Genomic DNA, 71,293 nt, shown 5'->3' with positions numbered 1-71,293 from the left:
AATCTTGTTACCGGCAAGTCTCTTTACTCGTTCCGTAATACATCATCTCGCAACTAACTCATTAGTTGCAATGCTTGCAAGGCTTATGTGATGTGCATTACCGAGAGGGCCCAGAGATACCTCTCCGACAATCGGAGTGACAAATCCTAATCTCGAAATACGCCAACCCAACATGTACCTTTGGAGACACCTGTAGAGCTCCTTTATAATCACCCAGTTACGTTGTGACGTTTGGTAGCACACAAAGTGTTCCTCCGGTAAACGGGAGTTGCATAATCTCATAGTCATAGGAACATGTATAAGTCATGAAGAAAGCAATAGCAACACACTAAACGATCGAGTGCTAAGCTAACGGAATGGGTAAAGTTAATCACATCATTCTCCTAATGGTGTGATCCCGTTAATCAAATAACAACTCTTTGTCTATGGTTAGGAAACATAACCATCTTTGATTAACGAGCTAGTCAAGTAGAGGCATACTAGTGACACTCTGTTTGTCTATGTATTCACACATGTATTATGTTTCCGGTTAATACAATTCTAGCATGAATAATAAACATTTATCATGAAATAAGGAAATAAATAATAACTTTATTATTGCCTCTAGGGCATATTTCCTTCACTACGCACACGCAACATCATGGTGATGCATAGCAACGAGGTGGGAGAGTATTGTCTACGTACCCTCGTAGACCGTAAGGGGAAGCGTTATGACATTGCGGTTGATGTAGTCGTACATCTTCACGATCGACCGATCTAGCAGCGAAGGTACGGCACCTCTGCGATCTGCACATGTTCGGCTCGGTGACGTCCCGCGAACTCATGATCCAGTAGAGCTTCGAGGGAGAGTTTCGACACAGGGCTTCGCCTAAGCACCGCTGATACGTCTCCAACGTATCTATAATTTTTGATTGCTCCATGCTATTATATTATCTATTTTGGATGTTAATGGGCTTTATTTTACACTTTTATATCATTTTTGGGACTAACCTACTAATCGGAGGGTCAGCCCAAATTGCTGTTTTTTTCCTATTTTAGGGTTTCGAAGAAAAGGAATATCAAATGGAGTCCAAACGGAATGAAACCTTCGGGAACGTGATTTTCTCAACAACCATGATCCAGGAGACATGGAGTGTGCATCAAGAAACGATCAAGGAGGGCACAAGGCAGGGGGCGCGCCTACCCCCCTAGGCGCGCCCTCCACCCTCGTGGGCCCCTCGTTGCTCCACTGATGTACTTCTTCCTCCTATATATATCCACGTATCCCCCAAACATCCAGGAGCACCACGAAAACCTAATTGCACCGCCGCAACCTTCTGTACCCGAGAGATCCCATCTTGGGGCCTTTTCCGGAGCTCCACCGGAGGGGGCATTGATCACGGAGGGCCTCTACATCAACTACATGGCCTCTCTGATGATGTGTGAGTAGTTTACTTCAGACCTACGGGTCCATATTTATTAGCTAGATGGCTTATTCTCTCTCTTTGGATCTCAATACAAAGTTCTCCTCGATCTTCTTGGAGATCTATTCAATGTAATCTTCTTTTGCGGTGTGTTTGTCGAGATCAGATGAATTGTGGGTTTATGATCCAGATTATCTATGAATATTTGATTCTCCTATAAATTCTTTTATGTATGATTGGTTTATCTTTGCAAGTATCTTCAAATTATCAGTTTGGTTTGGCCTACTAGATTGATCTTTCTTGCAATGGGAGAAGTGCTTAGCTTTGGGTTCAATCTTGCGGTGCTCGATCCCAGTGACAGAAAGGGAACCGACACGTATTGTATTGTTGCCATCGAGGATAAAAATATGGGGTTTATATCATATTGCATGACTTTATCCCTCTACATCATGTCATCTTACTTGAAGCATTACTTTGTTCTCTTGAACTTAATACTCTAGATGCATGCTGGATAGCGGTCGATGTGTGGAGTAATAGTAGTAGATGCAGAATCGTTTCGGTCTACTTGTCACGGACGTGATGCCTATATACATGATCATACCTAGATATTCTCATAACTATGCTCAATTCTATCAATTGCTCGATGGTAATTCGTTCACCCATCGTAATACTTATGCTCTTGAGAGAAGCCACTAGTGAAACCTATGGCCTCCGGGTCTATCTTCCATCATATTAATCTTCCAATACTTAGTTATTTCCATTGCCATTTATTTTACTTTGCATCTTTATTTCTCTTTATCATAAAAATACCAAAAATATTATCTTATCATATCTATCAGATCTCACTCTTGTAAGTGACCGTGAAGGGATTGACAACCCCTTTATCGCGTTGGTTGCGAGGTTCTTATTTGTTTGTGTAGGTGCATGAGACTTGAGCGTGATCTCCTACTGGATTGATACCTTGGTTCTCAAAAACTGAGGGAAATACTTACGCTACTTTACTGCATCACCCTTTCCTCTTCAAGGGAAAACCAACGCAGTGCTCAAGAGGTAGCAACCGCTACGATATTTCCAAGGTGGATTATGATGGAGGGGGGCACCGCACATGGCTAAAAGATCAATGAGCAACTTGTGTGAATATGGGGTGCCCCCCTCCCCCGTATATAAAGGAGTGGAGGAGGGGGAGGGTTGGCCCTCCTATGGCGCGCCCCATGGGGAATCCTACTCCAGATTCCCCCCTTTCCATGCAGTAGGAGTAGGAGAAGGAAGGAGGAAAGAGGAAGAAGGAAAGGGGGCGCCCCCCCTTCCTAGTCCAATTAGGACCAGAGGGGGAGGGGGCGCGCGGCCTGCCCTGGCAGCCCCTCTCTCTCTCCACTAAGGCCCATAAGGCCCACTAAACTCCCCGGGGGGTTCCGGTAACCCCCCGGTACTCCAGTATATGCCCGAACTTCACTCGAAACCCTTCCGATGTCCAAACATAGTCATCCAATATATTGATATTTATGTCTCGACCATTTCGAGACTCCTTGTCATGACCGTGATCATATCCGGACTCCGAACTACCTTCAGTACATCAAAACACATAAACTCATAATACCAATCGTCACCGAACATTAAGCGTGCGGACCCTACGGGTTCGAGAACTATGTAGACATGACCGAGACTCATCTCCGGTCAATAACCAATAGCGGAACCTGGATGCTCATATTGGTTCCTACATATTCTACGAAGATCTTTATCGGTCAAACCGCATAACAACATACGTTGTTCCCTTTGTCATTGGTATGTTACTTGCCCGAGATTCGATCGTCGGTATCTCAATGCCTAGTTCAATCTCGTTACCGGCAAGTCTCTTTACTCGTTCCGTAATGCAACATCCCGTAACTAACTCATTAGTCACATTGCTTGCAAGGCTTATAGTGATGTGCATTATCGAGAGGGCCCAGAGATACCTCTCCGATACACGGAGTGACAAATCCTAATCTCGATCTATGCCAACTCAACAAATACCATCGGAGACACCTGTAGAGCATCTTTACAATCACCCAGTTATGTTGTGACGTTTGATAGCACACAAGGTGTTCCTCCGGTATTCGGGATTTGCATAATCTCATAGTCAAAGGAATATGTATAAGTTATGAATAAAGCAATAGCAACAAACTAAACGATCATCATCTAAGCTAACGGTTGGGTCAAGTCAATCACATCATTCTCTAATGATGTGATCTCGTTAATCAAATGACAACTCATGTCTGTGGTTAGGAAACATAACCATCATTGATTCAACGAGCTAGTCAAGTAGAGGCATACTAGTGACATTCTGTTTGTCTATGTATTCGCACATGTACTAAGTTTCTGGTTAATACAATTCTAGCATGAATAATAAACATTTATCATGATATAAGGAAATATAAATAACAACTTTATTATTGCCTCTAGGGCATATTTCCTTCAGCAGCTGCCCTCCCTCTCCACCTCTATATATAGGGGGAAGGGAGGAGGGGTGGGGCGCCCTAGGGTTTCCCCTAGGGGGCCGACGGCCACCATATGGGGCAACCCTATGGTGGCTTGGCCACCAAGCCATGTGGGGCGCCGACCCTAGGTGGCCTCCTGCACCCCTTGGCCGAGTGGGTTGAGGTGGGGTGGTGCCCAGCCCCTTGTGGGCTGGTGTGCCCCCTTCCCTTGGCCCATGAGGACCCTCAACACTTGTCGGGGCCCTTCGAAACCCTTTTCGGTCTTCCGACGATAACCTGGTACCTCGCGGGACACTTCCAGAATCTGATTCCCTTCGTCCTATATATCAATCTTCACCCCCGGACCATTCCGGAGTTCCTCGTCATGTCTGAGATCTCATCCGGGACTTCGAACAACCTTCGGTCACCAACACAATAACTCAACTATACTTAGATCATCACCAAACATTGAGTGTGTAGACCCTGTGGGTTCGAAAACTATACAGACATGACTGAGACACCTCTACGGTCAATAACGAATAGCGGGACCTGGATGTCCATATTGGTTCCTACATATTCTACGAAGATCTTTATTGGTCGAACCTTGATGCCAAGGATTCAGCTAATCCCATATGCAGTTCCCTTTATACATCGGTATGTTATTTGCCCGAGATTCGATTGTCGGTATCTCCATACCTAGTTCAATCTCATTATTGGCAAGTCTCTTTATTCGTTTCGTAATACAAGATCCCGTGGCTAACTCCTTAGTCACATTGCTTGCAAGCTCATTGTGATGTTGTATTACCGAGTGGGCCTTGAGATACCTCTCTGTCATACGGAGTGATAAATCTCAGTCTTGATCCATGCCAACTCAACAGACACCCTTGGAGATACCTGTAGAACATCTTTATAGTCACCCAGTTACGTTGTGACATTTGATACACACAAGGTACTCCTTCGGTGTCAGTGAGTTGCATGACCTCATGGTCATAGGAACAGATACTTGACATGTAGAAAACGATAGCAATAAACTTGATACGATCATATGCTACGCTTATAGTTTAGGTCTTGTTCATCACATCATTCTCCTAATGATGTGATCCCGTTATCGAATGACAACTCATGTCTATGGCTAGGAAACCATAGTCATCTTTGATCAACGAGCTAGTCCGGTAGAGGCTCACTAGGGACATGTTGTTGTCTATGTATTCACACATGTATTTGAGTTTCCAGTCAATATAACTATAGCATGGATAATAAACAATTATCATGAACAAGGGAATATAATAATAACCACTTTATTATTGCCTCTAGGGCATATTTCCAACACCACATGAACAATAACACATGTTAGTCATAAGTTAAAAAATCACATTTTCTTGTGTGGTTATGGATGATATACGTGTTGGACGCTAGGAGAAAATCTATGTAGTTCATGTTTCATTTTTCTTCTGTTAACTTCAATCTGAAAACAATTTCTCTTTTTGTACAACATTTTGTCACATGCTTAATATGTTGTATTTTTTAATAGATAAACCCGAGCTACTACTCCCTCCATTCCTAAATATAAGTCTTTCTAGAGATTCCAAAAGGGATTACATACAGATGTATATAGATATATCTTAGAGTGTAGATTCACTCATTTTACTCCATATTTAGTCCGCATTGGAATCTTTAAAAAGACTTATATTTTGGAACGGAGGAAGTACTAGGTTTGCTTTTACATTAGTTTTATAGTTTTCTGTAGCAAGTTTTATGCATGTGTCTGAACAAAGTTCCCGCAGCAACTTGTGGGATATCATCTAATCAAACAAGTGGCAGTGGTGAGTAATTATGAACGGGGGTGTGGAATTTGTTCCCTCCAACTAGTACTCCATTGGTTTATTGTTATTCCGAAGTGGCACATATAACATGAATGTCATCAATTTTTTCGTTGTTGCATGCAAGTTTTGTGTCATGTTTCGAGTGTGTCGATGGTAGAAGCAATGGACATGAGACACCGCTTGATGCTAGAGAACTACATTCAAAGCGATGCAGTTCAGGTTGAATCCAATTCCAATCCTATGGAAGTGGTTGAGACCTGTTTTGCAGAATAGAGATTGTGTATTATAGGAACAACTATACATGCAAACTGTTTTGCGATAGCGGCGATGGTTGGTCGACTTTGAGCATTGTCCAAGGAAGGCGAATGGAGCCTCACATAAGATAGCTTGGTTTCGTTTTATCTCTAGTGATTCTTGTAGTTGGATCAATGAATCATTAAACCACCTAGCTTTGACTAGATACACTTGCGGACGATGTAACTATTACTATTTGATATTAACAGTGTTAGTCATGATGGCATTGCCCAAGGAGAAGAAGGGCCCAAGCACACGCAATTCTTGTTGAAGCAAAAATTAAGAAGTTGGTACATCTTGTATTGTAGGCACACATGCATAACAAATCCCCAAAATAAAATAGAAGGGGAACATATAACGTATTCACAAGAGCCCTAAAACAATATAATATGTGATTATCACAGGCAGCGAAGCCAGCGTGCCGACTATTACCCTGCAAAAAAAAAGGAAAGAGCAGTTATAGCTTACGTATGTTATCTTCCTCTTCGGAAAATAGCAGTGTGGTTGATATGCACAAACAGTTAATGGAGGACTCTAATCACCGTGACACGATCACATTTGCAGTTTACTTACACGGTACTGAGTACATCAGCGTGCAGGTCATACTCTAGCGCAAAGATAAATGCTCCGACAGACTGAGGCAGTGCAGCCTACCAACAGGAACAAAGTGAGTTACTACCATTGATTTGGATGCTTGGCTCAATTAGCCAAAAAAGGAAGGAAACGTCATTTGCATTAGTTGTAAGCCCGTAACCTGTAAACTTATGTACTGTTACCTGTAAGATGGCAACACGCAAAAGGTCACCACGCAGTCCCAAAAGTAGCGCTCCGACCGCGGTGGCTGCCGGAGCAGCGACGAACCTCATCGCCATGCCCAACGCCGTCAGTCCAGGCCGGCACACGACGAGCTTGTCCTGTAATCCTATGAACAGGCCTACAATACAACCGCCAGATATGCCATTCATGATCAATCACTTAATTTCTCTTCAATCTCATACTGTTTGAATTATATTCATTACTATTTACTCTCTCATTTCTGAAATATAAGGTCCACTATTGTGTGCGGTCAATAATGTTTGGAACTTTGGCCACTACTAATCTCATACTGCCGATCTTTGCATTTGTCCAGCAAACTACGTGTACTACTATTTTTAGTCATATTATAAATGAAATGTTATTAAATTTGAGAAATTTTGATATGATGTGATATGCCCCGTCACTCTCGTTAGCTACACCATCCTTTTGAGTGTTAAAGTATAATACACCATGGATTCTGAGAGAGGATTTGTGACACGCAGGTGCAGGGCACTGAGTCCCTCGCACATGCTTTTTCTTTTGGCTTCAATTTTTCAATCTTTCATATCTTTTGAACAAAAAATCTAAATTAAATTATGTTTTGATATTCATGTTTCTCTTGACGATGACCTTCAAATAAGATCCATTTTGAGCAGTTTAAAAAATGTTAAATTTCAACCTTTGAAACTTAGTACAAGTGACCCACAAAATCACAATTTTGTACAAAAATGCTCACTTTAAGTTTTAACTTTGAAACTTGATACGAACGATTGAGAAAATCGCAAGTTTCAAATGCAAAATCCTCAGTTTCAAAGATTAAAACTTAAAACTATTTTTTTTCTTTGTGAGATCCAACTACTTTGGGGATCGTGAGGCAATCGGGTGGCCGGGAAGGGTAGGGCAGGTGCGTGCCCCTGCGAGTTTTCGCATGGATTCTGGGATGCTAACATTTTTCGAAGCAAGTTCAGCTGATGTACGTATTTTGTAAGAAATAATTTTTTGATTGCGGATTTGTTAATTACCTTTTAAAAGGACTAGAATTTAAGTACTCCCTCCAATTCATATTACTTGTCGTTCAAACATACATCCATTTGAATGACAAGTAATATGGATCGAAGGGAGTAGTAACAGCTAGTTGGTTCGTCACTTTAGACGTTTTTGGTCTTGAGCCACGTTTCGGCCTAAGCTCATTTGTGGCAAAGTTGGCCAAAATATGAGTTGCCACAAAAAGCATGATAAGTCTAGCTAAAAAAGATGTTTCTGTGGACTCATGGGCCATGACACGCTAGGGAGAGAATGTATGGCAAAGTGTGATCGACCACCCAACACTACCATGACAAGCTGTCGTAGAATGTGGGTACCAAAACCCAAGACTTCCGTTGTTAGTAGTACGTACCCGTGTTAAACATTCCGATCCCAAGGCCGGTCCTTGACATGATCGAAATCGAGCCATCTACGATGCCTGGCATCTCCAGGTGCCACCTTATCATTGCAAACACGTAGATGGATATTAATCAGAAAATGCTACTGTACGTAGTGCTTCTCGTGAGAGAAAAATCGCTGCTGTGTCGAACCTGTTTGCCACGGAAGACCACAGAACCCCAAGGAGGCTCGCGTACACGTTCGGGTTCCCGCCGACCTTGACCCCAACCGTCCGCAGCAGCCGCGCCCAGAACGCGCACCCCGTCGCCGCCGTCTTCCGGCCGCCCCCGTCGCCGCTCCCCGGCGCTGCCTGACCGCCTTCTTCGCGCGCGCCGCCGTCGGGTGCCGGCGCCGACGTCACCTCCAGCCACGCCTGCCTCGCCTCGAACACCACCAGCAGCAGCGGGAGCCACACGACGGCCTGCAGCACCGACAGCTGCACGACGATGTCGCGCGCCCACTTGCCGTACATGGCGTCCAGCAGCGGCACGCCCACGAAGAGCCCGTTGTTCAGCGTGCCCAGCGAGTAGCCGGTGATGCACCACGACCAGGAGGGGCCGCCCGGCCACGCCGAGGCCGAGCTAGCGGGTGGTGCCTTGGGGGCACGGATCCAATGCCGCCAGCAGCAGTACGCGATCCACCCGGCGAGTGCGAGCACGACGACGAGCTTGGCGACGGCGTCGGCGGCCAGGACGCGGTACCCTGCGGCGAACGTGCCGGCGTGAGCGTTGAAGTCGAAGGCGAAGAAGGGGAGCGCGAAGTAGATGACGAGGCGGTTCACGGCGTCGCACTGGTCGCGAGTGAAGAACTTCCACCACTGCACGGAGGCGTAGCCGAGGCCGAGGGCGAAGTAGAGCGGCGCCATGGCCGACACCACCTTGTACACGTCCCCCCACCCTATCATCTCGGCCACCACCTAGCTAGCAAGCTAGCTCACTCGTGGTTTGGTGCTTTGGTCTAGGTACCGAGGAATAACCAAGTGGAGTTGGACAAATGCGACGAGCTGCCTGCCATTCCCTTAGCTCGATCATATCGATCGCTCCATTTAAGTAACAGGAGTTCGTCATGTCAACATGCCAACAATCGACATCGACAGTGATGCACCTTTCATACCAACATCAATGGTGATAGAATATCTTGTATACCAAGTTTGTAACCTTGGTTAGTTAGCCGGATTTGTCTCGATTACAAATATCAAGCAATCTTGTTTTCCTTCAAGCAGGGACACTACAATATGATGTAAAACACCCTGCCATTTAGGGTTTTTGAAACAGCCGACGCCCATTCTGATAGTTATCAACGGCAAAAAAAAAATGGTAGGTTTTTGGAACCCTAATGTGGAAAGTGATAGTTTTATGCTATTCACTCATTATATAAGCCGGCTATATTTTAGTAGTTGAAGCATTGGCAACTGAGCTATAGCAAATAAAATGTAGACATTCCCTCTCTCTCTCTCTCTCTCTCTCTCTCTCTCTCTCTCTCTCTTTGTTGATACGCAGTTTCGGTGGCTCAGGGTCAGGGGAGACAACACATGTCGTGCACGCACTACCGGACTCACGGTCTATGCCTACGGCCAGGGGCCGTCGGCATAGGTCCTTTGCCGTCGGCATAGATCTATGCCTACGGCTGCCGTTGGCATAGACCCGTCGGCGTAGATATCGTCAGCGTAGTCTTGTCAGACCGTCGGCGTAGTACAGCCGTCGGCATAGGGGCCTATGCCGACGGCCGGGGTCAGCCGTCGGCAGTGTTTTTCCGTCTGACGGCAACGGACGGCGCCGTCAAAAGCGCTGACGAGTCATGGAACGCCACGTGGCAGAGGTACGCCAACGGCTTGGCCGTCAGCATAGGTAGAAATCTATGCCGACGGCCTAGCCGTCGGCGTACCTCTACCACATGGCATTTCGTGGTGCTCCTGGTGGCAGTGCTATGCCTACGGCAAAGCCGTAGGCATAGATGGAATCTATGCCGACGGCTTTGCCGTAGGCATAGCACAGCCACGTGTCTTTCTCTGGTTTCTCCTGGCGGCAGGGCTATGCCTACGGCAAAGCCGTCGGCATAGTTTTTTTTCCCTGTTTTCTCTTTTTCAATTCATTTGACAGCATTTCAAAGCAGAATAATATGGAATTCTGCATAAATATGACTGTTCATCATCTAAACATACTCAAGTTCATCATCATCATCATCATCTAAACATAGTCAAGTTCATCATCATCTAAAGATCATCACCGGCGGAAGTTCATGAACATAAAAGTAGTGCAAGACATGGAACATCATAAAAGTAGCAACATGAAAGGCATGGCACGACGGCCACATGCACGGAATCATCATCGACATCAAGCAAGACCACCTCCGCCAAAACCACCACCACCAAGACCACCTCCGCCAAAACCACCACCACCAAGACCACCTCCGCCAAAACCGCCACCACCAAGACCACCTCCGCCAAAACCGCCACCACGACCACCATCACTCTGCCAGATCGGAGTGACTGGGGTCGACGGAGCAGTAGTCGAGCCACCGGTCCCCTACATGTTTCAGAAAAGATTCTAACGGTAAATATGATATGATAGTGTTGAATGAACGAGAACTAGTTTGCCAGTAGTTAGGCAAATGTACTAACCGGACCATCACTGCCTAGTGCCACCCATTCATCGAACGTGGGCACGTGTGGGGGTTCTCCCGCAGGTGGGGGTGGGGGTCCCATTTGTGGTGGATCCATGCGATTACTCCAAGACGCCAACATAGCCTGGATGTTAGTTAAACAAGCAAACTAGAAAGTCAGAAGGAATGAAAGTGCAAAAATTTAGCTTGGTTTTAAGAGGGCAAAACTAACCGCCATCATCTGACGATTGTAATCATCATTTGCCTTCACTCGTTGCAAGTACTCTCGCACCTCGAGATTCTTATGCTCGACAAAGGCCTTATATGCCTACATAATTTAGGTTGTTTCTAAGTGAGCAATGCTGAAAATGAACTGAGAATGCTAGAGAGAAAAAGATAAAGGGGAAGTACTTACAGCATGCTGGCGGGCTAAGGGAGTCTGTGAATGCCCCGTACTCTCTAACTGGCTCGGGTTGGTAGACCGAAGCCGTGTGTACGAGATCGAAGGAGTTATCAAGCCATCGAAACACGGATACCGGCCATGTGACTTCCCCTGGATGGCCACCACCGCCGTGTCATCGATCTGGGACTGGGTGACCTCAGGAGCAGGAACATCCGGATGCAACTTCTGATAGTGCTGAGTGTAAGACTCCAGGTGCTCCTCGGTCTTGCCATAGTACTGGCTCTCGCCCTCCTTGGGATGACTCCGCTCGCGGGCTAGCTTCCACGACTCAATGTCTGAGAGCGGCCTCTTCAACTTGTCCTCCTGCAACGTCAAACAGAAGTTAGCCATACATAAGAACATGACGGTAAAGAAGAACAAAAATGCATCATGCATATAGATATACCTTCATGGCCTTGAAGCCCCAATGGTTCCTGTTTCCTTGGCCGTGTGTCCCATCTTTTCCACGGTTAGCCCGGGCCTTGATGCTCTTGGCAGCAAACTCTGCATCGGCGCCGAGCCACCTATCCACCAAACTCGCCCATCCGTCATGCCTTCCATAGCACCAACGAGGAACAACCTATGCAAATTTTGGAAGCATGACATGTGAGCACGAAACATATAGTTGACTGCTTGAAACAATGATAAGTTAGTAATAGTTACCATCATGAACTGCTCCCTGTTCAAGGTAAGTCGTTGCCTCTGCGCTTGAGTTTTGGTCATCTTTTGGTGCAGGTAGATGTGGTAGTACTGCGAGACGGCAACCCAGCGCACCTTGTACTGCAACTGACGAGCTTTCTTCTTCGCAGCCGCAAGCAAGACCACGTCGGCTCTGGCCTTGTGCTCGTCAAGAACTCTATAGATTTGTTGCAATCATGCATAAACCAGAAGCAAACAAGGCATGAGTTGAGTGATTCAATGATAAACTATGAACGAAACTGAAGACAAGTGATTCAGAAGAGAACTTACCCAAAATTTGGTGATCACGGCCTTAGCGGCCGTCCCGTACTCCGCGTTGCTGCAAGCCTCATAGTGGGCCCAGCTCGTGGCCAAAACCCGCAGCTGCGGGTCCCTGACTGGCCGCGGGCAGAATAGGCCAGGCCAAAACTCCTTCAACAGGACAGTGATAAAGCCGTTCGATTTACGGCCCTTTCCGTGAAGGATCCAGTTTCTGCAAAAGAATCAAATGATTGCCATGTGTACAATAAGAAAATGTTGTCATGTGTTGAAAATATGATTGAGAGGCACTTACTCTGTCCCCATAAGTTCAATGAGCCACTTGTGCTCCTCGATAGAAGGTGGTGTAGGTAGTCCGGCATTACCACGCAGCCACCCCTGTGGAGCACCCGGTGGCAAGTCACCCCATAACTCGGGATCAACCTCCCCTCCACCCTCCTCGCCCTCCTCCTCACCCTCCTCCTCGGCCTCCTCATCCTCGCCCTCCTCCTCCTCACCCTCCTCCTCCTCCTCACCCTCCTCCTCCTCGCCATCAGGAACATACTCCTCCTCCTCAGACTCAGAAGGTGCCTCTGTATAGGAGGGCATCGAAGAAGACCCTCCTATTTCGGACACGGCCCGAAGTTTTTTGCCCCGGATGCCTCTCCCCCCACCTCCTCCTCCTCTAGGGGCTCTCCCCCCATCGCCTCCTCCTCTAGGATCTCTTACCCCGACCCCTCCACCTCCCTGTGAGGTGTCATCCTCGCGTAGTCGGGAGGGAACCTTGTGGGCTCGTCCACTCTGAGTAAGTCCTTTGAATTTACTGAGGAAACTGGCGCCGCTGGACTTGCCCATGATTAGCAAACCTGCATTGAGAAGAGAATAAACAATTAGTAAGGATATCAATTAAACAAGCATACAGGAAAAACATTAATACCAGAAGAGAACATTAAGCATACTATTGTAATGATCATTAAAAGAACTTACATTTTCTAGAACCCATATGAATCATCACTATTGTAATCTATTTGTGGACCGGTCTCATCATCACTATCACGCATATCTTCTTTGTTGTCTGACGGAGGTGGAGGCTCTTCCTCATCGTCAGCGTCTTCATTTAACTTTTCAAGCATAATTATGTCTCTTTGATTCACAACTGCCTCACCATCAATCCGTGCGTCGTCGTCGTTTGGGTCCAGGTCAACATAACCCAAGTCATCATCCTCGTTGTTTCGGACCACGTCATCATGTTCCTCTTGATAGAACACTCCCTCGTATGTCATGGGGTTTATGTTGTAGTAATCATCATCGTTCGGGTCCGGTAGCTTACCATGTGGCGACACCTTGAACACAACTTCCCAACCCTTTAGGTACTCTTTCTGGCATGGGTAAGGCAGATAATATACTTGTGTGGCCTGGGTAGCGGCGATAAAGAGATCAGCTCCGGCATAGACGGTTGATGGTTTAACTTCAACTAAACCAATAGAAGGCGTATGTCTCAGACCCTTTTTGGGGTCGAACCATCGGCATTTGAACACAGTGAGACTTAGGTGTTCGCGGCCACGTTTGAATGTAAGCTCGTATATTTTTCCTACCCTTCCGTAGTAATCTACTTTATTATCTCCTTCAGTGAAGACTCCGGTATTTATGGTTTTGGGATCAGGCCGACTGTTCTGGTGCTCCTCTGTATGGAAGCGATACCCATTCACATCATACTTTTCGCATGTCATGACGACAGGGTCAAAACCCATGGAAACCCATCTCAATTCTTCATCCATTGATTCGGTCGGATCATTTCCCTACAAGTTTAATTGAAATTATAGGGTGCATGAGTTTAATTGAAATTATAGGGTGCATGAGTTTAATTGAAAGTGTGAAAAATTACTTTCTCCATGAACCACGCAACGAAATTTTTCCTTCCATCAGCACCCTTTCGGAGAAGAGCAAGTGCCTCCGCTTCTGTAGGAGGCAGCATTCCCGTCCATTCTTCTTCAACGAATCGACTATAATAAGAAAAGCGGTATAAGAACTAGGCAAAGTGAACATAACGAATTGACTAAAAGAATGGTGCAAAGGTATTACCTCATCCACTCATCCTCAACTTCCTTGATGTTGTGCAAGATATAGAACATGACATCCTCCCACTCATCTCATGGCATGAGATAAGGTTTCGAGCATCCAGGCCTACCACCTTGCCCGATGAATAGAGGCAACTTGGGTTTATACTTGGGTTCTTCTGTATTGTATCGAGACACCTTATTGTGCAACGTGGGAACATGGTCCGGATAGTAGGCTGTCCTGAGGTCTGCCACCTCCTCTAGGATAACTGCCTCAGCTATGGAAGCTTCAATCTTAGCTTTGTTTCCACATTTCTGTCTCAGATGCTTGTTCTGTCTCTCAGGGTCGTACTGCCAACGATTCTGCACAGGGCCCCCCAACAATACCTCGTTCGGGAGGTGCAAAATGAGATGTGTCATCGGAGTAAAGAAGCTTGGCGGGAAGATCTTCTCTAGCTTGCATATCAACTCCGGCGCCTTCTTATGCATTTCTTTTATCTTCTCAGGACATACTTCTTTAGCACAAAGCGTGCGGAAGAAATGGCTTAACTCCGCAAGCACACGCCAGACACGCTCGGGAACATAGCCCCGAACCATCACCGGCATATTCCGCTCAATCCATACATGATAGTCATGACTCTTGAGCCCGGTCACTCTGCCCGTTGAAAGATTGACCCCCTTACTTATATTCGACGCATAACCATCAGTGAACTTCACGACGTGTTTCAGCCACTTGAATGCCTCCATCTTATGATCCTTTTTAAGTACGAAGTTAGCATCTAGCTTGAACCAAGATTTTCGACTGCCTGTGGGAGGCTGCATGTGTAGACGTGGTCTATCACAAATATTCTGTTGATCAACTCTAGCATTAACATTATCCTTTGTCTTATCAGGAATGTTGAGAATCGTGCGAAAAAGGGACTCCGCGACATTCTTTTCCGTGTGCATCACGTCTATGTTGTATGGAAGTTTGAGGTCCTTAAAATAGGGAAGCTGCATGAAGGGGGTAATGTGAGTCCAGTTGTGCGTCTCACCATATCCTTCAAAAAAAATCCCTTTGCCTTTTCCTTTGCCCTCGCCCTCGTCTTTGCCTGTGGCTTTGCCTTTGCCTTTGACTTTCCCTTCACCGGCAGGCTTAAGAGCTTTCAGCTGAGCAAGCACATCCGCACCAGAAAACGTTGGAATCTCGTTTACTTCATGGACAACTTTGCCTTTTGTGAAGTTCTTTTTGTCTTCCCTATCAGGATGGTCTGGAGGGAGGAACTGTCGATGCAGGTCAAATGCAACATACTTGCCACCCTTCTTCAGCCAAATGAAAATCAAGGCCTGCATGCACACTGGGCAAGGCATCTTTCCACTTGTACACCATCCGCAGAACAGGGCATAACCGGGAAAGTCATGCATGCAATATTGTAGCCAAACTTTCATCAAGAAATTTTTCTGCAGATGTTGGTCGTATGTCAACCTCGTGAAGTACCAAGAATGGTGCAAATCATCCACCAACGGCTGCATAAACACACTCAAATTCTTCCCCGGATATTCAGGCCCCGGAATTATAAGCGACAGGAACATGGTCTTGCGTTGCAGTATGGCGCCGGGAGGGAGATTGAGCGGAATAACAAATACGGGCCAACAGCTATATGGATTAGATGACATACCATATGGATTGAACCCATCACCTGTTATAGCAATTCTGACATTCCCAGCCTCGGCTGCTTCCTCCGGGTACTCTATATCGAATGACTTCCATGCTTCACCTCCTGATGGATGTACAATTTTTTTGGATTGTACCTTTTCCCTTCCTTGTGCCACTTCATCATTTTGGCAGACTCCTCGGTGATGAAAAGGCGCTGCAGTCTTTTTATAAAATCAAGATACCGAAGAACCTTCACAGGGATTTTTAGCTGCTGCTTTTGACCATGCTTATCGACCACCTCAATATACCGAGAGGAACCGCACTTCCTACAGTACTTGTCATCCGCATACTCATGCCTAAACAAAGGGCAATTCTTTGGACAAACATGTATTTTCTCATAGTCCATGGAGAGCGCCTTCATGATTTTCTTCGTAGCGTACATGGTTTTCGGCAGTTCATGGCCCTCAGGCAGGCTGTTAGCCCCTACTCCCAGAAATGCTTCGAAGCAACCTCGGCTACAGCCGTACTCAGCCTTGACTGCCATCAGTTGCGAGATGGCATCCAGCACAGACAGCTTGGCACCCTCATAGAGAGGTTTCTTTGAGGAGGCCAAGATTTCCAGGAGGCAGCGGCGAAGCTGGGTCGGGGTGGCGGCGCGGCGCGAGTAGGGAGGAGAGGGGCGCAACGCGAGGAGGGGGCAGAGAGGGTCGCGGCGGCGACGCGGGTCCGGGTGGCGAGGCTGACGGCGACGGCGCAAGGAGGTGGGCGGAGAGCGTGGCAGCGGCGGCGTGGGTCAGGGTGGAGCGGCGGCGCAGCGTGGCGGGTGGGGAGTCGGGGGCGTGATGGGGAATGGGTGGAGGGGGCGAGCCCGTGAGTGGATAAGGCGAAGTATGCCGACGGCTAAGCCGTCGACATAGCTGACGATGCCACGTGGCACCTATGCCGACGGCTTAGCCGTAGGCATATATTTTTTTTAGATTTTTTAATATTTTCTTATAGTTATATTTTTCCTTTTGTATTTCATATAGATTTTTTAAATTTTTTATAGTAATATTTTTCCATTTTATGTTTTTATGTATTACTATTTCATATAGATTTTTTAATTCTTTTAACCGCTCGGCCCTCTCCTCTCCCGGAACCACACAGAGGGGAGGGGAGGGGAGGCGCCGAACTCGAGTAGCTTCGTCCGCCGAGGCCGTGGCCTGGTCGCGGGTCCGGGAGCGCCATGGCCACCGCGTTGCGTGCTCGATTTGGAGCTTAGTTGGTCAGGTGAGTGAAGGGGGAGGGGGTCGTCGACGGTGGGGGTGGGGGCGGCGGCGGATCCAAGTCCATCGGAGGGAGATGGTTGGCGCTCCCAGACACCTGGGAGCAACATCCGGGCCAAACCCACAGCTACATCCCCTCCATGTAGACCCGACGCGTCTGTTTCCCCCCTCCGGATGCCGGCGGCGGCGCCGTCCGTGAGGGGGGCCACACCCCGAAGACGTGTGCCGCCTCTTCGGACATGCCACCACACCACCCCGCATGTATGAGGGCCCGGTGCGATGCTCTGGTGGCATTGCTACCCCCCAGGGCCCAGTCCCGCCTAACCCTGTAGCGTTTGACCACGGGATCTAGCCCTTTGACTTTGCACAGACGGGCTTTAACCAGTGGACCTCTCCACCCGGTTGTGTTAGGTCAGCCCATAGGAACACTTTGGAGCAACAACCGGGCCAGACCCACAGCAAGATCCCCTCCGTGTAGACCCGACGCGTCCGTTTCCCCCCTCCAGGTGCCGGCGGCGGCGCCGTCCGTGAGGGGGGGCACACCCCGGACAGGCGTGCCGGGCGTTTGCAACTGCCACAACACTTCTAGACTTGTGAGAGGCCGCCTACGCAAGATTTGGCGGCATGCTAGCCCCCGGAGGCCGCCGGCCACACCCGTAGACGCGCGAAGGACAATCCGCGTAGAGGGAATTTTTCGGATACTTCTCCATCACCAAAAATTATGAAAAATACCATCGTTCCTATAGCACATGTGCCCACGTCGTGCAAAAAAACTCATGATTTTATCGCACTCCGAGTATTTAATAATATTCACGCCGCATCGTTACCGCATAACGTCTACTACCGTGTCATCGCCGTCCGTGAGGGGGGGCCACGCCCCAGAGACGCGTGCCGCCTCTTCGGACATGCCATCAGACCACCCCGCATGTATGAGGGCCTGGTGCGACGCTCCGGTGGCATTGCTACCCCCCAAGGCCCCCGTCCCGCCTAACCCTGTAGCGTTTGACCACGGGATCTAGCCCTTTGACTTTGCACGGACGGGCTTTGACCAGAGGACCTCCCCGCCCGGTTGTGTTAGGTCAGCCCATAGGAACACTTTGGAGCAACAACCGGGCCAGACCCACAGCAAGATCCCCTCCGTGTAGACCCGACGCGTCCGTTTCCCCCCTCCAGGTGCCGGCAGCGGCGCTGTCCGTGAGGGGGGGCACACCCCGGACACGCGTGCCGGGCGTTTGCAACCGCCACAACACTTCTAGACTTGTGAGAGGCCGCCTACGCAAGATTTGGCGGCATGCTAGCCCCCGGAGGACGCCGGCGACAGCCGTAGACGCGTGAAGGGCAATCCGCGTAGAGGGAATTTTTCAGATACTTCTCCATCACCAAAAATTATGAAAAAATACCATCGTTCCTATAGCACATGTGCCCACGTCGTGCCAAAAAACTCATGATTTTATCGCGCTCCGAGTATTTAATAATATTCACGCCGCATCGTTACCGCAGAACGTCTACTACCGTGTCATCGCCATTCGTGAGGGGGGGCCACACCCCGGAGACGTGTGCCGCCTCTTCGGACATGCCATCACACCACCCCGCATGTATGAGGGCCCGGTGCGACGCTCCGGTGGCATTGCTACCCCACAGGGCCCCCGTCCCGCCTAACCCTGTAGTGTTTGACCACGGGATCTAGCCCTTTGACTTTGCACGGACGGGCTTTGACCAGCGGACCTCCCCGCTCGGTTGTGTTAGGTCAGCCCATAGGAACACTTTGGAGCAACATCCGGGCCAGACCCACAGCAAGATCCCCTCCGTGTAGAACCGACGCGTCCGTTTCCCCCCTCCAGGTGCCGGCGGCGGCGCCGTCCGTGAAGGGGGCACACCCCGGAGATGTGTGCCGCCTCTTCGGACATGCCACCACACCACCCCGCATGTATGAGGGCCCGGTGCGACGCTCCGGTGGCATTGCTACCCCACAGGGGCCCCGTCCCGCCTAACCCTGTAGCGTTTGACCACGGGATCTAGCCCTTTGACTTTGCATGGACAGGCTTTGACCAGTGGACCTCCCCACCCGGTTGTGTTAGGTCAGCCCATAGGAACACTTTGGAGCAACATCCGGGCCAGACCCACAACAAGATCCCCTCCGTGTAGACCCGACGCGTCCGTTTCCCCCCTCTAGGTGCCGGCGGCGGCGCCGTCCGTGAGGGGGGGGGCACACCCCGGAGACGTGTACCGCCTCTTCGGACATGCCACCACACCACCCCGCATGTATGAGGGGCCGGTGCGACACTCCAGTGGCATTGCTATCCCCCAGGGCCCCGTCCCGCCTAACCCTGGAGCGGTTGACCACGAGATCTAGCCCTTTGACTTCCCACGGACGGGCTTTCACCAGTGGGTCTCTCCACCCGGTTGTGTCAGGTCAGCACAGAGGGACACCTGGGAGCAACATCCGGGCTAAACTGGCTACATCCCCTCCGTGTAGACCCGACGCGTCCGTTTCCCCCCTCCAGGTGCCGGCTGCGGCGCTGTCCGTGAGGGGGGCCACGTCCCGGAGAGGCGTGCCGCCTCTTCGGACATGCCACAACACCACCCGGTTGTGGTAGGTCATCCGATATATATACACTTGGGAGCAAAGTCCCCTTCCTATAGACCCGATGCGGCAGTTCCCCACTCCAGGTGCCGGCCGGCGGCGGTGCCGTCCGTGAGGGGGCTCACACCCCTCCGTATAAACCGAAAATAATGTATGTATGCTTATATTAACACGTGCTATATGTAAGTTAGTCAGATAATAATATGTAAGAAAACATAAAATATAGCTATGAAAAAAAGGAAAAAATATATGTATGCCGACGGCAAAGCCGTCGGCATAGTTGTGGCCAGGGCAGATGGACGGCGCGGTGCGGATCAATGACGTGGCATCTATGCCGACGGCAGCCATCGGCATAGGCCTTGGTCGGTGCGCCTTGGATCAATGACGTGGCGTTCGTATCTATGCCGACGGCCGCCCGTCCCAGCCATCGGCATAGATCTGACGTCGTTAGCCGCCTGTCAAGGGCGTGGTCGCCGGGCCCGCAGCTATGCCGACAGCCGGTATATGCCGACGGCAGCTGTAGGCATAGATTCGTCTATGCCGACGGCATTTCTTTGCCGACGGGGGCCGTCTGCGTACACTGGGATAGCCCGACGACTGTTGTACGCCGATGGCATTTCTTTGCCGACGGGGGCCGTCTGCGTACACTGGGATAGCCCGACGGCTGTTGTACGCCGATGGCCTGGGGCCAGCTGTCGGCATAGTCTGGATTAGGCCGATGGTAGCCGTCGACATACTTGCGGCCGTCGGCATCGAGCCCTGTTCCGGTAGTGATGATCCTACGGATCCATTTGGTCAGTGCGGCGGAGATCGTGAATCGTGATCACTGAATGAAGTCCACGCGCACATGGAATTTGGGACACTGGCCGCTGCCTCTGCTGCTCCGATGTCTGAGCAGAAATGGTCGATGTCACGACCCGTCTTTCCACAGCGAAGCCATACAAAGAAATATATTGTTGGGATCGAGCACCGCCCCAATCAACTGCAAGAGTTGCAGCAAGAGAGACGCAACCACATCTTGTAGTACATATAGACACCACACGTACGCACGTGAGTGTCAAGTGTGTTTCCTTGACACATTTGCACAGCCGACAAATATCTTGCAAGTGTCACCAAAATTTCTGACGCGCCGTGTTCTTGAGACAGACAGCAGTATCACATTGTTCTGATTCGTCATGATCTGGACGCAAATTGGTCATCGGAACAGTCAACGCAAAGAAGCATGTCGCTGCTTCTTCTCCCGTCGCCGCAATGCACGGATGCGCGAGCACGGCGGTGACACTGCTTGCAACAGGGCCAACACCCCTCCTCGCAGCACCATTGACGCCTCATCATGACATCACCGCCCTACCCGTCGCGTCGTCCTGCTGCAACAACTCCAGATGCTGCAAGCAAATGCTTCAAAAGGAGCCGGCTGCGTTGCAACAGCGGCTCACCGCACCACCCCTTGCAGCACCAGCAAAGCGCCGGAGGCTTGTTGCGATACCGACGCCCTTCGCAGCACACAACACCCAGGGACGGAGCCATGAATTTGATATAGGGGGCGAGTTCCTAACTTGAGCTCTTACATACTAATGAGCTTCGACCCAGCCAAAAAATATTAAGACCGTGCAAAAGGCCAAAACTGAAACCATGTTTTCATTGATGTAAACACTAGACGACTACCAAATAGTCCATCTTCGACCAGACAACTTCATTTTGTATTAAATTTATACAGCAAAATTGGTATGTTGTACTACAAATAATTGATTCCAATCTGATTTTCATGTCCATCAATCAACGATCATTTATTTTAGACAAAATTAATTAAAAGATTTGAAGTTGATGAGAGGGGTCGTATCATGGAGGCGTAGAGGAAGTCATGCATCTTTAGGTCCATGGTGGCTCCTTGTGATAGTGCTTCCCCTAATCCACTTTATGCTAGCTAAAACAATGACCAGGCTCATAATCACCTTCAGCAGGACTAGGGCTATTCCCTTGGATAGGTTGCAGATCGTTTGCGTTTGCATCATGTTCACATGGCTGACAACTTGAACCAATTGGCATAAAAAAACTACGAATTGATCCATCTCTCTTCATCTTCATGTCTACACAAACACAATTGAGAATCAAAAATTTCCTAATTAGTTTTCCTTGTATGTAGTTTTATGATCACATAACTACATTATAAGACACAAACTCGTCTAATCCTAAAAAATAAACTAACCCTTTTTCCTTGCTTGGTTGCTGTCGGCCGGCCGGAATGTGCATGTGGATCTGCGCGACGGCACTTGCCTGTTGCCTCCCCTTCTCGATGGTAGATGTTCTACTAGGCGGCGACAGCGTCAGTGAGTAGGTTTTTCCGATCGCATGAAGCTAGGAACTAGATTGGAAACAAGCGACCAGAGGAAACTACCGTGTACGTTTTTTTTAGACAATGAAACTACCGTGTATGTGCGACGTGCGTGAGCGTGAGTCCTTCTGTTTCATGGCGGGCTGTTATTCTTTTCTTTTTCTTCTTCTAATATTTGGGCCTTTGACCGGCAACTGCTGCAATCACTACATGGGTTTTAACCTGCTGCCTGCAAGTACATGATGTATACACATGGGCTTGATATATATACATGGGCAGGGGGGCGAGACAACCACGAATCATGTGTGTACACAGAATGCCAATACCTCATTGCTATTAAGGGGCAGCGTGATCGTTGGGGGGCAGCCCCCTCCCCCCCTGCCCCCTTTGGAATCGTCCCTAACAACACCCTACGTCTTTCATTGCATCATCATGCGCAGACGACGGAAGAGTGGCCTCGACGACTGCCTTTGCATCATCAAAAGATCCCCGCGACACCCTCGCCGCGACGGAGGAGTGCCGATGGCCCGTTGCAACACTGTCACCCTTCGTAGCATGCAACACCCCTATGTTTGTTGCATTGTAGCATCGCGTGCAGTGGCGGAGAGAGTTCTGACAGTGACCACCTTTGTAGCATGTTCGCACTATCGAGCTCCGACCTCGCTGAAGATGGAAGCACGCAGGTGCTACCTTGCAACCTGACACCTCCCGACTGTCGACTTGAAGCAACTCGTGCATGTGGCAGCTAGCCTTTGCAGCGCAGTAGTCGCCCCACACTGTGGTGGCATAGCTTCCACGAAGAAGGGAGAAAGTGCAACAACGAGAGGTATGGGGGAGTGAGAGAGAGATAGAGAGAGATGTAAGAGGAAGGGAAAATAGCGAACGATTTCGTTCGATGGTGATAATGCTCGAAAGGGGCAGTGATAGGCAGGCCCCGCATGAGACACACGTCGTGCGCGAGAGAAAGAGGTGACTGACTCCCACGCTGGGCCAGTCGGGCGTTTTAAAGCCTTTTTTCCTTAGTATTGTGTAAGTGCATCTAGTGCCCCTTAGTGATTTTGGTGTATTGAAGACTTATAGGTTAAGGGACTAATGCGTTTGTGAGTGTACACAGGTCTATAAGTCTATGAGGAGTTTGATATTTACAGGAAAAGTCGACCCCTAAAAATGAATATCTTCGACTGAAGATTTTGGTATTTCTGAAGACTTTCATGAAGACTTTGAAAGTGAAGAAAATGGTGTGACCGTGAAGACTTGGTATTCATTCGAGGAATATGAAGCGTGAAGATTTTTGTTTTCATAGTTTCATTTTCTCTTTCTTGAGTCATAGGAAACACCGTACTGTTAAAGGGGGTCGAGGAAATACTAAGGAAAAATTTCCATGTGATGCTCAACTCAAAATCCTACACCTACCAATCCCTTCGAGTGAAGCCATTGGAAATCTCATACAGTTCAGTCAATTTCTTCAGTGACAGAGACGAAGTTCTTCTGGTCTCTGAGGAATTTGTCCTGACTGAGGAGTTAGGAATTCGCCAGTGCGGATTGCCTACACAGTGAGGAACATGATAGCCCTGAGGTTTTTGCTACTCAAAATTCCGACCATTGTTGTGCTATGCGCCAGCTGTCCCAAAATATCTATCCACCTAACGGTCATATCATTGAAGGGCATTTATGTCTTATCATGTCGGGCTGCTCCCTAGGCTATAAATAGCCGCCCCCTACAACCACTAGCTGGTTGGCTGCTCCGAGAGAAACTAACACTTGTCATTTGAGATCAACCCATCCTGTGAGGACTTTGAGCGAAAATCATCAAGTGAGGAAAAACCAAAAACCCAAAACCCAAACACCTACAAATCCCAAGTGATTGAGCATCACTGAAGAGATTGATCCTGAGTGGATCCGATGCTTGTTAACCTTGAAGAATGTGCTTCTTCCAGACGGTTAGGCGTCATGGTCTAGAGCATCCAAGATGAATTGTGGATCACCGAGTGACCGAGTTTGTAAAGGTTTGGAAGTCGCCTGAAGACTTACCACGAGCGATTGGACGAGGTCTGTGTGACCTTAGTTCAAGGAGAATACGGTGAGGACTGGGTGTCCTGAGCTGCGTGTTCAGGACTGGGTGTCCGGGACTATGTGTCCTCGAGTTTAAATACTCAGCCGCTCCAACCAGACGTACAACTGAGAGAGCAGTTGGAACTGGTCTACCAAATCATTGTCTTCACCAAGCTTAATGGTTCTATTCCCTCAACTCTTTCATTTCCTCATAACTGTGTTGTGTGTTTGTTCATATCTGTGTTTGAAGGCTTTGACTGAAAACTTTCTCAATTTCCTCAGTTCAATTTCTTCAGTCTGTTTGTCTTCATCCTGTGTTATCCTGTGCTTACGCTTCCTGTACTCTGTGGCTGTCTTCATTTCATCATGATGACTATGCTTGTATTCTATTATGTTTACTTTTGAGTACTTATTCCGCTGCTAGTAGTTCTTCGCTAAGGAATTTCCTCACCGGCAAATTCCTCAGTGAAGAATTTCATAAAAATCGCCTATTCACCCCCCCTCTAATCGATATAACGCACTTTCAATTGGTATCAGAGAAAGGTACTCCCTTGTTCTGTGTGATTTTAGTTTAACCGCCTGGAGTTTTAGTTATGTCGACCGCAGGTATGATCAAGGTCTCTGCTGGGTGTCCTACCTTCGATGGGACGGACTACACCTACTGGAAGAATAAGATGCAAATTCATCTTGAAGCAATTGATAATGATCTCTGGTATGTTGTGGAAAATGGTGTTCCCTCAGTCACACCTTCCCTGAATGCTGCTGATGTGAAGAGATTCAAGCAACTCGACTCTCAAGCGAAGAATATCATATGTGGCCATCTGAGCAAAGGACAGTATGGCAGAGTGAGCGCTTTGGAGACAGCTAAACTTATCTGGGATAGGTTGTCCAAAGTAAATGAAGGAGTCTCAACTCAGCGTGACTCTCGAGTTGATGTTCTTCGCAATCTCTTCAACCGCTTTAAAAGACTTGACAATGAAAATGTTCAAAAAACCTTTGATCGCCTCACTAACATCTCAAATGAGCTTCAAGCACTTGGTGCTACTGACATCACCGACCATGAGGTGGTGAAAAAATTGCTGAGATCGCTTGATTCCTCATTTGACACTCTGGCATTGATGATACAAGAACGTGCTGATTACAAGTCACTTGAGCCCGCTGATATTCTCGAGAGGCTAAATACTCATGAGTTCCAACTTGCTGAAAAGAGAGATCTCTATGGTTCAAGCTATGGCAGAACACGTGCACTGAAGGCCAAGGCAGTATCTGAGTCCGAAGATGAAGACTCTGGTAGCACCTTGGTGATCCTGAAGAACTGAGCCATGATCTGGCTCTGCTCGTGAAGAAGTTTCAAAAGTTCTCAAGACGTGGTCGCCTTGGAAGATCCACAAGGAGCAATGATTCCTCACCAAGTGACTACAAGAAGAGGCTCTGCCACAAGTGCAGGAAACCTGGACATTTCATTCAAGATTGTCCTTAGTAGGAAAAGGAATCAAAGAAGAAGAAATACAAGGATTACAGTTCTGATGATGCGAAGAAAAAGAAGAAATCCACAAAATCTTCATCATCAAAATCCTCAAAGTCTTCATATCACAAGAAGAGTAGCTCCAAGAAGGCTAGGGCATTCATTGGCAAGGAAATGGACTCTGAGGCTGAATCTGAAGAAAATGAGGAAGATGAGACATCTGAGGAGTCTGAATCCGGAGTGGCGAGCCTAGCTCTCGCTACTGCATTCGTCAGCAAGTCTATCTTCAACACTGAAGAAAATGACCTCACCAACAAGGCTGATGAAGGCGATGATGACTACGCTCCCACCTATTGCTTCATGGCAAAGGGTGCCAAGGTACTCAAATATACCTCCTCTGAATCAAGTGAGAATGAATCTGATGAAAACCTTAAGCCCAGCTATTCTAAACTTGCTAATATTGCTATAAAACAACAAAGGTCTTTAGAAAAGGTTTAAAACATGCTAAATAAAAGTGATGATATGTTGGGTGAAGAAATGGATCGCACTAAAACTTTGACTGAAAATCTTCAGAGACTTCAGTCCAAGCTTGACAAACTTCAAAGTCATCATAACACTCTCTTATCGGATCATGAGAAGCTTTCTTATGAATTTCTTCAAAGAAAGCAAGATCTTGAAAAGCTAAGAGTGAGTTATGAAGATCTTCAGAAGGAGCACGATTCATTACTTGCTCAACAAATCAGCGCTTCTCATGAAGAATTTGTTCCTCCATGCTTGAAGTGCATTGAACGTGAATCTGCTAATTCTTCACCTGAATGTTCAAATGCTGCTAATGTTTCAAATTCTTCACATGCCTCTGCTATCACTAATTCCTCATCTGAGGATATTGCTAGTATCACTGACGATGCAGGGCTGAAGGAATTGTACACGACAGGCATGTACAAAAGCCTCAAAGGGCATCAGGCTCTTTGTGATGTTCTTAAAAAGCAGATCCTCAACAGGAACCCTAGGAAAGAGGGTATCGCCTTTGAGAGGAAACTCAATGCTGATGGTACATATTGGAAGCCTGAGCAGTACCCCAAAACTACATGGGTTGCTGCAAAGGGACCTCCAGTAGATCCATCTAACTTATCTGGATTTGCATGTGAATCTCCTCATTCTGATGATGAGTCAATTGACTCCAACTATAAACTGTTCAAAAATCAGAATGGTGAAGTATTTGCTAGATATGTTGGCAGTAACTGCAGGAACGGCTCCCCTATGAAGAAAATATGGGTTCCCAAAAGATGCCTTGAAAATCTTCAGGTGAATGTCATCATGACGCCACCTGTGAGAAATAGGAACCCCAGATCAAATTCCTCATATGGATCAAAGTCCTCATATGAACATCATCATGCTAACCCGTCTGTTTCGCGGGGAAGATCTAAGGATTATGGATATGTGCATTATTCTTCAAATCATTATGTCCATAAGTCCTCGAAGAATTTCTCTGCTTACTCTTATGCTTACTCTAACCCATCTTATGTGAAACGAAATGGATTGGCTTCTATGCCATCCTTCTCATATGGAGCTCGCAGAATGATGAACTCTTTGCCACCCCTTCAGATGTGGGTGGTGAAGAAAAAGAACTAATCTCTTCTATAGGGTCAGGTCTCCAGACGCACGTAATCGTCTGAAGAATTTGCTGGAGACCTGAGCAATGCCTAATAGGACGCAGGCTAATCATGAAGAAATGAACTTTCATTTCCCACGTCCTCATATTGCTTTATCAGTTCTTTTACTTGATGAAATTGATCTCATGAATTGATGTCATATTCTTTCTTGATGAAGTATATGAGTTTGTAAGTTGCACTAATTCATCTGCAGGATGATCAACCCAAAGCCACTGAGTGGGTCCTCGATAGTGGATGTACAAACCACATGACTGGTGACAAGAATCTATTGATGGATGCTCCATTATCTTCGTCACATCTGAAGCATATCATCTTTGCTGACAAAGGCAAAAGTCAGGTATTGGGTCTAGCTAAGGTTGCGATTACAAAGGATCGACACATGGACAAAGTCATGCTTGTTGAGTCCTTAAGATACAACCTTATGTCTGTCTCAATGCTTTGTGATCTTGCTATGGTTGTTGTCTTTGGCAAGTACCGTTGTGTTGTGGTTATGGAAGCTGACAATTCCAAAGTCTTCGAAGGCTTTAGGAGAGGATACATGTATATTGTTGATTTCTCTACAGGACCACAACCAGCCGTGTGCTTACTTGCAAAAGCTTCAGAAGGCTGGCTCTGGCATCGACGACTTGGTCATGCAGGCATGAGGAATTTGCACATGCTTGCGAAGAAGAAGCATGTCATTGGCATCGAGAATGTCAAATTCCTCAAGGATCACCTATGCGGAGCCTGTGAAGCTGGGAAGATGACCAAGGCCAAGCATCCAGCGAAGACTATCATGACCACCACTCGCCCATTTGAATTGCTTCACATGGATCTCTTTGGTCCTAATCATTATTCTGCTATTTCAAATGAAGCATCTCCATATGGCTTTGTTATTGTTGGTGATTATTCTCGCTACACATGGGTACACCTTGTTACTTACAAACATGAAGTGTAGGAAGTCTTCAAACGTTTTTCCTCGAGGGCTTCAACCAACTTTGGTGTGAAGATCAAGCACATCAGAAGTGACAATGGCACTGAGTTCAAGAATTCTGGTCTCGATGACTATCTTGATGAACTTGGTATTACTCATGAGTTATCTGCTCCTTACACTCCTCAGCAGAATGGCGTCGTGGAGCGCAAGAACAGGACTCTTGCTGAGATGGCTTGCACTATGCTTGATGAATACAAAACGCCTCGTCTGGATTGAGGCAATTGATACTGCGTGCCACATCATCAACAGAGTATATCTTCACAAATTCTTCAAAAAGACTGCCTATGAACTCCTCACTGATAAGAAACCCAATGTAAGTTATTTCAAAGTCTTCGGTGCTAAATGTTGGATTAGAGATCCTCATCACAACTCAAAATTTGCACCGAAAGCACATGAAGGTTTTATGCTTGGTTATGGTAAGGACTCGCACACCTACAGAGTCTTCAACAACGTTCTTCACAAAGTTGTTGAAACTGTAGATGTGTGGTTCGATGAAACTAATGGATCGCAAAGAGAGCACCTACCTACTATGATGGATGAACCAGCACCTGAGGAAACTATCAAGTTCAAGGCTACTGAGGATGTCAGTCCTATTGAAGAATCTGCTGAAGAATTCATTCCAGAACATGAAGAACGTCGAGCTAATGCACCTGAAGAAAATGCTGAAGAAAATGGTGCTGAAGAAAAAGCTGATCAAACTCTTCAACGACAACCAGCTCATCCTCGCATTGCAAAAGAAGTGCAGGTTGAAAAGATCATCATTGACATCAAAGCACCAGGTCCTCTCACACGCTCAAAAGCTTCACATTTGTCTAACTTTTGTGGGCAGTATGCTTTTGTCTCTATTACAGAGCCCACTAAGGTAGATGAAGCATTTCTGGAGCCTGGGTGGATTCAGGCCATGCAAGAGGGATTACATCAGTTCGAGCTTAACAATGTCTGGGAACTGGTCAAACGTCCAGATCCTCGCAAGCACAATATCATCGGCACAAAGTGGATCTACCGCAACAAGCAAGATGAAAATGGCCTTGTGGTGAGGAATAAGGCACGGCTTGTAGCTCAAGGCTACACACAGGTTGAAGGAATTGATTTCGATGAAACTTTTGCACCTGTTGCTAGACTTGAGGCTATTCGCATATTACTTGCTTATGCTAACCATCATGATATCACTTTATATCAAATGGATGTGATAAGTGCATTCCTCAATGGTAAGCTTGAGGAAGAAGTATATGTTGCTCAACCCCCAGGTTTTGAAGATCCAAAGAATCATGACAGAGTCTTCAGACTCATCAAGGCCCTCTATGGCCTCAAGCAGGCCCCATGGGCTTGGTATGATACCTTGAAGGAACTCTTCATGAAGAAAGGCTTCAAACCCGGTTCACTCGACCCTACTCTTTTTACTAAATCTTATGATGGTGAATTGTTTGTGTGCCAAATATATATTGATGATATTATCTTTGGCTGTACTGACCAACGTTATAGTGATGAATTTGCCTATATGATGAGTGAAGAATATCAAATGTCTAGTATGGGAGAGTTGAAATTCTTCTTAGGTCTTCAAATTCGTCAACAACACAATGGCATATTCATATCTCAGGAGAAATACCTCAAGGATGTACTGAGGAAATTCGGCATGCAAGATTGCAAAGGCGTCAAAATTCCTATGCCCACAAATGGCCATCTGTGCACTGATGAAAATGGTATTGACTTCGATCATAAGGTAAACAATCCATGATAGGTTCCTTATTATACTTATGTGCATCTAGGCCAGATATAATGCTTAGTGTTTGCATGTGTGCCCGATTTCAAGCTGCACCGAAGGAATCACACCATAAGGCTCTGAAGCATATTCTTCGATATCTAGCTCACACACCAACACTTGGATTATGGTACCCCAAGGGCTCGGCTTTTGATCTCATTGGATATTCTGACTCTGACTATGCTGGTGACCATGTGGACCGCAAGTCAACACCTGGTACATGTCATTTCCTCGGACGATCTTTGGTCTGTTGGTCCTCGAAGAAACAGAACTGCGTATCACTATCTACTGCTGAAGCTGAGTACATTGCCACTGGTTCTTGCTGTGCCCAATTGCTATGGATGAAGCAAACTCTCAAGGACTACGGCATCAACATGAAGAATGTGCCTCTCTTCTGTGACAATGAGAGTGCCATCAAGATTGCTCACAACCCAGTTCAGCACTCGAAGACAAAGCACATTCAGATTCGTCATCATTTTCTTCGTGATCATGTGTTGAAGGGTGACATTTCTATTGAGCATGTGAAGACTGAAGAACAGCTAGCCGATATCTTCACAAAGCCCTTGGATGAGAAGAGATTTAGCAAGTTGCGGTGTGAGCTAAATATCCTAGAATCTTCGAATGTTCTTTGAAAAGGACACTCATCCTAACACTTATGCAAAATTGATGACTTAGATGTGCAACACATGAAGAAACGTTTTTCTTCAATCAATGAAGAATAACACTCTTAGTGTGAAGAAATTAATGAAGAATTTGATTCTCAGAACCCTACGATAATTGTACGCGGTGTCTGAAATCATTATTCTTATACGGTGGGTCACGCCACCACCAAAAGTTGAAATTCCTCAATTATTCATATTCTTCAACTTTGCATTGTCTTCACTGCTTCCATCGTTTTTCTTCATTGACTATATATATACTAGTAAGCTTGCACGTGCAATGCACGTCTAACCATAGTCCAAACTTTTCTTGTTCATCATAGTTAGGAGGCACATGTATTCAAATAAAATCATTTAATTCTTCTCTTCATTCCGACAATTGTGCTCACGTATTGGTCAACGGTAAATTCAATGCTACAGATAATGCACTGATTGATTATGAACTTCAGAAGGGGATAACAACATACTTGCCTTAGTCATTACCGCTCGCGCTCTAGACGGCCGAATGGCGACCCAAGGCGACTGAGCGCTGCCCCCCATAAAGCAGCCGGCGCGGCTTATCCATGGCATAGGAAGGCCCTTGAGTGCAGGCTATAGTATGTGGAGGTGGTAAAGGGTCAATGTTGTTCCAAGTCAGTTGGGTTGTTGCCTTGAGACGAGCTGTTTGAACAGTAGAGAGGCCAACATCTTTGAATACATCAAGAATTCCAATCTCATACAAATCTGCAAGCCAATCACTCTCATCCAGACCATTTTGAAAAGATCCAAAATCTTGCTCTGTTTCATCTAGAAAACACTGCTTCCGAGCTTCCTTTATATGCAGAGCAGCTTCGAGGGTAGCTGTTGTCAACTTACGAAGCTTTTGAACATCAATTTTCCCCCTAGATGGTTGATGTTTTCTTGCCCCAAGTGGTTTAGTGAAATCCTTGCTAGCCACTCTATGGACTCCTAGTTGAGTATCATCCTTAAGGCCTTTAGCCTCTTGCACAGCCTTGATCTCTTGTGCTTGACCATCAACATAAGAGCCCTTTAATGGTCCTTTGCATGTACCAGAGTTCAGAATCTGAGGGCTAACATTGGCTTGAACTGAGGAGATGTCCTTTGTAGCCACTCCACAGACTTCTAGTTGCTTATCATTCTTAAGGCTTTTAGCCTCTAGTACAGCTTTGTTCTCTTGTCATTGACTATCAACATAAGATCCCTTGAATAGTCCTTTGCATGCACCAGAGTTCTGAATCTGAGGGCTAACAATCGCTTCACCTGAGGAGAGTTGTGCTACACTTTCTGAAGAAAGGTGCAGAGAGAAAGGCAGTACCTGGAGGGGAAATATATTTCAACCTATGTTAACAGCACATGAAAGAAGATTATGTTTGTGCAGCAGAGGACAGAGCCAATTATTTTGGCTGTTACAAGCCGATGTTTGCTACTATACTAACTTGTTCACTCATATTTTAATCCGTCAAGGTGATTGGCAATGACAAAACACATGCACAAACTTTAGAACCCCATTAAAAAATCATAAGCACATTTGACATGAAGAAATACACAGCAAAAGAAAAAAGTGGACAACAAATCAACACATGAAGAATACATACCAAAGTGGATAAATATAAACTCGTGAGTTTGGATCCTCTTTTATTTTTCCACTATTAGCATAAGTAGATCCTCTTTTAGTTGGCTACTATTATTGTTAGCATAATTTTTTAACACGATTGGATGCATGCGCCCCAACTGCCGAAGAAGAAAATAGTTGCTGCAGCGAAATGTTGCAAATGCATCTATACATAATATTTAACATCTTTGGGCTATCTAGAACACCACACAATTCATACTATGAAGAAATACATTGTTGAATCCTTTATGGGTTCATTTCTTCCAAAAATTTAAGATGCATTGTGAACATTCTCATCAAATAGAGTGGAACCACTCACCTTTTTCTCTAAGCTCAGTAAAATTGATCTCTGCAAGTCGATCTCTTCACTTCCAGTATATGCACAAAATATCATTCTGAAATAACATTCGGATGTGTTTGCTATTTCATAAATCTTCCTCCAGTCTCCATCGTTGTATTTCTGAAATAATCATGCTGCACAAAGAAACACTAAGTTATGCGGTCATTCAAAGTACACCTCAAATCGGATCTATCACCTATTGTAAACAAAAAAGCATCATCCCTCATATTCTAGCATATGGCAAACACTTTTTGTATCCCTCTAATCGAATCTATCACCAACAAACTAAGAATTCAGGCCAGATAACTTAAATATCTCACTCTTGTCTTTCCGTGGATGGAACCAATGGCTCTTATATATATTTGTCCTTCAACTTACAATACTGCATCAACAACATTTTTTTTTTAAAAATGCTCCTGACAGAATAGGAAAGCCTAAACATGCAACTCTGTTGGTAGCAGTCAGCGTCACTGACACCATTGTTTTGATCACAAAAGATATAATTGACAAATTCAGTTTGCTGCTTTCCACTACCAACTGTATATTTCGCACACAAGTTCTTACCGGAGAGTTGAAGTGTATTGATTTATGCACTCCTTGCTCTTGAGCTCATTCCCCCTCATCAAATTCTGCACTGTCCTCTTGCAATTGCTTTTGTCCCTTACAAGTGAATCATGCTCTTGCTTCAGCAACAACTACACTGGCTCCTTGGAGGCCATCCAGCGCGACAAAGCGGGATGGAGGACGACAGCTGGATGCGCCACTCTAGATCTTCTTGGCGGCGGCGCTGCCAGCAAGATGGGCAGACCGTGGGGCCGGACGACGGAGAGGCGCTAGTGCAGGGCATGCGTGTCATGTGCCGCGGCAAGGCGAGGCGTTGCGGGCGGGAGGGTGGCGCTGACGTGAGGCGCGACCATCTGTCACAATGGATGCGGTTGCGTAGAGGGAGCATCATAGGGCGGCGAGGCGCCGACGAAAGAGAGGAAGCAACGACGGAGTCGAGGGCGGCGACCCGCTCGTAGGAGAGGACGGTGGCTAGATGGGAGAGGCGGAGGAGCGGCGTGCAGCAGCTGGCCGGCGGCTAGATGGGAGAGGCGAAGGAGGGGAAGAGGAGACGTGCGTGAGGCGCTCGGGGGGAAGTTACAGCGAGGATGAAAAGGTACGGGATTAAGTGTGATGCGTGGGATTAGTGGATCGTTGTTGCTCTCAAACACGTGGAGTGGCAATGGTTGGTAATTAGAGCGTAGAACACGTTTTGTAGATTGAAGCGATCTAGACCATCAAATCACATTATTTGATGGATAAGATGAATTGGTTCTCCGCCCTTTCGTGCTTTTATAGGGGTAGTATATATATATATAAGTTTATGTCCTCTACAACATTCACTTATTGCTATTTCTTCAAGTTGGTTTTCTGCTAAGTGAATGTGATCGGACCCTTCCCCTCTATGCTATACTCAACCCAATCTGTTTACAAATTCTTCATGTGCGTTCTATTTGAAACTCGTTCAAAATCTTCACTGTGTCCTTGTTAGCTGAAGAAATTGCGAACGGAACTTTAAAACCTATCTTATCGAAATTTTCGGCTTTGCCGCTCAAACCGTTCCGCATCCCACGATACACTTATCCACTCACCCATGATCTAACACGATCTCCACCTCTCACTATGTGGGTGACACATGTCATGCGAATGAGAAGGGTCAGGGGCACGTTTGTCCAATTTCTTCGGGCGAGCAGTTTTTCACCGTGGCTATAAATACCCCTCCTTCCCTTCCTCACTTCTTTTACTCCGCTCGACCTCTCTCTAGCTCGAGCTTCTCAAACCCTAGTGCCGCCGCTACTTCATCGCCGCCGGTGAGGAAGAGCTTCACTGCCTCGACCTCGTCGCCGACGTACTCGCGCCGACCGTGGAAATCTTCACTCCGCCGCCGCCGTAGCCGTCTTCCTCCGCCAAGTTAGGGCGTGAAAGATCTGCATAGACGAACTTCACATCTCCTCACTCCAGTTCGTCGTGTTCTTCGTCCAGGGTAATTAAAAGTTACCTTTACTACCCTTGTTGATTCGAATGATTATCTACAAAATCTTCAAAGGTGTTTTTCTTCATATCTTCACACACTAAAACACCTCACATATTATCTGTTCTTAATTCGTTTCTCTAAGCCATGTTTTTCTTCAAGATTCCTCAAATGTGTGGATTTTTAATCTACACATCTCTGGAACCTAAGACAAAGAACGCTTAGTGAAATTCCTCAAGACTCACCTGGTCAAATTCCTCAAACTTGTTCATTTTACAAAACCTTCTGAGAACGCATATGACCTCTCCAAATTCCTCGCAACTATACTCTGTTCACAGGTACTCATGTCAGCTGCTGAATCACTAGGTTCTCATCAACTTAACTCATTTGCAGCGTTCCTCGAAGAAAAGTTGCATACTTCTTCAGAGAATTCAATTGTTCAAATTCCTCAATTGAAGAAAATGGCTGATGGTAAGAAGCCACAGAAGGGACGAAAGAGGCCTGAGGTAAATACAGCGTTTGAGATCCCCGATGACATATATGCTGGGTACTGCACACCTACTGAGGAAATCAAGAATGAGCGCAAAGTGCGCAAACAGAGGATAGAAAGGAGATGGGCAAGAGAATGGAGGGAGTACAGATATGTCACTCCTAAGTATATGAAGAAATTCACACTCAATCCTCCATGCCCAAGAGCTCCATTGGCACCTGGCCAAATAGCAGATCCCACCAGCCTCAAGCGCGGTGAGGACTATCCTGACGAGTGGGCCAAGCGCCAAGCCAAATTGGCTAAGCAAGCCAGAGAAGCAGTGAGGAAATTCAATGAAGACTCTGCTGCTGCTACTGCCTCTGCTGAAGCCTCTGCTGTGAAGCCAAAGAAGGCTATGTCTAAGAAGCCTACACGCAGACCAAGTTCCTCAGCAATGCCCTCACGGCCAGAATCCTCAAAGCCCTCACGGCAAATTCCTCATACTGCTCCTGTTCCTCCAAAGTCCTCAGCTCCTCCGCCAAAGCCTTCACCTATTCCGACTAAATCCTCAGCACCTGTGCATCTCGCCTCGTGTCAAAGGACTGCCGGCATCTCCATTGCCTCAGGTGTCTCAGCTAGTTCCTCAGCTGCACCAAGTTCCTCAGCTGGCCCCTCACCGCTGAAGACAAAGGCCACTGCTGGAAGAGGTCCTCGCCTAAGTCCTCAAAAGAAGCAAGTCGCTTTTCAAGTGCCGTCTGATGAAGACGAAGCTGATGATGATGAAATTGCAGAAATCATCAGAGACAGGCAAGTCAGGGCTGCTAGAGCCAAAGGATCAGAGGTGCCACTGCTTTTGAATCCCAAGCTGATCCTCGACTACATTGATGATTGGCACAAGGACCCCAACACTCCCATGCCTGACTTCAAGCTGACTCCTGGCCAGAGTCACATGCTGACCCACTTCATTCAAGAAGAAAAGTGGAAATTTGAGAAGGCCAGGCAGATCAAGAAAGCACAGTACAAGAAAGAGCGCTATCTGAAGAAAAATGTTGTCTCTATGACAACTGAAGAACTTATCACTATTCAGACTGAGATTAAGAAACTCAGTGATGACTTTGACGCATATCGCGCTGATTGGCTTGGAGCCAAGGTTCGTTTTGTGAAACTTGTGGATAACTTCACTTCCAATGTTGCAGCCCCAACGCAACAGGAAATTCCTCGGGCTGAAGCATCTGCTCAGCCTACTGAAGAAAATGCCAGCACCGCTGATGACAATCAGGCTGCTGAAGATAATGTGAGTTCCAGGGCTGATGACTGCATTCCAGCCGCTGAAGAAATTGCCAGGGCACCCACTAGTGGTGTGCCTGAAGAAACTGAAGAACTCAGGGCAACTGCATCAGTTGTGCCTGAAGAAAATCAACCAGATTCCTCAGCTGCTCCTGCACCAACTTCAACTCTAATCCTTCCATCTGCATCAGATGTGAAGAAGACCAAGGCTGCAGAGCGTGCTGCAGTGAACAAAAGGAAAGCATCAGCTACTTCAGATTCTTCAGCTCCGAAGAAAATGAAGCCTATGACAAGTTCATTTGCAAATCCGATTGATGTTGTTCCCATCTCAACCAGACCATCAAAGGACCTTGTTCCTTTTGATGAAGAATATGTGATCCCCAGCGGATCTGATGAAGAAACTCCTTCTGCTGCTTCGTCTGAACCGTTGGATGAAGAAATTGAAGTGGATGCGATCCCTTCAACACCTATCATCTCCTCGCCTATGCCTCAGTTCACAGCTGAAGAGGCTGGTGTTGAAGAAATGGAAGATGAAGATGTGGACATTGGCTGCTCCACACCTGTTAGCAGTGATGAATTCTAGGAAAGTCAGCATCCAAACTCTCCAATGTTCACCCCTCTACAGCAAATTCCTCAGTCCCCCACACAAACTGTACATATGGGCTTTGAAGAAACTCATCCCACTGCATCTGTCCATGAGGAAATTCCAGCCACTAGCGTTGAAGAAACTACTGCTGCTGAACAACCAACGACGCAGACTGCCACTGAGGAGGAACCAAAAATTTCTCAGCCTGAAGAACCTGCGATTGAGATTCCTGAGGTCGTGATGCAACTCATTGACACTCCTTTGACGAAGCCAAAGGATCCATTCTCACGCAAGCAAAAATTTAAGGCTGATGATTTCTTCGGCGAGCACGTATTCTTCGAAGACTACAACCCATATGACTCTGCTCGCATTAGGAAGAGGCATTTCTGGACTGCTAGTCAAGCCAATTTCTATTCCTCAGTGCTGTTCAACAAGGAGAAGATCTTCTACCATGAGCATATTCCTCACGTGGATATGGAATCTCTGCCGTGCTTCGCACCAGTCCTTAGTGTTCTTCACGACGCTGGACTGCTAAACTTTTGCTCTAACATCTGCGATTGGAATGAAGAACTGATTCTTCAATTCTATGCAACGCTGCACATCACCGGAGATGCTGAAGACGTGAATTCATGGGTGCTGGACTGGATGTTTGAAAACACTCACTACACTGCACCAGCCTCTGAATTGCTTCATGCTCTACCACTCAGTCCTCCCCTTGAAGAAGCTCGCTGCATCTACAGTGAACCTGAGCTCACACATCATTACATGCAGGTGCTGATGAAACCTTTGAAGCCAGGTCAGGCACCAAGAACCAAATTCCTCGTGAAGGAATTGTTGTATGTGCCCAGAACTGTCTATCGTATTCTTACGAGGAAAATCAGTCCTATCAAAGGCCACGACTCATCTGATGAGGAAATTGTTGGCATCATGAAGAATCTGGTATTCAACATCGTTCATGGCATTCCTGTCAATTATCACGATTTCTTCATGAGGACTATGGCCAATGTTGCACTATCTCCGTTTGAGCTGAAGCCTTATGCACCTTGGATTATGAGATTCCTCAGGACAAGGTCTTCACTCAACTACAAAGCTGATTTCCAGAATCACCTCAGCTACTTGCCCCCAATTGAAGTCCTCAAGCAGACATATTCCTCAGTTGATGGAAAGGGCAAGGCACCAGCTGTAATAGATGAAGGCATTCGTCCATTGGATGGTCAGTTTCGCAAAGCTGCATCTTATTCCACCAATGATGACTCTGCCACACATGACTCTGCCAATGCACCCAAGTACACTCCTCAAGCCACTGCTCCGCGCGTGTTGACTGACCGTGAACTTCTGCTTAGTCTTCACCAGAAGTTGGATCGAAATCACAAATGGGTTAATCGTCAGTTTGGTTCACTTCTTCACAACATGACTGCCACACACAATGCAGTGAAGAAAAACCACTACTACCTCCATCAAGTCTTCGGTCGCACCTGGGCAATCCTGTCACATCTGTATGGTGAAGAAGATCTGAAGAACATGGGTCTTAATGAAGATTTTGACTGGTCTGCACCTCCACCGAAGAAATTCAAGAAGGTCAAGGTTCCTTCTCTGGTGGCCAGCTCATATTCTTCATCGCGCGACACTGATGAACATGAATATTTGGACGACACTGCGGCAGGCCCTACATCAACAAATGACCCCAACAACGCTGGCGCTCCTTCATCAACATGATTATCCTCAGGGGTGTTAGTCCTCATTTTCGATCCTTTTGGTCATTCGATGACAAAGGGGGAGAAATATGAGTTAGTCTTCAAGTGGGTCTACTATATGGGCGTTTTTTGCTAAGTTACAACTCTCGTTCTTCTGAAACTTTATTGGATCGAGTTGTAATCTTAAACCCGATGATTCTCTGATACTTTTGATGCACTGTGCTCTGATACTTTTGATGCACTATTCTGCATGCTTATTCCTCGTTAATATTATTGCACGCATGCTGAATTTCATCAGGCACCATATTTCATCATGCATTTCAAATTCCTCATATTATATGTTAAATGCGTGTATGAATTACAAGATATAGGGGGAGATCTCCATGATTCAACTCTTCAAGTGTGCATTGCTTCAAAAGCAAATTCCTCACTATGCACATCTTCAGAGGGAGTTTTTCTATATCTTGCAATCAAATTCCTCAATATCAGTAGTTACACTTCATATGTTTATCCCCGTTGAAAACTTAACCTATATTGTCATCAATCACCAAAAAGGGGGAGATTGTAAGTGCATCTAGTGCCCCTTAGTGATTTTGGTGTATTGAAGACTTATAGGTTAAGGGACTAATACGTTTGTGAGTGTACACAGGTCTATAAGTCTATGAGGAGTTTGATATTTACAGGAAAAGTCGACCCCTAAAAATGAATATCTTCGACTGAAGATTTTGGTATTTCTGAAGACTTTCATGAAGACTTTGAAAGTGAAGAAAATGGTGTGACCGTGAAGACTTGGTATTCATTCGAGGAATATGAAGCGTGAAGATTTTTGTTTTCATAGTTTCATTTTCTCTTTCTTGAGTCATAGGAAACACCGTACTGTTAAAGGGGGTCGAGGAAATACTAAGGAAAAATTTCCATGTGATGCTCAACTCAAAATCCTACACCTACCAATCCCTTCGAGTGAAGCCATTGGAAATCTCATACAGTTCAGTCAATTTCTTCAGTGACAGAGACGAAGTTCTTCTGATCTCTGAGGAATTTGTCCTGATTGAGGAGTTAGGAATTCGCCAGTGCGGATTGCCTACATAGTGAGGAACATGATAGCCCTGAGGTTTTTGCTACTCAAAATTCCGACCGTTGCTGTGTTATGCGCCAGCTGTCCCAAAATATCTATCCACCTAACGGTCATATCATTGAAGGGCATTTATGTCTTATCATGCCGGGCTGCTCCCTAGGCTATAAATAGTCGCCCCCTACAACCACTAGCTGGTTGGCTGCTCCGAGAGAAACTAACACTTGTCATTTGAGAGCAACCCATCCTCTAAGGACTTTGAGCGAAAATCATCAAGTGAGGAAAAATCAAAAACCCAAAACCCAAACACCTACAAACCCCAAGTGATTGAGCATCACTGAAGAGATTGATCCTGAGTGGATCCGACGCTTGTTACCTTTGAAGAATGTGCTTCTTCCAGACGGTTAGGCATCATGGTCTACAGCATCCAAGAGGAATTGTGGATCGCCGAGTGACCGAGTTTGTGAAGGTTTGGAAGTCGCCTGAAGACTTACCACGAGTGATTGGACGAGGTCTGCGTGACCTTAGTTCAAAGAGAATACGGTGAGGACTGGGTGTACTGAGCTGCGTGTTCAGGACTGGGTGTCCGGGACTGTGTGTCCTCGAGTTTAAATACTCAGCCACTCCAACCAGACGTACAACTGAGACAGCAGTTGGAACTGGTCTACCAAATCATTGTCTTCACCAAGCTTACTGGTTCTATTCCCTCAACTCTTTCATTTCCTCATAACTGTGTTGTGTGTTTGTTCATATCTGTGTTTGAAGGCTTTGACTGAAGACTTTCTCAATTTTCTTAGTTCAATTTCTTCAGTTTGTTTGTCTTCATCCTGTGTTATCCTGTGCTTACGCTTCCTGTACTCTGTGCCTGTCTTCATTTCATCATGATGACTATGCTTGTATTCTGTTATGTTTACTTTTGAGTACTTATTCCGCTGCTAGTAGTTCTTCGCTAAGGAATTTCCTCACCGGCAAATTCCTCAGTGAAGAATTTTCATAAAAATCGCCTATTCATCCCCTCTAGTCGATATAACACACTTTCATATTGTTATTGCATTATTCCTTGTCTCCTACATGACATCAGATTGCTTTTTTTTCTTTCCTTTTTTGGAACTTGATACCCCCGCACATCGTTGTGGAAGCCCTGTCAAAAGAAATACATAAATATCTGGTACAAGAATAACAAAAACTCATGGAAAGTAAAAAATAACGGTGTTCTCAATTTATATCTAAAAACTAAAGTATAAAACAAAATGATGTATAAAAAGAAAAAATGAACCTCGGTTAAAAGGATGTCATTTCTAACACAAAAAAATAAATATGAACTACTTCACATACAGATGTATATAGACATATTTTAGAGTGTAGATTCACTCATTTTGCTCTGTCATTTGTTGAAATCTCTAGAAAGGCAAATATTTAGGCACGAAGAGAGTACATAGGTATGCCCCGAGTGCTTAATACACTGGATTATCCTTAACAACAGAAAACATAATGCAAAAAGTACAACTTATGACTCACATCCATGGACTGATTATGTGGCAGCTACATGTTTATGCAAGAAAATATAATCGATGACTCACACTTGCAGATGTGACATGGTTGCATTGTTTTAAAAATAGTTAATGTGTTGCAATTATTTAGAAAATGAGGATAGTATCGGCTTACATTTTTCAGTTTTGGTAAAGCACATCTAGATGTACCATTAGTATTGTACATCTAAGTCGTGCGCCATTGATCTTACGTGAAGATTCGTGTGGGTATTTTTTTATGCTAATTAATTCATTAAGATGTGCCGTGGACTACTTTTTTGTAAGGAAGGAGAAACTATCGGATTATATTATAACACAAAACGAAACGTATTCGAGAAAAAGCGAAATATTTTCTGTCGGGGACTGGGCCCCAATACAGACCCGATAGAAAGCCTCGTGCTTGTCGCGCATAAAGAAAGTCCAGTCCATCTCGGCCCAGAACGGCCCACGAAGCCTCAGGCCGCCGGGATCGAGAAGGCCACGAAGAAATCTGATCAAAGGGGGAAGGAAGCGAGACACAGGGCACCGCACCGCTCCACTTCGCCTCCTTCTCCAAGCCACGAACTCCGGCGACTCCACCACCACCCCCCAAGCAGCCCGCCCTCTCCGACCACCGCCATGTCGAGGCGCGGCGACTGGGTCTACGAGAACAACGGCGGGTAAGCGCCCTCCCTCTCGACCTTCGTCGGCCCCGCCTTCGCCCCCGTCTCCGCGCATCTCATAACGAGGGCCGCTTTTTTGGTTGGTGGATGTGCAGGACCTGCGTGGCCATCGCCGGCGCGGACTACTGCGTGGTCGCCGCCGACACCCGCCTCTCCGTCGGATACAACATCCTCACGCGCGAGCACTCCAAGATCTGCGAGCTGTAAGTCCCCCCGCCGAAATCTCGCGCCTCGATCTGCCCGCCTGGGGACTAGGGTTCGTCGGCCGGGAGGCCGTGTGGCTCTGTGGTGTGATAGGGATTTGGATACCTTGGTGGAGGGGTCGGATTTTAGAGCCTCACTTCGTTGATTTGGCTAGGGTTTGGTGCTTGGAGGTCTCGGGTTGAATTTGGGGAAACACCTAAACGTTCATGAGTTTTTTCTGCTGTAAATACTGGCTGTCCCAGCGTGCTTCCTATAGCGTTATAGTTTGATGCGATTTGCCGATATCTATGGAGAGACGACATAGACATGAAACATGCCTTGTCTTTAGTTTGTGTACCCTCACTCCAGGTCATAGGATACTTTTGTCTTAGCCTGGACAGCCATCTTCGTCCCTGTAATTAAGTAGAGGATTGGTTTGGGAGACGGAAAGATGTTCTTATTGTTTCATTTTTATGCTTATCTTTTTAAGTTCAAACAGATAAAATTTGTAAGATGCCATCAGGTTTGCTTCTATACTGGCGGCATTCAGAAAGTGTACAATGACCTTCATCTTGAAATTCTTCTATAGATCCATGATGTGTGTCTTCTGGGATTGGTCTGTCGTAACATGACAAAAGTAATTGGTTCTATTTTGGTTCTGTAGGTGTTAAAACTGTTTGTTATGGATAGCGGGTAATTGATAATACCTCTTGCCTATAGGTTTGCTCCATACTGTTGTTGATGTGAAAATTGATGACAAGCTTTTGGGTTTACACCGTCTTGAGTAGGACACATAACATAATATGATGCAAGAGATGACGATACAATTGATATCTTCATTGGTTGTGCTGTAATTATGTTCCAATACACCCTTGCTGTTGTGATGCTACTTGCATTTGGTTATGCCCACAAGTCCCCCAATTTCAAATTTGCTTTAGTAGAGCATGTTCAGCAAAGCTATTTTCCTGCTTAATGTTATTACACGGTAATCATTTATATTTAATTCTTAATGAAGTCTAGTTGATGATATAAGTACAATGCAGTAATATCTTGTTGTATTAGTGTAAGCAAACGTTGTGGTGTTGTAAGCACACATTAGCAGGTATAAGTTATTATTATGCAATTGGATTTCGTTCTTGTTAACAATGTCTCTTTATCCCGCTTTGTGATGAAGCTGGATATTTCCTAAGCTGACAATTTATATGCTGTTAAGAATTTCAATATGTGGCTCATTGCTTGCATAAAACATCATTTCTTTATTTGTCTAGGGCCGATAAATGTGTAATAGCATCTTCTGGCTTCCAAGGTGACATCAAAGCTCTACAGAAGAACTTAGCTGCCAGAGAACTGGTAAAGTTGCAAAACCTCATTTATCCACGTGTTGCCTATATACATACATTCACACCTTCAGTGTTGATACCAAATGATTCTTGCATGGTTTCATTTCATCCCAATCGAATTCTCTATAGCTATGTGTTTTGGGATTTCCTTGGGGAGTATTTGATCTGGCGGTGGTCTTAAGTTATTTGAACTTCCAAAAATATTGTCAGTTAGCAGTTACTCTGATTGAAGTTGTTTGTTTTTTGGACCATCTTCATCACAGTTCCAGACCAAATATCAGAAGAACTGCTCCACCATTACTGGTTCCCTGGGCATGGATACATGGCAATTTTTGTTTATTGCAATGCCTGGAAATTTGATGTTAGGTCCAAAGTATAAACTGTAGCATTCTGAAACTGCTGAAAATCAGTACACTGCTTATCATATATTTGTAGGATACGTGCTTGTGGTACAAAGAAAACTGCATTAGCATCGTGGTGCTAGTACCATCAGCCTCTTTTTTTTGATTAGTAATGTTTAGGGAAGATTTTAACAACTCCTTTTCTTCGCCTTATTTTGGGGCTTAAGCTCACCATAATGTTTAGCGAAGATTTTAGCAACTCTGTGCTTCCATTTGAGGCTTAATCTAACCATATGGCATATGCGCTACTTCATCATATTTCCTTGTGTTTCTATCCATTGCCTCCTCAAACATGCTCTCTGTTCTCTTCTCTTCTCCTTGGTAATAACTAAAACCACGTCACTTGGGACGGGTAGGGAGTACTAACTTTGCCTGGCAATGCAACAAGTGCTTTTTTTATGTACAAAAGTGATGATAGTTCATTGCTACTTTGTACACCTGGAATGCACTGCAGTACCAGTATTAAGCTGCATTTGTGCAGCGTACCTTTAATCTGTTCATGATGTACAGAAATATTGGTAGCTAAATGATTAATGTCCTTCTGTTTTATTTGTATATGTAGCTATACCAGCACCAGCACAATAAAAGGATGAGCTGCCCAGCAATGGCACAATTGCTCTCCAATACTCTGTACTACAAGCGATTCTTCCCATATTATGCTTTCAACGTGCTTGGTGGGCTTGACAGTGAAGGTACCAACTTCCGTATTTGGTTTCCCCAGTTCGATTGTCCTGTTTAGCGTGTCTGAAGCATGTATCATACTTGTGCAGGGAAAGGATGCGTGTACTCGTATGATGCTGTTGGGTCCTATGAGAGGACTGGTTACAGTGCTCAGGGATCAGGATCTACTTTGATCATGCCAGTGTTGGACAACCAGCTGAAATCACCTAGTCCACTATTAGTCCCTGCAAGAGTAAGCCCTCACATTTTTTACAGTGCTCAGGAGTATTTGTTGTCAGCTATGAAGTTGCAGATTGGTTGATCATGTCTGACATATTCTTGCTGACTAAAACAAGCATGTTTATGTAGGTCATATTGATAAATGACGATTGGAATAGTGCCTCAGAGGTCACTAACAATCTTCTTCCTTATAATGTGTGCAGGATGCCGTCACCCCTTTGTCCGAGTCAGAGGCGGTCGACCTAGTTAAGGATGTCTTTGCATCTGCAACTGAGAGGGACATCTACACCGTATGTTTCCCTCTCTCGGTTCCCAGAGATCATCGTTTGTTGCTGTCTATACATTTGCCACTGTACTAATCTGCTGAACTTGCAAATAATGCAGGGGGACAAGGTGGAGATTGTAGTCATCAACAAAGCTGGTACAAGGCGCGAGTACATCGAGTTGAGGAAGGACTAAGTTTGCGCCGCGGTTGCCATTTGCTTCCCTAGATATAGGGAATTATTATGCCCAGAGCTGCTACTTGATAGAAACACCCGTGCTTGCTTTGCTTCCGTGATGATGTACCAGGATCGACCCAGCTTGCCTTGTTAAACTTCTTTGTTGTTTCATGCATATGAGATGCTGAGCTATTTGTTGGAAATGCTAAAAGTACGTTCATAGCCATTCTATTATAACCCAGAATGAATACTCTCATCGGGGCATCTTCAACTGCCAGACTAAAATTTTTTGGATACCTAAAAACAGTTTTTAGTTGTGTGGAGAGTAGGTTTTAGGTAGCCAAAGCCTAAAACTGGATACCTTAAATTTTTAGAAGCAAATGAAACATGAAGATCCGACGGTGTGGAGGCTGGAAAGCCAATCTGATGGGTGCTGAGGCGTAAGTTTGATTTTGACCTCACCGGTGGAGGTCGTCGGGGCTGAGCTCACTGGAAGCTGAAGAAAAGCTGTGGTGGTAGGGCAGGTTATGGAGGGGAGGAATGGGCGGTTCTGCCTAGTCCTAATCACACCGTTGCAACTGTTTACCGTCGGTCTGTGCGAAACAGGGTTCTTTTATGTTTCCCGAGCCAGGTTCGGCTGTCGGGTCAGGATTTTGCGTTAGACATACAAGATTCGGCTGTCAGGTCAGGATTTCGCGTTAGACATACAAGGAATCGGGCTAACGCTTACACGATGGCATAACGACAGGACATCCGAGGCAAGCTCAGCGGGCGTTGGGGCTCATCTTGGGTGGTGGCGCGGCGGGGACAGCCAGAATCGACATAATCAGGGCTGCGCCGTTGTGAGCTTGGCAATGGTTGCTTTCCCGCGAATGCATTTTTATTTTTAGGCTTTGGGGTGTCACAGAATATAGGATGCTCTTAGTTAATAAGAGGTACATATTGAAGTGGGCACTATCTGAACGCATGGGTATCTGCACCCACTTTTAAAAAACTGCATTTTAAGCATGTTTCGAAATGTTAAAAAATAGAACAGAAAATTGTATGCATACATGTTCGCAAATATGTGTGCACACGGCATAAAGTTTTGTGAAAAAATGTCTTTCTGGTTTGCCTCCGTAAAAAAGACAAATTTCAGTGCTTTTAAATAGCGTTTCACGACATAATTTTTTGTCTTTTTTGCACAGGGCTTAAAAAAATAAAACTTTATACACGCACATAGAACATGAAGATGTATCCATGCAAACTTTTTCAGATTTTTTTGACATTTAGAAATGTGTTTTTTAAAGCGAGTTCATATGTACCCGTGTTCATCTATCCACTTCCCGTACATATTGGAGTTAACTGAACATGTCTGAAATGTAGAGAAACACCAATGAGACCGACTAGCATCTATCGTGCTGCAAGGCTAGAACTGAAGTTGGACATGGCGCGGCATTTCCTACCACAGCGGGCCATGTTGGCCTGCAAAAGGCTGCATACAACGGACAGAGATCCAGTGCCTTGCCCACAGCAAGGCACGGCGTAATTGGCGGCCAGTCAGCCATTGGATCAAGGGGAGCGGTTCAGATCGAATACTGTAACGCAGAACACTGTACAGGGACTATAGACCGAACACTGTAGATGGGGTACTATAGACCGAACACTGTAGAATTGCCACTGTTCACGCAAATCTGACCGTTGATTCTGGTTTGGACGATGCAGAAAGGGGGGCCAGTCACCGTACTGTTCATCGGTGCCTTGCTCACAGCAAGGCACTGGATCTCATTCCGCATACAACGCCCGCCATCCCATCGAAAATGGTGCCTGCTCCCACCATCGTACTCGTGGTGGTGATCCCGTGACCCCCCCCCCCCCCCCCCCCCCCGAGAGCCCAAGCCCTCGCCCCTGCCTCCAACTCGGGCATGAAATCAATCAATAGAGCACGCCATGAATACAAAAAGCAAATTACGCAACTGCCGTTCTGGAATATGTTCACGGGCATGAGATTGATATGATCTTGCCAAATGACAGCCACAACAACGAGTGTAATGATTTAATTAGAAAATATGGAGTATAAATAAAGAAATTTGCCATGAAGCCTAACTGCAAGCACTGACAGCGAGAATTTACATGCCACACGAAATTCAAACAGCTTATATAGAAGGCACAAAACTCAAAACACAAAATTAATATTTGTCGGAAAAATGGATGTATGTATGTACTTCCTCCGTTTCGAATTACTTGTCTTGAATTTGTCTAGATACGGATGTATCTAGACTCATTTTAGTGCTAGATACCTCGGTATCTAGACAAATCTAAGACAAGTAATTCGGAACAGAGGGAGTATGTATCTAGATGAATTTCAGTTCGAGATACATCAATTTTTATCCATTTCTCTGACAAGTAGTTTCAGACGGAGGAGAGTATAAATAAAGAAATTTGTCATAAAGCGTAACTGCATGCACTGACAGCGGAAATTTGTGTGGTGAGGATATGCGAAATAGCGTTACATGCCACGCAGAATTCAAACAGCTTAGAAGACACAAAACTCAAAACACAAATATCGGAAGTACTAATCAACTTATTTGATTGAGATATATAGTTCTGGATAGCTGCGCTCACTTGTTAAGTTTCCGGTTCAGAGGGATCGATCAGTTGACTCATACGTCCAGATTCCAAAGCTAACATTCATTAAACGATCGACCTCCAATGTCATAAGATTGATACCTCCATGCATATCCTAGCAGAGCATGGTAGCCATCCCTCGAACCAAATCAACCAGCAGGCCTAAGATACCAAGTGGAGCCGCTGATGGCAATCAAAGTTGAGGCGTATGGATTTGTGCTTGACCATCTGGATCCCACCATCAGCAATGTCGCTAAGCCCCGCCTCCAACCCCGTCAACACAGCAAAATTCTCCCTTACCAAAGCAGGCTCGTCGTCATCATAGACGTCGTATAGCCTGGCAACGCAGAACCTGCCATAGTCCACGCGCACAAGGTAGGAGGTCACCACCTGCCACTTGTCAGGGTTAGCATCAAGCTCTTGTTTCCATTCGCAACACAGGGCGGGTACTGCACCATCCTCAGCAGTCGAGAGGTCTGAAGCACACACGTACTGGTTCTCTCGCACGGTGGAGAATCCAAGCCAGCGGCCCAGCTCAGGCACAAACTCAGCAGGGCCACGGAATGGGAGCTCCCAGCTGCCAACATAGCTCCACTCGTGGCTGTCCGTGTTGAAGGAGTAGGTGCCAATGCCACTGGCAGATATCCAGATTTTGTTGCGGACCACCGTGCAGGAGCGAATTTTGTAGGTGCAGCTAGGCTTGTACCCAGGAGCCTCCACATATGGTGGCGGTGGAAGAGTGTGCCAGTGCCATCCGGGATAATCAACAACAGGACCAGCAGGAGATTTGCCGTTGATAAGAGCTTGGAAGCAGGGTTGATAGGGAAGAATCTTATGAGGCTTGTCAGGTCGCCTCTCGATGAGGTATAGGGCATCACCTAGGTTAATCGGAAAAGAGTTCTCCATCAATCCCCTGAGCTTAGGCATGCTGCAGATCTGGTTCTGGCAGGTGTCGTAAACCAGGACGTTTCCTTGCTGGTCTGTGCTGAGTATCTTGTCCCTGTTGTAACCAAAGGGCATGAACTGCATGTCCCAATTAACTTGCATGGGAGTGGAAACACCAAGCGAAAATGCAGATTTGGGCAGCTCGGCTTCTTCCAGCTTTAGAAGCGACAGCGGGCATCCGTTCTGCTTCTTTGGTTGGAAGAGACTTGAAGATTTGATGCAGCGCACCGTGTAGGAGCGACTCTTGCAGGTTTCCAGAACCAGATTAACAAACTGGCGCTTCATCGTCAACCTCGACTGCGTCTCACTCGGGACTTCCTACTATTGTCGTATGGACCAGTAAGATTTGGCTGGCGCCCTGATTCTGAAAAGCAAAGGACATAATAATTATTTATCCTCCCCACGTCTCCTATTATTAAGAGTTAGGAGTGGATTAGATGTGTAGAAAAGAGTACCAGAACTGTGCAACTCCAGATCTAAGTACCCCTGCAGCAGGATGTAAAATATAAGGGAAAGTAACAACCATCGGGCTCCAAATTACCTACACTTGTCCAGATTAATACAGTTCTAAAGCGAGATCGCCTACACAGAAAGATTTTGCTCAAAGAAGAAACAAATCAGTGTATTACCATTCCACGAACCGGGCGGCGGAGATACTGTATTATCGAACAACGACAGGGCAGCCACAAGGCGAGTTGGAGAAGAGGTTTGCCTCGGGTAACAGGATGGATCGATCTAGACCGGTCTGGAGTAAGGGCGAGAGTTGCGGCAGCGGCGCAGTAACCTAGATTCCTCTGTTTTATATCTATATCTATATCTATATTTATACCAATATAAAAAGACCTAAAAAGACAGATTCAACTGATCTCGGCCATCGAACTAAGTCAATCCAAAGACCTAGACTATTTCAATGGCGAGCATTAAATATGTTCAACATGCAATTAATATCATATCAAATATTACACTAATCACAGAATTAACATACAAATAATAGCATACCTCTCCTAAAAATAGCATACCTAATATTCGCATGCAATTAGTATATTACCTAAATGTGCGTTGCACGTGCGCATTAGTAGTAAAAAAGAAAAGATGCAGCCGCGAACTAGGGTTCTCTATTAATATCTCCAAACATGGGCCGGACATTCGAGCCGTCTATTGTTTTCGGCACTCATGGGCCGGCCCTCCGATCGTGCAGGTTGTAGCAGCATCTCACCTGGACCTCGCCTCAGCTGTACACCCGTGAACCATGCTACGCTTAGGTTGTGTTTTTTTTTTCTTTTTTTTGGGGGGTGGTGGGGGGATACGCTTAGGTTGTGTTGATTGTATGATGTGCGTGCGCGTTAGGCCTTGTACAATAAATCAGGTTTTCCTGAAACACCGGTGCCTATTTTTATAAAAGAGACGTCTAATTAAGCGTCTGTCTTATACAAATAAGCACCGGTGCTTATGAAAAACCTGATTTTTTTTTCTAAGCACCTCTTCTAAACACCTTGCATTGTACAAGGCCTTACGATGCCGCCGCTCACCACCCATTCGATCTGAAGCTTCTCGCTAACCATTTTCCTGTGATGGCTCAACTTCCTAAACACCGCAGCCTACTGGGTTTTTGCTAGTTTTTCAAAAGTTCATGGAATTAAAAATAAAGGATCCTAAAGATATAGTGAAGTAAAAAAATCGAAACATAAAAAATCACAATTTTTCAAAAAATAAAAAGTCATGATTTTCAAAACAATCATAAATTTTAAAAAATGCTCATGAATTCAAATATTCTTCACGAACTTGAAAAATTGTCATCATTTAAGAAATGATTGTAAGCAAAAAAAAGTTTGTAAATTTGTTAATGGTTCACAAAATGTTTGTGAACTAAAAACATTTACAAATTCAAAAACAAATTGTGATTTGTTAAATTTTAAAATTGATGGACATTTTTAAATTCACAAATAATTTTGAAAGTTGCAAACGTTTGGCAGAAAGTTCAGGAACACTTCTTAAATTTCGGGAACCATTTTCAAATTCTTGATCTTGTTAAATTCATGAAAAAATTCTCAAATTTGTAAAAATGTATTCTAATTCATGAAATTTTAAAATCCACGAACATTTTTCAAATTTGGAATATATTGTGGAATCAATGAACTTTTTGTCAAATTCTCAAACATTGTGCAAACAAATTTTAACATTTTGTGAACAAATTATTTACACTCTGAGATATTATCCATATACCTGAATCTCTACTCCTAATGTCTCACTTGGTAGGCTAGCATCCACATATTTTTTCGTCTTCCCTCTCCCTACGCACGCACTCAAAAAAAAAAACCACCCCGCACAAAACGAAGAAAAACCTATACAACTCCGCTACTCTCGATCCTCTCGAAGAACTCCCAGAATAGCCGCCGCCGCCAATGTACGATCTTCCTGACGCAACTGCACGAGATCGCCGCCGCCAACCTCATAGAGTAGACGCCGCCGACCTCACAGAGAAGACTCCGCCGGCGACGTCCGGGATCGACGTCTCTCGCTGCCGCCGACGTACGGGATCACCGCCACCGATCTCCGAGATCGGCGTGTCTCACTGCCGCCGCGGACGTAAGGGGTCACCGCCGCCACCTGCGCTAAACCCAGGGCAGGGCGGTTTCTATTGGAAATGTTGCATGGAAAACAAAAAAAATTATACGCACACGCAATGATCTATCCATGGAGATGCATAGCAATGAGGGTGAGAGTGTGTTTGTCAGGACCCCGATTCCAAGTCACACCGATCTAGCCGGTAACACCTCATATCACTTTGCGGCCTCACGCACGGTATTTCCACGGGTGTCGCCTTACCATGGCCCAGGACCGTTTGCGCCTTTTGGCTCACGTATATGATAGTGTCGCTAGCATCCATATGACAGAGAACCCGGGGCGACATGACTAGCCGTGAATCCAAAGTGGCACTAACTTACAGGGACAGGCATACATGAATCAACATCGAGCATGTCGGTCAGCAGCGTGCGAATCCGGGCTATGGCACTGGGCTAACAGGACTCCGGTGAACCGGGCTGTAGCAGGCTAGGCAGGACTCCGGATGTCACCGCGTGACATTTCCCCGAAGGGACAGACACAGGAACGAAGTGAATCACATGCCGGCCAGTCAAGTGTTCCGGAGCAGTAGTGCTGGGCTAGCAGGACTCCGGTGAACCGGGCTGTAGCGAATTACTATGGCTCATGGAAGCACAAGACTACATTTCCCCATAAGAGAGGCTACCAAGGATAAACAACTAGGTTGTCGGATCCCACACATACCAAGCATTTTAGTCATACACACAATATGCTCGATATGTGTAAATACAACATGGCATCACAACAAAACTCTACGACTCAAAGTATTTATTCAAAAGGCTCCGAGGAGCGAGATATTACAAACATGGGTATCATGACCCAATAATCATAGCATACAAATCAAAGCACATGCGGAAGCTTAACATGTCTGGGTACAGACATCTACAAATGAAAAAGGCTGAGAAGTCTGACTATCTACAAGACACTGCCGAGGGCACAAGATCATAGCTGAGGTATCAAGCTAAACGTCGAAGTCCACACGGAACTAATAGCGAGACTGATGTCTCTCTGCAAAACATAAAATAGGCAAACGTGAGTACAAATGTACCCAGCAAGACTTACGTCAGAACTAACTACATATGCATCAGTATCAACAAAGGGGTAGTGGAGTTTAACTGCAGCAAGCCAGCTTCGACTCGGTGGCTATCTTAAACTACGACTGCAAGTAACTCTTTTGAGGTGGCGCACACGAGTCCACATATTCACCATATCAATACACCACTATGGATCCGCTCCCGTCTCCCTACGAGAACGCCATCCATAGCACTCACGCTTATCTTGCGCATTTTAGAGTATCCACTTTCACTTGTCTATGAACTATGCAAGGGGTCCAAGTTTCCATATCCGAGGAATCCGGCTATTCGAATAGATAATGATAACCTTGCAGGGGTGTACTTCTTCACACACGCTCTCACCACTTATCACCATATACACGTCATGTATCTCGGCAACCTTCAAGCGGAAGCCTGGCGAGGGTGTCGGCCACGACCAGACTAACCACACAAGTCTCTAGTCCAGGTTTATCGCCTATTCAGGTTCCATCCGCGAGGAGATCCGGCCAGAGTTTCGCTCACAGCCCCAAACGATGTGTGCAGGGTTCCCGAGACACCAAACGGGCGCCCGGTACACCGTGCCACGGTGTATCTACCGCATCATAGCCCACCCCTAGGGTCAGCGCTACGCACGGCCGCCAACACATATCATATAAACACTAGAAACTAGTTGCAACTCCTGGACAAAGGACTAGGGCAGTTAATAAGTCGAGAGGGTCAATTAAGGATCCCAATGAGTGGTAGTAGCTGTTCATGGATCACCAACACAGAACTCAGTTTCTGAGTTCGGTTTCAATGAGACAACCCACCATGTACTCCTACATGGCCTCTCACCGCTACCTTTACCAAATCATGTTCACACACTTAGCTCACACACAGTAGGGCATGTTCATCGCCATTCCAATTCATCCCCGATGAATCAGGCCTGACTCAACTCTAAGCAGTAGCAGGCATGACAAACAAGTATGAATGAGTAGGCACACCAGGGCTCAAACAACTCCTACTCATGCTAGTGGGTTTCATCTATTTACTGTGGCAATGATAGGTCATGCAGAGGAAAGGGGTTCAACTACCGCAGCATGTAACAGTTGAATCGTTGTTGTCCTAATGCAGTAAAAGAGAGCAGGAGCGAGAGAGCGGGATTGTATCGGAATGAACAAGGGGGGTTTTGCTTGCCTGGCACTTCTGAAGATAGTATAGTTCTTCATCGGTGTCAACGATCTCATCGTTGAAACCACGTCTATCGAGAGGGGACAAATACCGGAAACAGAGAAAGAAACACAATCAATGCAATGCACAATATGATGCATGATCATGACATGGTAAAATGAGTGTGTTGGGCTAATGCAACTACAACCAGATGGGTTTGAGCTATTTTGAATCAAAGATTCAAAGTTCAAGCTCATTTGTGATCTTAAATAGTGCTTTATCATGTTTTTCACTAAACAGCAAGTTAAATTGTTTAAACATGCATGAAACTAGTACAGATGGATAGATTGGATTTTTCTGATCATTTTTCATATATAAATCTTTTCAATCCGAGTTATAGATTATTTTCTATGATTTTTAGAAGTTTTGAACATTTTCTGGAATTTCCTGATTATTAATAAATCTAGAAAATGTATTACTGCATCAACATCAGGTCATGCTGATGTCAGCAGGTCAATAGGGGCTGGTCCGGGTCAAACCTGACCAGTGGGGTCCACTGGTCAGTGACTCAATTAACTAACAGGGTTAAATAGGATCAACTAATCAAATTAACAGGCACTGGGCCCACTATCAGTGTTAGAAGTGGGGTAATTAGTCCTAAACTAAACGAGTCAGGGGCAGGGCCCACATGTATTGACCCCAGGGAGGTCAAACCCCGGGTCGAACGGGTCAAACTCACCGGCGTTGAGTCGCTGGCGAGGTCAGCGGCGGCGAGGGGCTTCGGAGAACCCCTTTGGTGCACCGTTCGGCACGCGGTTGGGCTCTGCGGGATGCTGGCGAAGCGGCGCATTGAACGGTGATGGGCTCCGGGCCTGGGGTTGCCGGAAACACCGACGGCGAGCAGTGCAGTGGCGGCCGGAGCTCGGGCCCGCTCGGGTTAGGTGCTACGGCGCGCAAACGCGTGAACTAAAGCTCGGGGGCTGCTCTACGTGAGGCTGCTAACGCGTTGCACACCGGCGCATGACCAAATGGTCACCGGAGTGTCGCCGGCGTCGAGCTTGTGCGGCGGAGCGTCTCGGCTCCGGTGGAGGAGGCGGCTAGAGCTCGAAATCGGGCATGAAGTTAGGGGGAAACGAAGCAGGGGCTCACATGGAGTCGGTAGGGCGGCTCAGCAAGCTCGGGGAGGTCCGGACGGCGGCGGAATCACGGCGGCGATCGTCGGGACCCGAGGATGAAGATGACATCGATGGTGGCACTCCGAGGGCCTTCCAGTCGCGTGGATCGGCGGGGACGGCGTAGCGGATGACGGCGGAGCTCGTGGGCCGGTCGAGGGAGCGAGGGGGATGCGGTGGACACGGTGGCAGCGAACAGCGGTGACGGCTGCGCTCGGTGTACTCGGGAGAGAGAAACAGAGGAGGGGAGGAGCACAGGGAGAGTGAGAGGGGTCGGGGGGTTGCGTGGCGTCGCGGAAGACGTCCAGGGCGACGAGGGGATAGCCAGGTAGGAAGCTGCCGGCGTGGCACGCCGCGGCGCCGTGGCTAGCTTCTCCTATGCCTTCTGGCGAGAGGAGGAAGACAACTGGCAGGGGGGTGGCTGGGCTGGGCCGGCTTCAACAGCAGGCCGCACAGGTCGGCTGGCCTCTCTGGTGGGCTGCTGCTACAGGTAAGAAGCCCAGGTGAGTTTTTCTGCTCTGTTTTAATTTTTGTTCTGTTTTCCTTTATTTATTTAAACTTGCCACTGTTTAAAATTTAGAACAATCAAAACAGTGCCAAATATCCTCCAAGTATAACTTATGTTGCTCATTGGACATTTCCAAATGCACATAAATTATCACAGAGCATTTAAAGACATATCCATATATATATTTGAATATATTTTCAAATTCAAATAGAATATTGTTTTAAATTCAAAGACCAAATAATTTCTTAAAAATGTTCCAAAATTTTGGTTTGGTATATAACCCTTGCCAAAATTCTCAAAACTATTTTTAGGGAATTTTGGATTCACTAAATGCAATTTAAAGGGTTCTTGCCCTTCTTTTAAAAGATTTTGAGGCTTTCAAATTCCCTCAATTCAAGTTTCTTTAATTTAAACATGATGCATGCTCACGGATGCAACTATTACACTCAGATATTCTAGGGCTGTGACAGTGTTTACGTACCCTCGTAGACCGTAAGCGGAAGCGTTTCACAACACAGTTGATGTAGTCAAACTTCTTCACGCTTCAACCGATCAAGTACCGAATGCACGACACCTCCGCGTTCTGCACACGTTCAGCTCGGTGACGTCCCTCGCCTTCTTGATCCAGCAAGATGTCGATGTAGTAGATGAGTTCCGTCAGCACGATGGCGTGGTGACGGTGATGGTGAAGTGATCTCCACAGGGCTTCGCCTAAGCACTACGAAAATATGACCGGTGGTGTAAACGGTGGAGGGAGGAGCAGCCAAGGGGGCGCCCAAGTAGGGGGAATCCTACTTGGGGTCTCTCTGTTGGGGAACATTGCATAGGAAACAAAAAAATTCATACGCTCACCAAGATCCAGTCTAGGAGATGACCATCTACGAGAGGAGAGATTGGATCTGCATACCCTTGTATATCGCTAAGCGGAAGTGTTAAGAAACGCGGTTGATGTAGTCGAACGTCTTCGAGATCCAATCACGATCCGTCCCGCGAACTCCCGATCCAAGTGCCGAACGGACGGCACCTCCGCGTTCAACACACGTACGGCTTGATGACGCCTTCACCTCCTCGATCGGCGAGCGATGGTGAAGTAGTAGCTCGAGTCCTCCAGCAGCACAGCGGCATGGTGGCGGTGGTGGTGGCGGAATCTCAGCAGAGCTTTGCTAAGCACTACGGAGAGGAAGAGGGATGCGAGGGGGAGGAGAGGCAGGTCGTGGCGTGGAGATGTGCTCAAGGGTGCGGATACCCTCTCTTACCTCTTTATATATAGGGGAAGGGAGGAGGGGTGGCGCCCCTAGGGTTTCCCCTAGGGGGGTAGCGGCTAGGGCAGATGGGATCTCCCTTAGGGTGACTTGCCCCCCAAGCTGGGTGGAGGGAACCCAAGAGGGGCGCCCCAACCCTCCTGGCTATGTGAGATGGGGTGAGGGGGTGCTTAGCCCCTTAGTGGGCTGGTTTGCCCCCTCCCCTTGGCCCATGGGCCCCCCAACACTCCCCCCCGAAACCCCTTTTGGTGACGCTGGTCATCACCCGGTACCCCCGGAACAATTCTAGACTCCAATACCCTTCATCCAATATATCAATCTTCACCTCCGGACCATTCCGGAGTTCCTCGTCACGTACGGGATCTCATCCGGGACTCCTAAAAACCTTCGATAACCACCATAATGACTCAACTATACTTATATCGTCACCGAACGTTAAGTGTGTAGACCCTGCGGGTCCGAGAACTATGCATACATGACCGAGACACCTCTAGGTCAATAACGAATAGCGGGACCTGGATGCCCATATTGGTTCCCACATATTCTACAAAGATCTTATCGGTCGAACCTCAATGTCAAGGATTCAGCTAATCCCGTATGTAGTGCACTTTGTCTATCAGTATGTTACTTGCCTGAGACTCGATTGTCGGTATCTCCATACCTAGTTCAATCTCGTTACCGGCAAGTCTCTTTACTCATTCTGTAATACAAGGTCCCGTGGCTAACTCATTAGTCACATTGCTTGCAAGCTTCTTGTGATGGTGTATTACCGAGTGGGCCCTGAGATACCTCCCCGTCATACGGAGTGACAAATCCCAGTCTTGATCCATGCCAACTCAACAGACACCCTCGAAGATACCTGTAGAGCACCTTTATGGTCACCCAATTATGTTGTGACGTTTGGTACACACAAGGTACTCGTCCGGTGTCAGTGAGTTGCATGATCTCATGGTCATAGGAACATATACTTGACATGCAGAAAACGATAGCAATAAACTTTGACACGGTCATATGGTACATTTATAGTTTGGGTCTTGTCCATCACATCATTCTCCTAATGATGTGATTCTGTTATCAAATGACAACTCATGCTTATAGTTAGGAAACCTTAACCATCTTGGATCAACGAGCTAGTCTAGTAGAGGCTCACTAGGGACATGTAGTTGTCTATGTATCCACACATGTATCTGAGTTTCTGATCAATACAATTCTAGCGTGGATAATAAACGATTATCATGAACAAGGAAATATGATAATAACCAATTTATTATTGCCTCTAGGGCATATTTCCAGCAGTCTCCCACTTGCACTAGAGTCAATAATCTGGTTCAAATCGCCATGTGACTAACACTCACAGTTCACATCGCCATGTGACTAACACCCAAAGAGTTTACTAGAGTCAGTAATCTAGTTCACATCACCATGTGGTTAACACTCAATGAGTTCTAGGGTTTGATCATGCCATGCTTGTGAGAGAGGTTTTAGTCAACGGGTTTGCAACATTCAGATCCGTGTGCACTTTGCAAATCTTTATGTCATATTATAGATGCTGCTACCACGCTCCACCTGGAGCTATTCCAAATGGCTGCTCCACAATACGTATCCGGATTGGTGTTAAAGCTTGCATCGATGTAACCCTTTACGCCGAACTCTTTATCACCTCCATGACCGAGAAACATTTCCTTATTCCTCTAAGGATAATTTTGACCATTGTCCAGTGATCCACTCCTAGATCACTCTTGTACCCCCTTTCCAGATACTTGGCAAAGCACACATCAGGTGTGGTACACAACATGGCATACTGTATAGAGCCCATGGCTAAGGCATAGGGGACGACCTTCGTCCTTTCTCTTTCTTTTGCCGTGGTCGAGCTTTGAGACTTACTCAACTTCACACCTTACCACTCAGGCAAGAACTCCTTCTTTGACTGATCCATTTTGAACTCCTTCAAAATCATGTCAAGGCATGTGCTCTGTGAAAGTCTTATCATACGTCTTGATCTATCTCTATAGATCTTGTTGCCCAATACATAAGCAGCTTTACCCAGGTCTTCCTTTCAAAAACTCCTTTCAAACGACCCTTTATGCTTTCTAGAAATTCTACATCATTTCCAATCAACAATATGTCATCCACATATACTTATCAGAAATGTTGTGGTGCTCCCACTCACTTTCTTGTAAATACAAGTTTCTTGCAAACTTTGTATAAAGCCAAAAGCTTTGACACTTCATCAAAGCATATATTCCAACTCCGAGATGCTTGCTCCAGTTCATAGAAGGATTGCTGGAGCTTGCATACCTTTTATCATCCTTAGGATCAACAAAACCTTCTAGTTGTATCACATACAACCTTACCTCATGGAAACCGTTACGGAAACTCTGTTTTGACATCCATCTGCCAGATTTCGTAATCGAAAAATGCACCAACTGCTAACATGATTCTGACGGACTTAAGCATCGCTATGGGTGAGAAAGTCTCATTGTAGTCAACTCCTTAAACTTGTGAAAACCCCTTTGACAGAAGTCGAGCTTTATAGACGGTGACATTACCGTCCGCATTCGCTTTCTTCTTGAAGATCCATTTATTCTGAATGGCTTGCCGATCATCGGGCAAGTCCACCAAAGTCCATACTTTGTTCTCATACATGGATCCTATCTGGGATTTCATGGCTCTAAGGATGGCAATTTTACCCATGGACATGGACACCCATGGATATCCGACCCGAATGGATAGGGTTTGGATATGCTTTTGTGCCCATGGGCAGCGCCCAAAACCCGACCCGATTGCTCGTGGGTAGGGCATGGATCTAATGTTGTGCCCATGGGTATACTCAAACCCGACCCGATAGTATGATTTAATGGGTTAAAATCTGTTATCCCTACCCCACAGTCAAATGTCCCACTAGAATTTTCCACTTTGTTATCTAAAACATGCAAAAGAAATTGCATAATCCTTGTCGTAACTTCTATTAGTTGACATTCAATCCCCTCCGTAACATACTACAATGCACCTTCCCTTATTTTTACCACCTCGTTAAATGACTCATCATTCTCATCTTTTAGAAAAAACTAAATTATATTAGGTTGTTAGTGGACGTTGATTTGCCATGAGTTGATGTTTACCATAAGTGAAACCTAGCCTACCATGAGGTGAAGAACAGAGAAGCTTATGTTAACATTGTGCTATGTCTTATTTATATGTCTTGAGAGGACCCAGTGGATATCCAGTGGGTATGGATATTCATCGGGTTTGGACATGGACACAAATTTTCACCCGTGGATTTTTTCATGGGTGGGCAAAGACTGTCTTCATGGATATGGATATGGATTTTATATTGTTCAACCCGATCCAAACCCGACCCATTGCCATCCTTACATGGCTCCTAGCCATTTGTTGGAATCTGATCCCACCATCGCTTCTCCATAGCTCGTAGGTTCACCGTTGTCCAACAACATGACCTCTGAGACAGGGTTACCATACCACTCAGAAGCAGTACGTATCCTTGTCAACCTACGAGTTTCGATAGTAAATTTATCCGAAGCTTTATGATCACTATCATTAGCTTCCTCTTCAACTGACGTAGGTGTCACAGAAACATCTTTCTGCGTTGCGCTACTCTCTGGTTGAGGTAAAAGTTCAACAACCTCATCAAGTTCTATCTTCCTCCCACTCAATTCTTTCGAGAGAAACTCTTTCTCGAGAAAGGACCCGTTCTCAGCGACAAACACTTTGCCCTCAGATCTGAGATAGAAGGTATACCCAACCGTCTCCTTTGGGTATCCTATGAAGACGCATTTGTCCGTTTTGGGTTTGAGCTTTTGCGGCTGAAGCCATATGCATCGCAACCCCAAACCTTAAGAAACGACAGCTTAGGTCTCTTGCCAAACCATAGTTCATACAGTGTCATGTCTACAGACTTGGATGGTGCACTATTTAAAGTGAATGCAACTATCTCTAATGCATAACCCCAAAACGATAATGACAGATCAGCAAGAGACATCATAGAACACATCATATCCAATAAGGTGCGATTACGACGTGCAGACACACCATTACGCTATGGTGTTCCAGGTGGCATCAAATGTGAAACAATTCCACATTGTATTAAGTGATTGCCAAACTCATAACTCAGATATTCTCCCCTTCGATCGGGTCATAAGAATTTAATCTTCTTATTATGATGATTCTCAACTTCACTATGAAATTGCTTGAACTTTTCAAATGTTTCAGACTTATGCTTCATTAAGTAAACATACTCATATCTACTCAAGTCATCGGTAAAGGTGAGAAAATAACGATATCCACTGCGCGCGTCAACACTCATTGGACCGCACACATCAACATGTCTGATTTCCAACAAGTCACTTGCCCGTTCCATTGTACCGGAAAATGAGGTTTTGGTCATCTTGCCCATGAGGCATGGTTCACATGTGTCAAGTGATTCAAAATCAAGTGACTCCAAAAGTCCATCGGCATGGAGTTTCTTCATGCTCTTTACGCCAATATGACTTAAGCAGCAGTGGCACAAGTATGTGGTACTATCATTATTAACTTCGCATCTTTTGGCATCAATATTATGAACATGTGTATCACTACGATCGAGATTCAATAAACTATTCACATTGGGTGCATGACCATAGAAGGTATTATTCATATAAATAGAATAACCATTATTCTCTAACTTAAATGAATAACCGTATTGCAATAAACACGATCTCATCATGTTCATGCCCAACGCAGACACCAAATAACATTTATCTAGGTTTAACACTAATCCCGAAGGTAGAGGGAGTGTGTGATGGTGATCACATCAACCTTGGAAAGACTTCCAACACACATCGTCACCTCGCCCTTAGCTAGTCTTCATTTATTCTGCAGCTTTTGTTTCGAGTTACCAGTATTAGCAACTGAACTGGTATCTAATACCCATGTGCTACTAGGAGTACTAGTAAGGTACACATCAATAACACATATATCAAATATACTTTTGTTGAAGTTGCCAGCCTTCTTATCTACCAAGTATTTGGGGCAGTTTCGCTACCAGTGGTTGTTCCCCTTACAATAGAAGCACTTAGTCTCGTGTTTGGGTTCAACCTTGGGCTTTCTTCACTAGAGCGGCAACTGGCTTTCCATTCATGAAGTTTCCCTTCTTGCCCTTGCCCTTCTTGAAATCAGTGGTCTCGTTAACCATCAACACTTGATGCTCCTTCTTGATTTCTACCTTCGCGGCCTACCGCGAACAGCTCCGGGATCATCTCCATCCCTTGCATGTTATAGTTCATCACGAAGTTCTAGTAGCTTGGTGATAGTGTTTGGAGAACTTTATCAATCAATATCTTATCTGGAATATTAACTCCCGCTTGATTCAAGAGATTGTAGCACCCAGACATTCTGAGCACATGCTCACTGGCTGAGCTATTCTCCTCCATCTTATAGGCAAAGAACTTGGCAGAGTTCTCATACCTCTCAACACAGGCATGAGCCTGAAATACCAATTTCAGCTCTTGGAACATCTCATATGTTCCATGGCATTCAAAAATGTCTTTGGAGCCCCGATTCTAAGTCGTAAAGCATGACGCACTAAATATCAAGTAGTCATCAGAACGTGCCTGCCAGATGTTCACAACATCCACAGATAACGCTAGAGGGGATTGGCACACCGAGCGGTGCATCTAGGACATAAGCCTTCTGTGCACTAGTGAGGACAATCCTCAGACTATGGACCTAGTCCGCATCATTGCTCACAATATCTTTCAACTTAGTCTTTCTCTAGGAGCGTATTAAAACAGGGAGCTACAGTGTGAGCTATTGATCTACAACATAATTTGCAAAGACAATTTCTACTATGTTCATGATAATGAGTTCAATTAATCATATTATCTAAGAACTCTCACTCAAATTGACATCCCTCTAGTCATTCGAGTGAAACATGATCCAAATTCACCAGCCCAAGTCCGATCATCACGTGAGATGAGGTGGTTTCAATTGTGAACATCTCCATGTTGATCATATCTACTATATGACTCATGTTCGACCTTTCGGTCTCTTGTGTTCCGAGTAAAGGAAATATGCCCTAGAGGCAATAATAAAGTTATTATTTATTTCCTTATTTCATGATAAATGTTTATTATTCATGCTAGAATTGTATTAACCGGAAACATAATACATGTGTGAATACATAGACAAACATAGTGTCACTAGTATGCCTCTACTTGACTAGCTCGTTGAATCAATGATGGTTATGTTTCCTAACCATATACATGAGTTGTCATTTGATTAACAGGATCGCATCATTAGAGAATGATGTGATTGACTTGACCCATCCGTTAGCTTAGCACGATGATCGTTTAGTTTGTTGCAATTGCTTTCTTCATGACTTATACATGTTCCTATGACTATGAGATTATGCAACTCCCGTTTACCGGAGGAACACTTTGTGTGCTACCAAACGTCACAACGTAACTGGATGATTATAAAGGTGCTCTACAGGTGTCTCCAAAGGTACTTGTTGGGTTGGCGTATTTCGAGATTAGGATTTGTCACTCCGATTTTTGGAGAGTTATCTCTGGGCCCACTCGGTAATGCACATCACTATAAGCCTTGCAAGCATTGTAACTAATGAGTTAGTTACGGGATGATGTATTACGGAATGAGTAAAGAGACTTGCCAGTAACGAGATTGAACTAGGTATTGAGATACCGACGATCGAATCTCAGGCAAGTAACATACCGATAACAAAGGGAACAACGTATGTTATTATGCGGTTTGACCAATAAAGATCTTCGTAGAATATGTGGGAGCCAATATGAGCATCCAGGTTCCGCTATTAGTTATTGACCAGAGACGTGTCTCGGTCATGTCTACATAGTTCTCGAACCCGTAGGGTCCGCACGCTTAAAGTTTGATGACAGTTATATTATGAGTTTATGTGATTTGATGTACCGAAGGTAGTTCGGAGTCCCGGATGAGATCGGGGAGATGACGAGGAGTCTCGAAATGGTCGAGACGTAAAGATCGATATATTGGATGACTATATTCGGACATCGGAAAGGTTCCGAGTGATTCAGGTATTTTCGGAGTACCGGGGAGTTACGGGAATTCACCGGGAGAAGTATTGGGCCTTATTGGGCCATACGGGAATAGAGGAGAGAGGCTAAAAGGAAGGAGGTGCACGCCCCCCCTCTGGTCCGAATTGGACAAGGGGTGCAGCCCCCTTTTTCTTCTCCCTCTCCCCCTCTTTCCTTCTCTCCTACTCCGGAAAGGAAAGGGGAATCCTACTAGGACTTGGGAATCCTAGTAGGACTCCCCAAACTTGGCGCACCCCCTCTAGGGCCGGCCTCTCCCTCCCTCCTTTATATACGGGGGCAGGGGGCACCTCTAGGAACAACAATTGATCTCTTGGATCTCTTAGCCGTGTGCACTGACCCCCCTCCACCATAGTCCACCTCAATAATATCGTAGCGGTGCTTAGGCGAAGCCCTGTGTCGGTAGAACATCATCATCGTCACCACGTCGTCGTGCTAACGGAACTCTCCCTCAAAGCTCGGCTGGATCGGAGTTCGAGGGACATCATCGAGCTGAACGTGTGCTGAACTCGGAGGTGCCGTACGTTCGGTACTTGATCGGTCGGATCATGAAGACGTACGACTACATCAACCGCGTTGTGCAAATGCTTCTGCTTTCGGTCTACGAGGGTACGTGGACACACTCTCCCCTCTCGTTGCTATGCATCACCATGATCTTGCGTGTGCGTGGGAATTTTTTTCGTAAACTTCCGTAAGGAAACTAGTAAGGAATAAGGGTGAATCATCTAAAATTGCGTGGTTAGATAAACTTCCGTAGAAAATACTCCAAGTCCTCCTACTAAGATTGCCAAGCTTATGTATGTTCCCAAAAATAAGGGTGAATCATCTAGTAAGGAAACTGCGGATCTTAAATCTATAAGTATTCGTCCCAATCTTTTTGCTATCATTAAGGAACCAATTGCTACAAATGAATTTTTCGATATTATGCCTAAGAGTTTGATAATCACTAGAAATAAAGAAATTCCTAAGGGAGATAGATGCCTAATTGAATAATTGCCTACCAAAGATGGCAATACCTAGATCTATTCTTGCTTGTTATGCCTAGCTAGGGGCGTTAAACGATAGCGCTTGTTGGGAGGCAACCCAATTTTATTTTTATTCCTTGATTTTTGCTCCTGTTTGGTAATAAATAAATTATTTAGCCTCTGTTTTGGTTGTGTTTTTTGTGTTTAATTAGTGTTTGTGCCAAGTAGAACCGTTGGGAAGACTTGGGGAAAGTCTTGTTGAACTTGCTGTAAAAAACAGAAACTTTAGCGCTCACGAGAACTGCTGTCATTTTTATTTGGAGAGTGATATTTAGTTGATTATTTTTGAATATGATTAATAGATAAATTCCTCATGTCCAGCAATTTATTTTAGAATTTTTGGGGTTCCAGATCTTGCGCTAGCTACAGATTACTACAGACTGTTCTGTTTTTGACAGATTCTGTTTTTCGTGTGTTGCTTGCTTATTTTGATGAATCTTTGGCTAGTAAAATAGTTTATGAACCATAGAGAAGTTGGAATAAAGTAGGTATAACACCCATATAAATAAAGAATGAGTTCATTACAGTACCTTGAAGTGGTCTTTTGTTTTCTTTCGCTAACGGAGCTCACGAGATTTTCTACTTTAAGTTTTGTGTTGTGAAGTTTTCAAGTTTTGGGTAAAGATTTGATGGATTATGGAACAAGGATTGGCAAGAGCCTAAGCTTGGGGATGCCCATGGAACCCCCAAGATAATCTAAGGACACCTAAAAGCCAAAGCTTGGGGATGCCCCGGAAGGCATCCCCTCTTTCGTCTACTTCTATCGGTAACTTTACTTGGAGCTATATTTTTATTCACCACATGATATGTGTTTTGCTTGGAGCGTCTTTTATGATTTGAGTCTTTGCTTGTTAGTCTACCACAATCATCCTTGATGTACACACCTTTTGAGAGAGCCATACATAATTTGGAATTTGATAGAATACTCTATGTGCTTCACTTATATCTTTTGAGTTATATAATTTTGCTCTAGTGCTTCACTTATATCTTTTAGAGCACGGTGATGGATTTGTTTTATAGAAACTATTGATCTCTCATGCTTCACTTAGATTATTTTGAGAGTCTTAATAGCACGGTAATTTTATTAATAATAATATGCTTGGTATTCAAGATTTGTAAAACTTTCTTTTGAGTGTGTTGAATACTAAGAAAAAAAATTGATGCTTGATAATTGTTTTGAGATATGAGCATGCGCATAATACTTTGCTTTGATAACTTCTAGATTTTTGTAATAAGTATATGAGTTCTTTATGACTAATGTTGAGTCCATGGATTATACGCACTTTCCTTCCTTCCACCATCGCTAGCCTCTCTAATACCGCGCACTTTTCGCCGGTATCATACACGCACCAAATACCTTCCTCAAAACAGCCACCATACCTATCATGGTATTTCCATAGCCATTCCGAGATATATTGCCATGCAACTTTCCACCGTTCCGTTCATTATGACATACTCCATCATTGTCATATTGCTAGCATGATCATGTAGTTGACATCATATTTGTGGCAAAGCCACCGTTCATAATTCTTTCATACATGTCACTCTTGATACATTGCATATCCCGGTACACCGCCGGAGGCATTCATATAGAGTCATATTTTGTTCTAAGTATTGAGTTGTAAGAAAAAAAAGGTGTGATGATCATCATTTTTAGAGCATTGTCCCAAGTGAGAAAAGGGTGATGGAGACTATGATTCCCCCACAAGTTGGGATGAGACTCCGGACGAAAAAAAGAAAAAAGAAAAAGAGGCCATAAAAAAGAGAAGGCCCAAAAAATGAGAGAAAAGAGAGAAGGGACAATGCTACTATCCTTTTACCACACTTGTGCTTCAAAGTAGCACCATGATCTTCATGATAAAGAGTCTCTCATTCTGTCACTTTCATATAGTAGTGGGAATTTTTCATTATAGAACTTGGCTTGTATATTCCAATGACGGGCTTCCTCAAAATGCCCTAGGTCTTTGTGAGCAAGCGAGTTGGATGCACACCCACTTAGTTTCTTTTGTTGGGCTTTCATATACTTATAGCTCTAGTGCATCCGTTGCATGGCAATCCCTACTCACTCACATTGATATCTATTGATGGGCATCTCCATAGCTCGTTGATATGCCTAGTTGATGTGAGACCATCTTCCCCTCCTTTTGTCTTCTCCACAACCACCATTCTATTCCACATATAGTACTATATCCATGGCTCACGCTCATGTATTACATGAAGATCGAAAAAGTTTTGAAAATGTCAAAAGTATGAAACAATTGCTTGGCTTGTCATCGGGTTTGTGCATGATTTAAATACTTTGTGTGGTGAAGATGGAGCATAGCCAGACTATATGATTTTGTAGGGATAGATTTCTTTGGCCATGTTATTTTGAGAAGACATAATTGCTTTGTTAGTATGCTTGAAGTATTATTATTTTTATGTCAGCATGAACTTTTGTCTTGAATCTTTTGAATCTGAATATTCATACCACAATTAAGAAGATTTACATTGAAATTATGCCAAGTAGCACTCCGCATCAAAAATTCTGTTTTTATCATTTACCTACTCGAGGACGAGCAGGAATTAATCTTGGGGATGCTTGATACGTCTCCAACGTATCTATAATTTTTGATTGCTCCATGCTATATTATCTACTGTTTTGGACATTATTGGGCTTTGTTATCCACTTTTATATTATTTTGGGACTAACCTATTAACCGGAGGCCCAGCCCAGAATTGCTGTTTTTTGCCTGTTTTAGAGTTTCGAAGAAAAGGAATATCAAACGGAGTCCAAACGGAATGAAACCTTCGGGAACGTGATTTTCTCATCAAATACAACTCAGGAGACTTGGACCCTACGTCAAGCCAATTAACAGGAGGCCACGAGGTAGGGGGCGCGCCTGCCCCCCCCCCCCCAAGCACGCCCTCCACCCTCGTGCACCCTGTTGCTCCACCGACGTACTTCTTCCTCCTATATATATCCACGTACCCCCAAACGATCAGAGACGGAGCCAAAAACCTAATTCCACCGCCGCAACTTTCTGCATCCACGATATCCCATCTTGGGGCCTGTTCCGGAGCTCCGCCGGAGGGGGCATCGATCACGGAGGGCTTCTACATCATCATCCAAGCCCCTCCGATGAAGTGTGAGTAGTTTACTTCAGACCTATGGGTCCATAGTTAGTAGCTAGATGGCCTCTTCTCTCTTTTTGGATCTCAATACAATGTTCTCCCCCTCTCTTGTGGAGATCTATTCGATGTAATCTTCTTTTTGCCGTGTGTTTGTTGAGACCGATGAATTGTGGGTTTATGATCCAGTCTATCTATGAATAATATTTGAATCTTCTCTGAATTCTTTTATGTATGATTGGTTATCTTTGCAAGTCTCTTTGAATTATCAGTTTGGTTTGGCCTACTAGATTGGTTGTTCTTGCCATGGGAGAAGTGCTTAACTTTGGGTTCAATCTTGCGGTGTCCTTTCCCAGTGACAGAAGGGGCAGCAAGGCACGTATTATATTGTTGCCATCAGGATAACAAGATGGGGTTTTTATCATATTGCATGAAACTATCCCTCTACATCATGTTATCTTGCTTAAGGCGTTACTCTGTTTTTAACTTAATACTCTAGATGCATGCTGGATAGCGGTCGATGAGTGGAGTAATAGTAGTAGATGCAGGCAGGAGTCGGTCTACTTGTCTCGGACGTGATGCCTATATACATGATCATACCTAGATATTCTCATAATTATGCTCAATTATGTCAATTGCTCAACAGTAATTTGTTAACTCACCGTAGAATACTTATGCTCTTGAGAGAAGCCACTAGTGAAACCTATGGCCCCCGGGTCTCTTTCTCATCATATCAATCTCCATCACTTTATTATTGCTTTGCTTTTACTTTGCTTTTACTTTTTACTTTGCTTCTCTATACTAAAAATATTATTTATCATCTCTATCAGATCTCACTTTCGTAAGTGACCGTGAAGGGATTGACAACCCCTAAGTGTGTTGGTTGTGTTGAGCTATTGTTTTTGTGTAGGTACAAGGGACTCGCGCGTAGCCTCCTACTGGATTGATACCTTGGTTCTCAAAAACTGAGGGAAATACTTACGCTACTTTGCTGCATCATCCTCTCCTCTTCGGGGAAATCCAACGCAATGCTCAAGAGGTAGCAAGAATCAAGATCTATAGAGATAGATCAAGACGCTTGATATGTTTTTTCAATGAGTACATACCTTGATAAGATTTTGAAGAGTTGAAAATGGAACAGTCAAAGAAAGAGTTCTTGCCTGTGTTACAAGGTGTGAAATTGAGTAAGACTCAAAGCCCGACCACGGCAGAAGATAGAAAGAGAATGAAAGTCATTCCCTATGCCTCAGCCATAGGTTCTATAAAGTATGCCATGCTGTGTACCAGATCTATTGTATACCCTACACTGTTTTTGGCAAGGGAATACAATAGTGATCTAGGAGTAGATCACTGGACAGCGGTCAAAATTATCCTTGGTGGAATAAGGATATGTTTCTTGATTATGGAGGTGACAAAAGGTTCGTCGTAAAGGGTTACGTCGATGCAAATTTTGACACTGATCCAGATGACTCTAAGTCTCAATCTGGATACATTTTGAAAGTGGGAGCAATTAGCTAGAGTAACTCCATGCAGAGCATTGTTGACATAGAAATTTGCAAAATACATACGGATCTGAATGTGGCAGACCCGTAGACTAAACTTCTCTCACAAGAAAAACATGATCACACCTTAGTACTCTTTGGGTGTTAATCACATAACAATGTGAACTAGATTACGACTCTAGTAAACCCTTTGGGTTTTGGTCACATGACGATGTGAACTATGGGTGTTAATCACATGGCGATGTGAACTATTGGTGTTAAATCACATGGCAATGTGAACTAGATTATTGACTCTAGTGCAAGTGGGAGACTGAAGGAAATATGCCCTAGAGGCAATAATAAAGTTATTGTTTATTTCCTTATTTCATGATAAATGTTTATTATTCATGCTAGAATTGTATTAACCGGAAACATAATACATGTGTGAATACATAGACAAACATAGTGTCACTAGTATGCCTCTACTTGACTAGCTCATTGAATCAATGATGGTTATGTTTCCTAACCATAGACATGAGTTGTCATTTGATTAACGGGATCACATCATTAGAGAATGATGTGGCTGACTTGACCCATCCGTTAGCTTAGCACGATGATCGTTTAGTTTGTTGCAATTGCTTTCTTCATGACTTATACATGTTCCTATGACTATGAGATTATGCAACTCCTATTTACCGGAGGAACATTTTGTGTGCTACCAAACGTCACAATGTAACTGGGTGATTATAAAGGTGCTCTACAGGTGTCTCCAAAGGTATTTGTTGGGTTGGTGTATTTCGAGATTAGGATTTGTCACTCCGATTGTCGGAGAGGTATCTCTGGGCCCACTCGGTAATGCACATCACTATAAGCCTTGCAAGAATTGTAACTAATGAGTTAGTTACGGGATGATGTATTACGGAACGAGTAAAGAGACTTGCCAGTAACGAGATTGAACTAGGTATTGAGATACCGATGGACGAATCTCGGGCAAGTAACATACCGATGACAAAGGGAACAACGTATGTTGTTATGCGGTTTGACCGATAAAGATCTTCGTAGAATATGTGGGAGCCAATATGAGCATCCAGGTTCCGCTATTGGTTATTGACCGGAGACGTGTCTCGGTCATGTCTACATAGTTCTCGAACCCGTAGGGTCCGCACGCTTAAAGTTTGATGACAGTTATATTATGAGTTTATGTGATTTGATGTACCGAAGGTAGTTAGGAGTCCCGGATGATATCGGGGACATGACGAGGAGTCTCGAAATGGTCGAGACGTAAAGATCAATATATTGGACGACTATATTCACACATCGGAAAGGTTCCGAGTGATTCGGGTATTTTCGGAGTACCGGGGAGTTACGGGAATTCACCGGGAGAAGTATTAGGCCTTATTGGGCCATACGGGAATAGAGGAGAGAGTCCAAAAGGAAGGAGGCGCGCCCCCCCCCCCCACCTCTGGTCCGAATTGGACAAGGGGTGCAGCCCCCTTTTTCTTCTCCCTCTGCCTCTCTTTCCTTCTCTCCTACTCCGGAAAGGAAAGGGGAATCTTACTAGGACTTGGGAGTCCTAGTAGGACTCCCCACACTTGGCGCGCCCGCTCTAGGTTCGGCCTCTCCCTCCCTCCTTTATATACGGGGGCGGGGGGGCACCTCTAGGGACAACAATTGATCTCTTGGATCTCTTAGCCGTGTGCGGTGCCCCCCTTCACCATAGTCCACCTCGATAATATCATAGCAGTGCCAGGTCAAAAAAAAATATCGTAGCGGTGCTTAGGCGAAGCCCTACATCGGTAGAACATCATCATCGTTACCACGCCGTTGTGCTGACGGAACTCTCCCTCAAAGCTCGGCTGGATCGGAGTTCGAGGGACGTTATCGAGCTGAACGTGTGCTGAACTCGGAGGTGTCGTACATTCAGTACTTCATCAGTCGGATCGTGAAGACGTACGACTACATCAACCGCGTTGTGCAAACACTTCTGCTTTCGGTCTACGAGGGTACGTGGACACACTCTCCCCTCTCGTTGCTATGCATCACCATGATCTTGCGTGTGCGTAGGAATTTTTTTTGAAATTACTATGTTCCCCAACATCGAGTCCATGTCTGTACATGCTAGGCTCGTCAAGTTTAACACAC

At 45.4% G+C, this 71,293-nt stretch overlaps 5 protein-coding genes across 6 annotated transcripts; 1 reads left to right on the top strand and 4 right to left on the bottom strand.

Moving 5' to 3' along the window:
* Positions 1-6,336: 6,336 nt before the first annotated feature.
* Positions 6,337-9,094, bottom strand: LOC125556313 (putative auxin efflux carrier component 5b). Of its 2 annotated transcripts, XM_087522948.1 has the most exons (6): positions 8,823-9,094; positions 8,343-8,771; positions 8,165-8,250; positions 6,750-6,907; positions 6,547-6,623; positions 6,337-6,406 (listed from the first exon to the last, which is right to left on the bottom strand). In XM_087522948.1, exons 1-6 carry the CDS (start codon positions 9,092-9,094, stop codon positions 6,337-6,339), a joined length of 1,092 nt encoding a protein of 363 aa, XP_087379074.1. The 2 variants fall into 2 exon arrangements, with proteins under 2 accessions (XP_087379074.1, XP_048575023.1); XM_048719066.1 differs by having other exon boundaries at positions 8,343-9,094.
* Positions 9,095-10,656: 1,562 nt separating this feature from the next.
* On the bottom strand, positions 10,657-12,059 carry LOC147972124 (uncharacterized). Its single transcript, XM_087524236.1, has 6 exons — positions 11,897-12,059; positions 11,640-11,813; positions 11,207-11,557; positions 11,024-11,119; positions 10,816-10,936; positions 10,657-10,715 (listed from the first exon to the last, which is right to left on the bottom strand). The coding sequence occupies exons 1-6, from the start codon at positions 11,954-11,956 to the stop codon at positions 10,657-10,659; spliced, it is 861 nt and encodes a 286-aa protein (XP_087380362.1). The 5' UTR covers positions 11,957-12,059.
* Positions 12,060-12,080: 21 nt separating this feature from the next.
* LOC147972123 (uncharacterized) lies at positions 12,081-14,107 on the bottom strand. The gene is made up of 5 exons (XM_087524235.1): positions 13,206-14,107; positions 12,899-13,035; positions 12,486-12,568; positions 12,203-12,404; positions 12,081-12,089 (listed from the first exon to the last, which is right to left on the bottom strand). Exons 1-5 carry the CDS (start codon positions 13,945-13,947, stop codon positions 12,081-12,083), a joined length of 1,173 nt encoding a protein of 390 aa, XP_087380361.1. The 5' UTR covers positions 13,948-14,107.
* Positions 14,108-41,719: 27,612 nt separating this feature from the next.
* Positions 41,720-45,379, top strand: PBF1 (N-terminal nucleophile aminohydrolases (Ntn hydrolases) superfamily protein). The gene is made up of 7 exons (XM_048674914.2): positions 41,720-41,886; positions 41,985-42,092; positions 43,341-43,422; positions 44,376-44,505; positions 44,584-44,726; positions 44,917-45,003; positions 45,098-45,379. The coding sequence occupies exons 1-7, from the start codon at positions 41,846-41,848 to the stop codon at positions 45,170-45,172; spliced, it is 666 nt and encodes a 221-aa protein (XP_048530871.1). The 5' UTR covers positions 41,720-41,845; the 3' UTR covers positions 45,173-45,379.
* A 2,212-nt stretch (positions 45,380-47,591) lies between these two features.
* Positions 47,592-49,505, bottom strand: LOC125556312 (uncharacterized). The gene is made up of 3 exons (XM_048719065.2): positions 49,335-49,505; positions 49,161-49,246; positions 47,592-49,069 (listed from the first exon to the last, which is right to left on the bottom strand). Exon 3 carries the CDS (start codon positions 48,988-48,990, stop codon positions 47,923-47,925), a length of 1,068 nt encoding a protein of 355 aa, XP_048575022.1. The 5' UTR covers positions 48,991-49,069; positions 49,161-49,246; positions 49,335-49,505; the 3' UTR covers positions 47,592-47,922.
* Between the last annotated feature and the right edge of the window lie 21,788 nt (positions 49,506-71,293).

The sequence above is a fragment of the Triticum urartu genome, chromosome 5A (genome assembly GCF_056163025.1).
Source record: "Triticum urartu cultivar PI428250 chromosome 5A, HENAU_Tu73, whole genome shotgun sequence".
In the NCBI taxonomy this organism is placed as follows: Eukaryota; Viridiplantae; Streptophyta; class Magnoliopsida; order Poales; family Poaceae; genus Triticum; species Triticum urartu.
This window is presented reverse-complemented; position numbering and strand designations above follow the sequence as displayed.

Bases quoted from the DNA above. Each gene is read 5' to 3' on its own strand.
- LOC125556313 (XM_048719066.1), bottom strand. From the start codon at position 9,094: ATGATAGGGTGGGGGGACGTGTACAAGGTGGTGTCGGCCATGGCGCCG. The intron at 6,624-6,749 runs GTAACAGTACAT...TCCTGTTGGTAG, and splicing joins TGCGTGTTGCCATCTTACAG to GCTGCACTGCCTCAGTCTGT. The intron at 6,407-6,546 runs GTAAGTAAACTG...TTTTTTTTGCAG, and splicing joins GCTGATGTACTCAGTACCGT to GGTAATAGTCGGCACGCTGG.
- LOC147972123 (XM_087524235.1), bottom strand. From the start codon at position 13,947: ATGGATGAAGAATTGAGATGGGTTTCCATGGGTTTTGACCCTGTCGTC. The intron at 12,569-12,898 runs GTAAGAGATCCT...GGTGCTCCACAG, and splicing joins AGGGAGGTGGAGGGGTCGGG to GGGTGGCTGCGTGGTAATGC. The intron at 12,405-12,485 runs GTAAGTGCCTCT...ATTCTTTTGCAG, and splicing joins ATTGAACTTATGGGGACAGA to AAACTGGATCCTTCACGGAA.
- LOC125556312 (XM_048719065.2), bottom strand. From the start codon at position 48,990: ATGAAGCGCCAGTTTGTTAATCTGGTTCTGGAAACCTGCAAGAGTCGC.
- PBF1 (XM_048674914.2), top strand. From the start codon at position 41,846: ATGTCGAGGCGCGGCGACTGGGTCTACGAGAACAACGGCGG. The intron at 43,423-44,375 runs GTAAAGTTGCAA...TTGTATATGTAG, and splicing joins ACTTAGCTGCCAGAGAACTG to CTATACCAGCACCAGCACAA. The intron at 44,506-44,583 runs GTACCAACTTCC...ATACTTGTGCAG, and splicing joins TGGTGGGCTTGACAGTGAAG to GGAAAGGATGCGTGTACTCG.
- LOC147972124 (XM_087524236.1), bottom strand. From the start codon at position 11,956: ATGACCAAAACTCAAGCGCAGAGGCAACGACTTACCTTGAACAGGGAG. The intron at 10,937-11,023 runs GTTAGTTTTGCC...ACTAACATCCAG, and splicing joins ACAATCGTCAGATGATGGCG to GCTATGTTGGCGTCTTGGAG. The intron at 10,716-10,815 runs GTCCGGTTAGTA...TGAAACATGTAG, and splicing joins GGTGGCACTAGGCAGTGATG to GGGACCGGTGGCTCGACTAC.